The 72,089-nt window shown below is 39.3% G+C and overlaps 2 protein-coding genes and 1 long non-coding RNA gene across 3 annotated transcripts; all 3 read right to left on the bottom strand.

Moving 5' to 3' along the window:
• Positions 1-3,582: 3,582 nt before the first annotated feature.
• On the bottom strand, positions 3,583-5,198 carry rasd4 (rasd family member 4). Its single transcript, XM_078268856.1, has one exon. The coding sequence runs from the start codon at positions 4,961-4,963 to the stop codon at positions 4,337-4,339; it is 627 nt and encodes a 208-aa protein (XP_078124982.1). The 5' UTR covers positions 4,964-5,198; the 3' UTR covers positions 3,583-4,336.
• Positions 5,199-13,395: 8,197 nt separating this feature from the next.
• On the bottom strand, positions 13,396-20,346 carry LOC144536796 (uncharacterized). The gene is made up of 2 exons (XM_078280079.1): positions 19,111-20,346; positions 13,396-16,468 (listed from the first exon to the last, which is right to left on the bottom strand). The coding sequence occupies exons 1-2, from the start codon at positions 19,992-19,994 to the stop codon at positions 16,429-16,431; spliced, it is 924 nt and encodes a 307-aa protein (XP_078136205.1). The 5' UTR covers positions 19,995-20,346; the 3' UTR covers positions 13,396-16,428.
• Positions 20,347-36,411: 16,065 nt separating this feature from the next.
• On the bottom strand, positions 36,412-58,142 carry LOC144529641 (uncharacterized). Its single transcript, XR_013503036.1, has 5 exons — positions 58,031-58,142; positions 43,143-43,224; positions 42,957-43,041; positions 41,801-42,127; positions 36,412-38,706 (listed from the first exon to the last, which is right to left on the bottom strand). It is a non-coding gene; the product is annotated as an uncharacterized LOC144529641 (long non-coding RNA).
• Between the last annotated feature and the right edge of the window lie 13,947 nt (positions 58,143-72,089).

Raw genomic sequence — 72,089 nt, 5'->3', positions numbered from 1 at the left:
GGTTTGATTGTACATTGGAAGTGAGAAGACATTTCTGGAACTGCCAGAACTGTACAGTACAGTGGCTTCACACCTAAACCTAAGCTTTCAGTCACAGTTTCAGTCACAGCGGAGGCTGCTTGCTTTATGAAGCATGGTAAAGCATGAAATGTCAAACTGCAGTGTTCAGCTACAGTTACATGAAAATGTTCACCAGTAAGCTTGTGCCAAAGAGCTCTGCATTCCATCAGGTGTTTTGTCATTTTACAGTTGCAGTATATTATACAGTACAGCATAGTGTTGGGGAAAAAAACGATTCATGATTTTATCGTGATTTCTTTTATAGGACCATTTTTTTAAATAGAATTTTTTTTTTTTTCTAGAATCAATATATTTTATATATTTTTTAACCAATGATTTACCTAAATATTTTCTGTTCATATGGTGCCGCCAAGGGCGACAACATCCGACAATATATCCGTTTCCAGCAAAACAGACCGAAAGCAGAAAATGCAGAACGTACATGTTATTTACAATGAAATAAACCTCAGACTGACTGACTGACATGTTTTGTGCGTTGTTTTTAGAAAACAGTGAGCATTTAGAAATGTCTCATGATATATCATCTCTACAAGTGTATTATTCAACTTTTATTTTTGTTAAAGAAGGAAAAGAAAATCATAATACTCACTACTATCGCAATACTTCTAGAAATCAAAATAAATAAAAATCGCAATACAAATCGAATCGGCACCCATGCATCGTGAAAGAATGGAATCGGGACAAAAGCATATCGTCCCAGCCCTAGTACAGCACTTCTCAGGAAATACAGTACGGTGTGGGAAGTTCCAGGATTTGATAGTAGCAAAAGTGTGTGTGATGTGTTTCTGACACAAAAGGCATACGAACCTTTTGCGTCTTAAAATAATTAGATTAATAAAAATAAATTTGGTTCTACCACTGTGGGTGTACAGTATATGATCACTGTTGATTTACATTTAACTGACATTTGGGGTGATAATAGTTTCCAAATGTAACTTCTGACTGAAAAAGAATTAATTTGCAAATATATTTATTCCTTCATTTTATTCATGATTTGAACATGTGACTAATATACAAGTCTATCTCACACATTGACATATGACCCATAAATGCTCAGACTAAAAATGGCATGTGACACATTAGACAGTTATATTTACACTTCTGCAGAGGCAGAAAACACGCCTTACTACTTAGTTTATATGCAGGCAACACAGAAACAGCTGACATTTCATCACACACTATGTATTAATCTTGCTGTGTTCTGCCCAGGACCCTGAACTTGTTCTAAACGCCTCAGAGTTGCTTTCATCTGCTGAGGAGCTTTGACCAAGTCCAGGGGCGAAGGCATCTCAGTAAAGGAGTACTGACTGTATGAATGGCTTTCCTCGCTGCAGCTAAAATTGGACCATTAGATGCTAATAAAAGTAATGCTAAAGTACAAGTAGTGTACGTAAAATTACTGTCCAGAAATCCTCAAATGTCCATCCCAGACGTAAATTAAAGTAGATCTCTGCGTTGTGAGATGACAAATCCACACACCTGCCTGACTGAAGCTTCAAGGCCTCCTTCCCTTCGCAAATGAACATGAGCCGAGTGCGGAAGAATGTTTAAATGTGGACTGAAAGAGGAACTGCTCGCAAACGTTAACCCGGCCACTTCCTCAAATTAAAACAGGAAACTTTGTTCAGTCTAATCTGATGGAGGGGGGAGGGGAGGGGGGGGGGGCTTGGACCTGAGCACTTAAACTGTCTCAACTGGTTGCAGGTTGCATTTAGGGGAACCATGCACAGCTATTTCAGGAACTGCACCATGATCCATTTGTCAACCGGTTAAAGTGCAGCTGAACTGTTTAGTATTTAAATGTTGTGATGCTCAAGGGTTTGTTTTGCTTTACTTTGACTGCTGTCCCTTCAGGAGCCAGTTAGCAGAGTTTGCACGGCCTCCTTAATTGGGATGTCACACTTGCTTTCATCTGAAGTTAAAGTGTTGTGAAAGTGACATGCAGGCTGTTTCAGTTGTTTACTGTAAGCTAAAGTGTGCTTTATGGTTCAGAAAAAACCAGCTCTGATAGACAATAGACTTCAACAGTTTGTGTACATACTGTCAGTCAATCCAATCTTTCCAGACTGATGATGGACAATAACATCAGCGCACATTTCTTTGTTATCATACACTGATGGAACTATTGAGGTTATGCAGTGAAGTCTGTGTCTAGGTATTTGGATTAATTCAATTTACATTAAAGTTAAGAACCAAAGCATTTAAAACCTGAGCTGTTACTAGTTTCACTGAATGTAATGTCTGTTTTTCACCAACAGATGGTGAGGGAGATCTTATAATATATGTAGACAGTTGAGAAATGTAGAGCTCAAACTCTTGATTTCAGTCCACTTTTCACATTAATTTACTTCTTGAGTCATTTATTTCAATAACACGAATACCAACAGAAACTAGACAAACATAGGGAATAATTTTCTGGCATTTTTGTTACATTTTAAGACTGAATGAAACGGAGCAGTAATTGTAAAAGCAGAAAGTGAATGTGCTGGAACACCACCAGAAATAATCAGTTATCACGGTTCTGTAACACATGCAGTGCATAAACACGTAGATGCTTCTAATCTTAACTGTTCTATATTTCACAATCAGTTTTATCTTCCTAACAGGACGTGAGAATATCTGTGGCCTGGAAAGATCTGTTTGCTATTTTTAGACTTAAAGTGACCGATTTCAGCCCTGTCTCAGAAAGATCTCCTGACCCCTTGAAGAATGCAGCTCTCAAACGTATTGTAAAAATTCACTATTCTGTTTTGGGTGGACGAGGATATTAATCAAAACTTTTCAAACTATGTAAATTTGATCAGATAACAGTCAAAATGACAGCAGTCCTACAATACCGTACTGTATACTGTGCTTGAAGTGGCATATTTGCAACATGTTCCATTACCTTGGGGTGCTTTATCTATGTTCTGCCATTTATTTTTATATATTGTCATTCATTGGTTACCTTGCACGGCAGCTGTATATTTGGTGGAACGTGTATGTTCAAAACTTGTTTTAGTCGTGCAACAGAAAACTCAGATTGGACAGATAGTCTAGCTAGCTGTCTGGATTTACCCTGCAGAGATCTGAGGAGCAGTTAACCATAGTCCTCAGAAATCGACCGGAGTTTAAAATTCCAATACAAAGAAAGCGGAAGGTAATGGACATCCGGCCGAAAAGAAGGACATCCGGCAGAATTTCCAGCGGCACCAGAGCAATCCCGGAAGTGGAACAGCATGGATATAGACTAAGGTGTGTGTGACAGCTGCGAGTGTTCGTTCGAAACAACAATGGCAGACGTGATAGACAGACAGTTCATCCAATCACCTGCCAAGTATTTTTTAAAAGTGTCTGCCCTTTTCCAAACAGTTTCCAATGGCGGCTTGTCAGATGGTTCTGTGTTAACAAACCATCATGTAATTAATGATGGATTTATCATTTACTGTTAATAACATTTAATTAAAAGTGAACTTGCCTCAGCAAATATTACATAATTTATACACCCATCAACAATATCAAATTTCACTTTTTTGTGCTTATATATTTTTATTACACATTTAGATCCACAGTCCACGTACATTTGTAATAATAATAATGCAAAATAATAATGTGAGAATAAAAAAAGTAAATAAAATAAAAAAATCGTATTCATAACAACAATCTTAAAACATAATTTTGAAAAGTCTTGAAAATTAAAAGTGCATCAACAGTTAACATTTGCATATCACAACTTTTTTTAGACAAGTGATAGTATGCTCAATGGCAAATTGGAATTGAATACAACAAAAATGCAAACATGATGTGCTACATACACTGAATTATTAAATTTAAACAATTTACATGAGATAACTTTTGCACGCACCACAAATATGCACACTTCCCCTTAGTAAACCATCTGTTAACAGTCTAAATCTTGATGTAAGTGAACATTTTGATTTATAATCCAAAAGGTATACATTGATCTAAACACCAGCAGCATGTCACCAAATAAGCAGCAATAACGTTACATTGAGTAAACAATTGAATAATGAATGTAGCTTCCTCATGTCCAATGGCAGTCTGTTCAAGTTAAGTCTCAATACCTTTCACCTCTTCAGTTTCTTTTTCTCTCATTTCAACCCTGAAGTGACTTTACTGGTTCAGAATCACTTATCTCAGCCACTGACTGAAGTCCAAGCTTTTCTCTTTATTCTTTTTCTCTGACCAGCAGCATTGAGTGCTCTCATCTCTTGTTCCTTCATGAAACCAAACAACACTTCTCCTCTGTCTATCATTACGACAGAATACAGCTGTTGGTCTTGTTCATAGGTGGTCGAAAGTTAGTGTCTTTTGGAAAGGTCTCCCTGCGTCTACGCAGCGCGGGGCTGAGACGGCTGGGAAGGTTTGCCTGCTGCAGGATCATTTTAAACACCTCCACCACGTTGACGTTCTCCTTCGCCGATGCTTCCAGGTAACTGTTGTTCCAATCCAGCTCCACGGTTGACAGCACGTCCTTGTTGGACACCAGACGCTCCTGCACCCGGTCCACCTTGTTTCCCACCACCACGAGTGGTGTGTACTTGTCCTCCTTGATCTCCAGAATCTCATCTCGCAGGCTCTTGACAGCCTCCAGTGACTCAGGGTCATCCACAGCATACACCAGCGCGAAGACGTCGCTGTTTTGGATAGAGAGCTTGCGCATGGCCGGGAAGGAGTAGCTGCCACTGGTGTCCAGGATCTCTACTGTGATCTTGACCCCATCGATGTCATACTCCTTGATGTGCAGCTCCTCCACTGTGCGCCGGTGTTTGGGCTCAAATGTGTCTTGGAGGAAGCGTTGGATCAGGGCTGTCTTGCCCACTCCTGCTGCCCCCAGAAAGACTAGACGCACCAGGGTCTTCTCCTTCACCTCCAGAGACATGCTGCTTTTTGCGGAGGAGGTTTTTGTTGCCGAAATGGGTAGAGAAAACGTCCCAAAATCTGTCTCAGATTAATCACTTTCTCTTAATGGTTTCTGCTTTAAAACTGTCACCGCAAATGTCAACCCCTGTTCTTAAATTTCTTGAACTTCTTTCCTTGCTTTGTTTAACCTGCCAGGTTTGTTAAGCTGGCAGTGGCCTTCTGTCAAAGCTCCTCAAGATTTGCTTATTGGATGCTCCTCTGTGTCTGATCGCACACACTGCCTTTTATACCTGTTTTGGTGAGAGAGCTTCCATGCCCTACTGCAGCTGGAGCCAATCAGCAGAAGGCCGCCTGTTGAAGAGGCAACCAATGATGACAGAGTATGTAAATCAGTGTACTCTGAAAACGCAGGTACTATCTGAAAGTGAATAAATGACAAGCAGAGCATGGAAAGCAAGTATAAAGACTGAGACTCACTGAGACAAACATTTTTTTACATGCTACCATCATCTACCATCTATTTAGATTGTCTTACAGCAGGACTTACAGATTCAAATCCATCCTGCTCTTGTGGTTGTTTAATTAACTCAGTGGTTCCTTTTTATTAGACAGGGACATCCCATAATTAAACAAGCCTTTGTTAAACTACAATGTGTGTCAAAACAATCTGATAATTCAAGCTCTATTGACATCCCTTTCGTATGAATATGTTTGGCATGTTCTGCAACCAGTTATTAGACTGCAGTAAAAAATCTGATGGTGATAGGAATGCTAACAAGCATATTGAGTGAGAAAATATATTTTATTTATATTTACTGCCTGGATCCCTTTATTATGTGCCATGAATGAGAACAATCACCTACAAAGTATGGGTACTGAAAATGTAGACAATGGTCACATTTGTGGACAGATGAAAGATGATATTTCATTAAATAAACCGTGAATATATTGGTTTATTATAATGTTTGGATTATGTTGAAGGTCAGTTTCCTGTTTTAAAGAACAGCACATATTTCTAAAATAATGTTTATATTTCTATAGTCACTGCACAATAGGAGACAATTCTAGCACTTGGCTTTATACTGTATCAATTTTGGTCAAAAGGCAAAAAAGTTTACATAGCACATTTCACCAACAAGGCAATTCCACATGGTCCTTATGCTTCACATAAGACATTAAAATGATTAAAATAGAAGATAAAAATAAGCTGAAATTGAATCAAACTGAATAAACTGAAATAAAAAAATCACAGTACAAGATATGATGGAGCGTCCCATATATCTGGTTTAATAAAAGACAGTGGCAAACAGAAAAGTTCTAAACCTTGACTTAAAACAACCAAGAGTTTTCTGGGAGTTTGTTCCAGATGTGTGGTGCATAAAAAAACAGAATACTGCTTCTCCATGTTTTGTCTCAGATGACATAAAAGGTTCTGATGGTAAACATAGTGGCAGATCAGAAATGTGTTCATAAACCAATAATACCATTTTAAAATGAATTCTTTGATACACATACGTGGGTGCAAAGATTTAAAACGAGTGATATGCTCCACTTTCTTGGTCTTAGTGAAACTAGCAGCAGCTGCAGCTCAATTCTGAATAAATTAAATATACCTTTGCAGAACGTATCCGTCCTTAAGCTGATGACATTTTACTTAAGCAAATTCTAGAGACAACAGCTTTATGGATTAGTTCAGTCACATATGGCAATGCATGACTGAATCACCTTCAGCTGTCCTTCGTGTCCAATTAGATGTGATGGATCGCCTGTAGCTGTCTAAGAATGAATCCTACCTGCCTCCCGTTTGTCAGAGTTTGTCACAGAAGAATGAGCCTGACTCGTGAACCTACTAAATGTCCCCTGAGTCTCCACAGACTGTGACTCTCCCTGCCTTGTTAGGTTAGGCAACAGCATGGAATCACAATGAGCTCTCTCCCACCGTCCCACCAACATACACTTTTAATTTACATTCATACGCTGTCTCCCCGGGGTGCTTCTGTACCTGATGGGCAGTGGAGCAGAGCTAAGCACTGTGGGAATATTAGCTGTGGACTCTACTGGCCTGACGCACAGTGTGAGGAACACTTAACGGCTGCAGTCACTGCTAGGGAATTTAAAGCAGGGTTTCTGAACTGATGACAGTTCTAGTCATATTGTCCTGGCAGTTAAGTGGTAAAGAAATACATATTCCTGCCTCAAGGCTCCAAAATGTTAAATGACAGTATATCCATTTTGATGACTTCTAAAAAAGCAGAGATAAACATTTCTTCGCTAATAATAGCCTCAGTAGTTGAAAATGCTGTTACAGTTTATGTCTTTGTGGGACTGTAGGGGTCTACTCAGTTGTTTTCATTTTATGCTACTTTATGCTTCTATTCCACTACTAGTCAGAGGGTATATTGTAGTTGTTGCATTTACCTGACATATATAATTACTGGTTACTTTGCAGATTATTATTATTATTTAAAAATGATGCATTGTGATATGTTAAAGAAACATTGTGTAACACTGGTATTTATTTTGGCACCCGTGCAGTTTCAGAATGTAATTCACTTCTACACCTCTGTCAGAAATATGGACTGCTGCACACATACTTTTGTTATGACTACATTACTTATGATTAAAAAACGATTAGGTCGACAACTTTTGCTAACACAGCCAAACATCAAGCAAGTGCAACAACACAAAACATAGCAAGCCAGCTAATATTCCTCAGTAGTCCAACAGCAAGATGGCCAACTCGCCGTCTGTCTTGCAGCCTTTTTATTTGGCGAAGCTGTCGCCAACGACTAAAAGTCAGTTTCCAATTTCGGAGAAAATTGTGTGTGCAGGGCATTTAAGTACATTTAGCTGATCATACATACTTTTACCTAAGTAATATTTACAGTAGGCTTTTACTGTTGTGCTGTTGACATTACTGAGTGATTAAAAAATGTCTTTATTGTGATTATCAACTCCCACTAAATGTGCCTCATGTGCCATTTTGTCTCTGGCATTTTTCTTGAATTTCTATTTGCGGTCATGTTGCCCTGTGGTGATGATTCACAGATGGCATTGCCTGTTTGACTAGACAGGTGTTGAGCTCTGACGTGTGCTCAGATGAAACACTGTTGTGTACCATCAGGCACACAGGATGTCATGGCCTATCTTTTACAGCAAAATATCTTTAATTACAGGCTGTATTCATTTCTGGACAAAGCCTTCCATAAATTGTGTTTAATAAAGGAATAGCTGCATATACAATATCCTCCCACCATTGATCTGTTCAGCTTTGTTCACCTGTTCAGTTTTCAACAGGTTGCTCTGTCTACATAACCGGTGTTGTGACACTGGCACTGAATGTGCCATTGTGTGTGCTTTTTTTATGCACATGCAACACGGCTCAATCCGTGTTTTTTTCTTTGCTAGTGTTTGGTTGCTAGTCTTTCCTCTTCCAGTCTGTTCCTGTATTCATTCCTTATTCATATACTGACAAAATCACACAATGACTGTTTTATTTTGCTGTTGTTTAACTTTCATCTGATCTGATTTTCTCATACACTAGTCCCAGATCTGTCTTTCAATCAGAGAAAGTTAATTATTGTTATCGTTCTGTGTGTCTTTATTTGACGAAGATTTCCTTGTGGCTATGAGGAATGGTCCTGGCTCTGTACATTGATGGAAAGTGTACTGTGTCTTGGCTCCCTGGCCTGATTGTTTGCATCCACAATCCTGTGGGAGAACATGTGCTCTACACTGTCACCCTGTCAAGATGATTCCACAAGATGATGGTGTTGAAATCTGACAGATGCCAAATAAAAATGTTGCCCTAGGTGTGAATTAACCTTCACATATCTGTTCTTACAAGAAAGGATGGAGGACTGTTAATGTTTTGATGCGGATACAATGGGAACAGTGTAATATAGGCTAATGAAACCATAAATGTATCCTTTAAGTAAATCTGCACAAATTCCACACTGTCATAGAGGGTTTAATCCGGTTGGGGAGAGTTCTAGCCCGACCAGGCTCCTCTCCTTAACCTGCCTCTCTTAGTTATGCTGTTATAGTTCTAGACTTCCGGGGGAAGTTCCTTCCTTCCTGTGACACACTGAGCTGCTCTCTCCTCTCTCTTTCCATTTGTTTCCATTTGTGTGCATCCTTGTCCCAGAAATGCTTCTTACTACAAGCAGTCCTTATGTTTCTTTTCCCGCCCAGAATATTCCCTTGGATTAGGGTGGCACCACGATCTTGGTTGGAGCTGTCACTGTGGTCCAACGCTCTGCAATGCCCTGCAGTGTCCGGCGATGCTCTGCAGTGTCCGTCTGCGTCCTGCTACGTCCACCCATGCTGTGCTGTGCCATGCTACATCCTGTAACGCCCTTCAGTGCCCTGTTATGACATGAACTACTACGACTACCATTTGTAGTCACTGTTCCATTATCTTTGCGACTATTATTTCCACCGTTCATCACATCCCCAACCGGCACTGTCAGACACCGCCTACCAAGAGCCTGGGTCTGTCTGAGGTTTCTTCCTAAAAGGGAGTTTTTCCTCGCCACTGTCGCATTAGCTACTGCTAATGCTTGCTCTTGGGGGAATTACTGGAATTGTTGGGTCTTTGTAAATTATAGAGTGTGGTCTAGACCTACTCTATCTGTAAAGTGTCTCGAGATAACTCTTGTTATGATTTGATACTATAAATAAAATTGAATTAAATTGAATTGAATTAATCCTACACACAGTCATGCCTTGTCCTTACTGCGCTGGCAGTTAATGTAACCCAGTCACTGCCCTGTTTCCTACAAGCTGCTGTGCAGTAACTAATAGCTTAATGCGTACACTCACTGGTAGTCCTTGTACAAAATTACAGTACAATTTATGCTTATGTAATAACCCCAGGCTTTACCTTTTGGGATTGGCATCTGGTGACACTGTATTGCTGAGCAAATATGACTGACGGGGTGGAAGTTTGTATTGGCAAACATTCCCAATACACTTAGTGGTGCTGAGTATATGTTAAAATGACAGCTTACATCAACAGTTTAATCCAGTGTGAAAATAGCACTGAAATGAAACCTATTAATAACATGGATTAACCAACATCCACCGATGATCATTTCTTATTGTGAAAGTTCTGCACTTGTTCACTTGACAAACTTTGAACATGGACTCTTCCTGCCCATCATAAACTGAATCACAGGTTATCAGAGCTAAAGCTACAATAGTGCAATTTATGAATATCATGACAGCCTTCTGTCGCCACTGTAAAATCTTTGGCTGTAACACTGTGTTGATATGGTGCTTGGGCATATTCCAAATGGCCTTCCAGTCTGCCAGTGTTGATTCATAGTCTCATTTTGTTGAAGCAAATTGAGTCGTACATGTATAGTAGGTGAGTAAATATTAAGTAGTAAATGGCAATAGGAGAAATACCGTCTTTATGGTTGTGTTGTGACCTCATGATTGCAAAGCTGTCTTTTGTGCCCCGGACATCTATTTCATGCCTTCCTTAAGTAGAAACTAATCGTATATTCTTATTTTTTTGTCATATTTTGGAAGAGAAATGCATCATTTCAAAAGTAAAGTAATAAGCCCAAGTAGCTGATAAAACAAACATCTTTGTGAACGAAGCTTGAAGCCTGTTATAACACACTGTAGTGCAATTCTTATTGATGGACTGACAGGATGTCATGACAGATTATTGTATGTCAACAGTCAAATCACTTAGGCAACCACTATCAGTGCCTCTGTATCTTTGTCAACACAAGGCCAAGAGAGAGATCTTGTCTCATTACTATCAAATACATCACTGCCAGTTATGTGACAATGTTATGTGCTCTATTTTCTTATACTTATCTTTATACTTTAACTTGGCTAATGTTAACAAGAAAAATGATGATGTAATGAGATGTGTATGACCCACTTTCCTTTGTGGATCAACTACATTATTTGTTCAATGAGCCTGATTTTATGGATAAATATTGTGATAGTCTATATTTTTCTTATTGTCTACAAATCCCATCAAAAGACCAAAACAGCAGTGAATGTATCTTCCTAACAAGTGTTGCCTGTGTATCTCAACCCTGATGTAGTTTATTCCCATGTGCCACAGACCGCCATTATTGTTCAAAAACTACTAAAGACACCTCAATGAGCCACACTCTTACACTGGGTGACATGTTCCATTCTTTTTGACCACTACCACTGTAGTGTATTTGGAGTTAATCCCACATAAACCTTCCTGCTGTCGTAAATACTCACAAGAGCACCAAATGTGTAATAATCTGCAGCTAAAAATAGTGCCCAACTACTGCAGTATTTACTCCTGTTTGTTTGCTAAAAACCACAGTGCCCAGCTGTTATAGCATATTGCTTAACCTTTTTAAAAATGAAACTGTACATTTATAACCAGCCATCTGGATGCCATCTTTCTGTCTATTAAAAGCCTCAATATTTGCCTGTTTCTTATCCGCATTGTGATTCAGGGCAGCAAAGCACAATATCACTTCTGGATTAAGGTTCAATGCCCTCTGACTATTCCTCTCCTCTTACTTGAACAGATTACGGTTGTTTCCTGAGGCCATGCACTCTTTGTCTTTAGCCACAGTTGCTTTGTTATATATTTTGGACATTCAAACGCTGGGCTAAAATTGTTTTCTCCAGTGTGCATCTGTCATAATGTTCATAAGGATTTTGATCATCATGTAGGTAGGTTATTTCAGAACACAGTAATCCTGCATCTGCAGGATAAAGAGATACTTCTTGAATAGTATCTCAGCAGAAGGGCTAAAAGGGCTGACAACAACCAGGGAGTTTTACAACATCCCAAACATCCCTCTGCCCTGTGAATATGTCAGCTAACTCTCCACATTATACATACACTGTATCTTGGCTGTAATAACAAAACCAATCAAAATCCCAAAATGAATGATGTCTGAATTATGTATAATGGTGTTGGATATGAGCTGCATATGTGGATTTACAGTATGTAAGCCGCTATGCCTGGACTGGAGGCTCATGGCTCATAGGCATTATGTAAATGCCTGGATTTCAAAAGCTACAACTTCAGATTACCGATTCTCGGTGAAACATGCTCAGGTGATAAATAGATGTAGATCATGGTTTAAGATGGGGGTTATTCAAACCATCTATAACTCCCATAAGTGATGGTGCTGGAATATTTCTGTTCATTTGAGAATTGTCAAAACAATTGTTAGTGGGACTGAGTATTAATATCTTAATTGAATTAAGAATGACTCATTAGTCAAGGGAGTAATGGCTAATTTAGACGTCACTGATAAGAAACATTTCTTTAGTGAGTAAATAATTTTAATCCTTGGCAGGGTAAATGGGGTTTCAACAGAACAGTGCATCTGCATATGTTCATAACTAAGCAATTCACACCCCACATAAAGGTAACACAGGATTATTGCACATTTGTGGTGAAACACTCCTTTGATGATGTTCATACAAATAATGACCTTATTTATCCAGAAAGTTATCGTTCTTTCTTGTAACGTTTGGAGAAGGGTCAGATGGGGTTACAAACGTCTCCACAATCACACGACTCACAACTATTAGCTGCAACTGCTGTCAGGTCATGTTACTACTGTGAGCTTCCTGTTAAATGAAACCATGTAGAAATTCAGTAAAACGACACACTCATTATCAGTTAAACCTAAATCAGTTAGCATGTCTCATAAATAGCTCAGATAGTGCCGTAACCAAATGTTTAAGTACACATTATCTCTCATCTTAATTTAAAATGTGGACACACTGAATGAAGAGTCAACAGGAAGTAAGCGAGGGAAAACCACTCGAGCAGGCAGCTCAACTCCATGACTCACTTCCAAAAGTGTGGATTAATGTATCCTGCTGTATAATCAATCTGTTGGTTTAATTGTGACTCAGTGCTGATATGTTTCAAGCACCAGTCCCACCAACCTATACGCTCGCTTTGTGTGTGCCTGTCTGTGGAGGGAAGAATGGAGAAAGTAGTGAAATAATATTACAGCTATGCAGTTTCTTTTCTTTTGCAGTAGACAGGCCAGAATAACAGTAAAAAGTACCATGTTTCCTAAAAATCATGTTTAGTGACACCCCAAAAAAAAAAAAGGATCAAACTTTATTCTTAATCGTCACATACACACAGTACAATGTAGTGAAATTCTATTACTGCATTTAACCCATCCTAGGTATTAGGAGCAGTGGACATCTATACATACAGCATCTGGGGAGCAACTTGGGGTTCAGTGGCTTGCTCAGGGACACTTCGACATGTGGCCAGATGACCTGGGATTGTTCCGCCAACCTTGTGGTTCTGGGACAACCATTTTACCTCCGGGCCACAAGCCACCAGGGGCCAGATGTGTAAAAATGTGTATATGGATAAAAACATTGTATATAAATAAAGATTTCCTAGATCAAGCTGAAAAAAGAAATAACATGAAGGACCAAATCTGACATGCAAAGTATTTTATTAGGCTCTTTCACAGATTTCTTTGCAATTGCATTTTGCTAGTCATTGGGCATTATACATTTGTGTGCTTATTATTATAACTCTTTAATTTGCTGTTTTTCTTTTGGTTATGAGTGCTTTAATCTGCTGTAAAACATTACTGTAAATTATGGGGGTTGAAGTTAGATTAGCTGCTCAAGGGTACATTAGATGCTATTAGACTACCGAATCTCTGACCGAACTGGCAGGTCGAATTGCATTGTGGATAATGTAGGCTCCAGGTTTTGACAAGGAAGAAGAATGTGTGGAATAAAAAAGATGATATATCTGGTTCTTCTGCATCAATTTTTTTGTCCACTGTGAGTCCAACAAGCAGGAGTGCATTGCTAAAGCTTGTGCAAGTGCACACAATTACTCGATGACTGAGGCTTACAAAACAGAACCATTCATGGCTGAATCTGAGTTTTATGCATTTAGTCCACATAAACATAAGAATTTCTGACCTAAAACATTTTCTGTTATTATCTCAAAACCGGGTGAAAAGATTTTGGATTGCAGTATCTTTTTACCACTTTCTGTGTGAGAGTCTACATGCATGTGTGCATGTGTGAGTCAGCAGCAGTCAGATGGCTTGTCAGTCTGCATTGGGCTCAACAGCGCGACAGTTGGGAGATCAGTCATGCTGCATCCTGCCGGATTCATCACAGCAGCGCTGTGACAGATCTGAGGTTTCACATGACGAAAATGTAAATCTTAAATCTGTCTCTTTATCTGAAAGTCTGTCATGCTTTTTTGGTTTGACGAGTACAGGCAACCAGTGCCAAATCCACCCATCAGGCTCATATGACACAGAGAAGAAGAATCCTATTTTTAACTGTCAGATTGAAACAGATTTAATGTCTTCCCCCCATAAGTTGTTGTTCAAGCAGCAATTACGAACATATTTACACCTCATGGTTAGGCGGCGCCATCTAGTGGCCGTAGTAAATTTGATGGGTGCAAAGCATGAAGTAAGGTGACGAAGTACAAGGGCGCCAAACTCAAATAAAGACAGGACCTTCACCCAGGAGGCCGCGGTCTGTGTTGGAACAAACAGAACTACGTTACGTTCTGCGTCAAGTGCGTAACCGGAAGAGATGTAACAAATGTACTGATTAAAACCCAAACCACAAACCATTTCCTAAACTTAACCAAGTAGTTTTGTTGCCTAAACCTAACCACACTGCGCCCATTTAACAACATTAGTGATGTGTTTAAAAACGTGACGATTATGTTTAGATATGAGGATAGAAGGCGCTCCTGTGGGTCGTAATTCCTGTCACCCCTAGGTGTGCTAATTTATGAAACACTGCTATTGTTCGTAGGGGAAAACGACCTATCTGGTCGTATGGTTTGGACGACTTGTTGAAAAGAAAGACAGCGGATATAGTGTCATCGATCAAATTAAGGTTAGATTTTGTCGTACATAGAAGGAAGCAGGAATATTCTTTGTTGAGAATAGAAGGAAGCAGGAAAACATATAAATGGATATGAGCCAAGCTCCATCCTAAATGTGCACCATCTCATGCATCCAGAATATAAATCAGTCAGTCATTCACTGATGCCGACCCACAGTTAGCCCTCCTCTTTCAGGAGACATGGCAGTATCACCAGGATCGTTCACCTGCTGCCTTGTGGCTGTACTGTTGGCAGCTGACTGATGAGACTGTGTTGTTGTTTGGCTGTTTGATCCGTCCATGGCACAGCACTGTAATAATGCCTCCTCAAAAAAAAAGTGTAATTGCTTACTTATCAAAAGAATGGCATCTCAAAGCTTACAAAGAGCAGGTCACCATGAAACGCTGAGAAGAGTCCTCTGGTGAGAATGAGTGTGCGTGGAGTGAATCTCTTATCACTGAGTAGGAACGTGTTGTATAACTTCTGATTTGGATTTGTATAACTTCGTTGGCCTACATATTATGCCACCTATTGTATCTTTGATGCCCATACCCTGGCTAAACTAAAGCACATATACATTGTGTTGCTTTAAACATATATATGTCACACTGTTTAAGATGAACAACTTCAAATCATATTACTATTTCATACTGTTTCTCACTTGTAACACAATGCAAATGTATACAACAAAAAGCTCCATGTGTAGCTGGAAAGATGAGTTTCTCTCCTCAGATGGCACTGCAAGGCATATCACTAGTAGTTTTACATGACTCACTTTAAGCCAATTCCTGATGTTTTGCTAACCCTTACTAAGTATTTTTGTTGCCTAAACCTAACTAGTTCCATTTAACAACATTTACTTCAGTTTAAAACTGCCTGTACGTTAAATAGAATGGTCACATGATTAAACTGCCACCGTGCGGCATTGAACAGAACAGTTGTATGGGTTGTATGGTCGGAAATCAACCTATAATGTTGTTTAGGTATGAGGATGTGTTGTTCTTTCATGCGTTTCTCTCCATCCCTGTCAGTCATCTTGTTTTTCTGTGTATTTAGGCAGAGACTAAATGACTCGACATTGTATAACTTCATGCCAAGTGTGATCATTTGTCCTATAATTTGTCCTATGTACTTATTTTTCCAATGTGTTAACTTTATACTCCTTTCACACCATGACCCAACCAATGACCCCAAAGCAATATTTTCTGTTGGTGTGATTGGATCAAAATGTAATCTAAACCCAGGCTAAGGACCCTGGTTTCTACCTGTCTCACACAAGAAGCTCAGCGTACATTCTTTCAGGAAGACTTCTAAGAACTTCAATCACCACTCTCTCTTCCTAAAACTATTCAGCTGTTTAGAGGCGTTCACTTTTCAGTAAACCAACCAGAATTGGCCACGAAATTCATGATCCAATCACAGCATGACATCCTACTTTAAATGTCTTACTTTAAATGTCTTTTCTCCGTTGCTGTCAGCTGTCTTTTCAGGCAAACGTGCAACCCTCCTCCTTCTCCCCTTCCACTTCTGGTCATCGTCAACCACAGCACCCTGAGTCCCCTTCCGGCAGACAGCCGGTCTTTGGGTTCCTTCTCCACCATCACCAGTGTCTAGGCTCCATCGGGGGGATATGTCTTGGCTTCCTCATCACTTTAAAAAAATAAAAATAAAAATCATAACGATGGAGTCTAATCTCCAAAGACTCTGTACATTTCATATTATGCATATGTACAATACATTTTTGCATATCTGCAACAAAGTATCTCCTGATTTAAATGTCACTATAGGTACAATATAGTGACTTCAACTGCTTGAATATTGGTTACTTTTCAGATCAGATCTGTTTAAAGTCGAGAATTCCTATGAACTTACACTATTACCTTTAATGATATCAGAGCAGGACAAAGTTTTTGGCACACAGAAACATACAAATACATATTAAGTCTTACCGTGATATGTATGAAACTATAGCTGCTGAACAAGGGTCAACAGTGTTTCTGTGTGAAAGCATTCTTAGTAATGGCTCCATGTGTGAAATGAGCTGATCTTGAGAATCCTTTTTACCTTGGTGATACAAATTAACAATGTAAAGTTGCAATTTATGTGCATTGTTAATTTGTTCCCATTCAGAAACTGTTACATTGTCTGTTTTCTTTGAATTTATTTATTTTACTTTTTAATCATATGTAATAATGTAGTTTAACTAGATTCTCGAGTAGGACAAGACAACTCAGATGAGTCATGGTTGAGCTCTGATTAATAATTCCATTGAAACTACAGAATTTCATATATTTTAACAAGCGTTTCTCTTGTTCTTTATGTGAGGCGTCAGCTCAGCTCATACAGTTCAATGGAAGTAAGAATGCTGAAGATGACAAATTCCTCCAAACGTACATTGTCTTGGGGCTTGAGGGCTTGTATTTCATGCTTGCTGCGTAATTCAGAGGGTCTACTTTTCCTCGGTCTCTCTCTCGCTGTCCTTCATTTAGCCCCTTAGCCCTCGCTGCATGCTTGTCAGAGACATTTAACCAAGCTCATTATGAGTCAAAAATAACAATGATTAATAATATAAATGAGCACAGTGAGAGCTGTGAATAGGTCCTTTTAATCAGCTTTAAACGCCTTCTCTTGTCATGCTTCCTCCCGTCTCATGTGACAGATCAATATTACAACTGTGCATGAGTTCACAGTGTGTGTGTGTGTGTGTGCGCACAGTGTAGCTGACAGGTAAGCTGTCAGAGGCAGCCTGCTGGGCATCCATGTGCTTACAAGTCACATTTGCTTGTGTGACACTTTCAGCTATCTAAAGTAAACTGAAGTCTCGCTCCATCTCTCTTTTACAGCTGCCTGAAGACCTTCACAGGCAAAACAAGACGTGTCAAAAATGGTAAATACATGTTTCAGATTCTTTATTCATTACCTAATGGTGCACAAATGAACCATTTAATTCTGTTAAACCATTTATAAAACCGCACTCAGTATGCATTTTTGGGGGTTAGAAAATATATTCTGGGCTTCATTCTTAATATCAAAAATGTGTGTTTGTAAAATAAAGTTGCCATTAGGCCTACAGTGGCATAAACACAATATAGAAAAAAGATAAATAACTTCTCGCTGCTATCATCAATAGGTTTATTTTAACAATGGCTCAAATAACTACTTTTGGCATACACACGGATAATTATCACCCGACTCTGCAGTTCCCCTTAGCTCTGGAGCTTTATAGCGTCCTTCGGCTCATAGTTTTGTTTTTCTGGCCCACAATTTTACCAGTTTTGGTTCAGTCTCACTGATCAGTGCGTTTTCCTGACACATCAGGCAGCGGTTTCCTGTGAAAAAGCTCTGAAAAGCCCAGAGCCAACTGCCTTCCGAACACCAAAAGTTAGCAATCAGCTGGTGAACATAGTTCAATTGTGGTTAAATTGTTAAGAGTCAACGGTAGTATTTATATTATGAATTTCTGGATATCAAATGTTCATTTCTAGTTTTCTGTACTGGGCCCAGTGATAGGCTATTTGTTCTGAATTTTAAAGCCTGGATATAGAAATGCTTATCCAGACATTTGATTTTTAAAGGACTCCGCACAAATCAGATTTTTTTTTTTAGCTTCTGAATAGCTAAAAGATAAGCTGGTTATCACTTACCATGCCGAAAGTAAGGGCAGCTGTATAGGTTTATGCATTCATGAAAGTATTGAGGCTAATCTTAGTAATGAATACTAATGAGAACTTTGTGCTGACTGCATGTACTCATGTTTAATACTCTGACGAGCTTTAGCTCGTAAAAGACTATGTGACCAATAAATACTTTCAGAAGTCAGATAGGAGGTAATCTTTTTTGCATTGAAATATTGCTGGCTCCGTTTTTCAGCTTGGGCATGGTTTCTCCAGAATCCTATAATTAATTTTACTGTTTCAGTGGTGTTCCTTAACTGTGTCTACTCAGATGCCACGTCTTATGCATATCCTTTTGGCTTATGCATAGTATGAACTTTCATGGAAAAACTAAATCGCTAAAAACAAATGGGCTCCACAGTCTGGGAAAGTTCCTTTTTTCTTTTTTAAAGATCCAGTCTGGATTGTAGTGCTTAATCGTCTGGAAATAAACTGCATTATATGAAAGCCATTATACCAAGATGCTGAAATCGATCATGAATCATCTGGTTCTGAAAAGGGAAGGAATGAAAAACAAGTGCCTACTTTTTCTAAGATTTTTTGGCCTTTAAGCTTTTATTCATGAAAACTTTTTTTACTTAATAGGTGCAATAAATAGTTTTTTTTCAATTGCTGTACCGTTTAAAAAAAAAAAAAAGAAAACTTGAAATGTCACGGTTTGTGCGAAACCCCTCTGGAGGCTGGCAACGAAAGCAAATCCCTTCTGTGGGCTGGAGACCGGTCAGCAGGGCTGGAAACAGGCAACGGGTCAGCAGGGCTGGAGACGGGTCAGATGGGCCAGTGTCTGCCGACAAGGTAACTGGAACGGGAGTAAGCGGGTCCGCCGATAAGGTAACTGGAACAGTCACAGGAATCAAGGCAACAGGATCAGAAGTCGGCAAATCCACCGACAGGGTAACTGGAACAGAAGTCGGTCGGGAGGCTGGTCGACGCAGGCTCTGGCACTCTGGTCCGCTCTGGCACTCTGGAAGAGTGGTCGTCAAAGACTCAGGACCACTGGAAGACTCTTGAAGAGCCGTCATCGGAGATTCTGGACGGCTGGGCGTCTGCGGAGGTTCTGGAAGGCTGCACGTCAGCTCAGGAACAATGGTCAACTTGCACTCGGGAAAACTAGTAGACTCAGGAACAGTAACACTGGTCAGCACGGACACGAGGTCGCTGGAGACCTCGGGCTCGGAACTGCTGGACAGCACGGGCTCTGGTCCACTGGACAACTTGGGATCCGGTCCACTGGAGAGCGGTTGAACCAGTGTAGGGCGTCGGGGACCATGTCGACCACGTCCTCTCTTGCGGCCTCCACGGTTCCCAGAAAATATGGCCAGACGGGTCCCTTCAAAAGACTGCTCAGGGGAGCTGCAGGAAGGCGAACTGGACCATAGATCAGCTAGTAATCTAGCGGCTTTGGCCTCCTCAGTCCGTCTAGCACATTTAGCTAGGTGCTGGAAAACAGTCACACAAGTCTCTGGCTCACTACCAGGCGGAGAAATGACAGGACTAGGCATAGCGGCCAGAGGAGCAGGCTGGTTAAAAAAACAGATCCTGTAGCCACATGCTAGCAGGCCGAGAAGTAGGCAGGCTAGTGGTAGCTAACTGGCTCAGAATAGGACGAGGAACTGGGAAGGGAGGTAGCTGACTGCTAGAGGGCTGGAGAGAAGATAACCTGTTAGCATGTTGAGATGAAGGCTCACAGCCAGGGGTCTCTAGGAAGTCCTGTATCCACTGAGGCAAGGAGCTCCTGAGCCAGGGTTGAGTGGCTACCTCACGGTGGGCTAACCTTAGAGCTGCCCGTTTAACGTTCCAACTAGGTGCTCTCTTCCACTCTCCAAAAACACACAAGAGTGTAGGTCAAAAGGACTTCAAAATAAAACAGGAAACTCACACAATCATGACATGAAATGAAAAGGACCCATTGAAAAGTATGACATCCTCTTAAGATATGTTGTCTACTCACACAAAATGCATTTAGGAAATGAGGTAAACCTTTGTATGGTATATTGAAATGATCTTTAGGCCTGTGCTTACAAACTTGTAACAGTCATCAGTCCTCTATGAATAATACTTCATATGAAAAATGGCTCTTTTGAACACTCGGCTTAGGGTTTTAGCTGCAGAGAAAACCTGTAAAGCACAGTGTCTGTCTTTGCATGCACAACAGCACTTCAAATATTGCAGCAGATAAAGTGTTGTATTAAATCACACCAGATAGGGGTAAATCCCATAAATGCATAGCCTGTTTTAAATGTTTCACCACAGTAAACTTCCCATTAGCTTCGATGGCAGAACATGATGTTGTCCTTGACAACAAGCCACCCTGAAGGGCATCTTTACACCTCACTCGCTAAAATATTACGGATCCTTACTGATATTCTGAAAACCTCGAGAGGCTGGACAGCGGGTATGTCCCTGCACAGGGTAGAGGACGCTAAATATCTGAAGAAAAATCAACTCCTGTTATGTGCTCACACAGTGTGTTATCACACAGACCAGCTTACACCTGGTCCATGTTAATCCTGATTACTGATCTCTCCTCCACTCTGCCCCCACCTCATCCTCTCATTTCTCCTTCCTCCTTATTTTCCTCATTTTGTAATCAGATTCTTTTTGTCTTCCTCTCTCTCATTGTAGACATTGAGGCTTTCTCCATCTCATGCATAATACCCTGAACACTTCTCAAAGATGGGGAGGAAGGCAGCAGAGTTAATGAGTTGACAGCTCTATCTTCCCTCTGTGCTCCATCTCTAAAGGTGATTACAGTCTTTTGAAGTGCATTGTTAGTCGGTCGTCTGTCAGGCTATATGGGAGCTCCTACATACCTTGGTGCAAAACAGGGGTTCCTGCCAGCACAAAGAGCTGAATTACAGTGTGTGATGAAAAAATTCTCCAAGGCTTCTTCACTGCTCCTCAGTGATTTGGTAAAAGCCCGAGCACATCACATAGCAAGTCTCTCAATTGGCCCCAAAGGCGAAAAGAAGCAATCACGATCATGGACCACACTCACTCTTTATAAGATGGATGGTTACTGCACTGGGTGTAATGCTGGCTCTGGAATTGTCTTTTTCTGCTTCTGTGTGGAATGGAAATGGGGGTCTTTGTTGTCAATTGATGTCACTCCTGTGAGGGGATGGGAGCACACTAAACCTTCCACATCAATGAAATGCATATAGCTTTCTGAAGGTTCCTCCTGGAAATGAGAAATTTAATTTCAAGGGTAAATAATAGTGAACGTGATTTAGGTAGAATATAGTAATATTGTAGGGAGATTCAGTTTTAAATTAATGTGATTTGTAATGTCAAAATGGATGCCCACCTTTTGAACAAATGACCAATCCAGCTAGTTTGAAGCTCCTCTTGATGATAACAGTCGTACTCTTGCTGTCTCTTACCTCTCCACTTACTCTCAACAAACCAACATTAAAGCTACATTAATGGGTTGTTGGCCACTAGCTGACAGACGGACAGCCCTGACATAATTGCAATCTGTGTCAAAATGTTTGATATAAATGTTGAGGCATGTCAGGTGGTGCGATTAATGAGACCAGTGCAGGCCTTTCCATGCATCAAAAACCTCAAAAGATAAGGAGGAGAGTATGTGAAGCTGGTCATGACCAAGGAGAAGAGGGCAGCATGGGATGCTGATTTTGCAAAGTGAGTTAGGAAACTCTCTAGTGCAGCAGTAGTCACATTGTGGGCCCAAAATATTTGAATCTGTCAGAATTTTCACATATCCTGTCTTTGGGTGAAGATTCCTCTAAAGTGACCACCGTTGGACTTTTTCTCATAGTACGATCTAAAACCACCACCTCTGATTGATGACCCAAAGACTTTCATCCTTTCTCCCACGATTGACAACTTTAGCCTGGGACAGCCTAAAATCGCAAAGTGTAAAAATACCTTTTTTAGGCAACATTGTCTATCTATACATCCAGTAGAATTGTATCTTACATTATAATTATAAAAACGTAAGGTAAAGTAAAGTGCTAATGCTTTTTTCCAATTTATAATAGGTCCACTCAAACTCAAGAACAAAACCAAATTTTGATTTCATATCTCCCAAACAATACAATTTGCTTCATGTTTGGTGTAAACACCACCAGCTCCAGAAAAAATATCTGGGTCTTTTTTAGCTTGCTAGAAGCTTGATTCAGTTAGTCGATCATTTTGTGCGTTTTTCATTTTGTACAGGGTAAGCTTCTTTACGATATACAGTATACACCCCGTTGATTACATAAGTCAATTCGCAAATCGACAAAAATGTACGGTGGGCGAAGCACCTGAAGAGGCGTAAACAAGAAATGTGCGTCATTGTCGTTCTTGCTTGAGCTTGAATATTACAACTCGAGCAATCAAACTTGTGTGAGTAATGTGACGCAAAGTGAAATTTATGTGGCTGGTGTGAACACAGAGAGTAAATCTCAGAAGATTTGTCACTACAAGCAATCCCTTTCACCTAACACACCATTAATTCAACATTAACATGAAAATATTGATAAATGCAGCATTAAATAAGCCAATTTAAAGAAATGTATGTGTAGTAATAAGGAAAAGCAGAAGATATATAATCGAAAATGTTGAATTATTATCAGATTGCAGTGTGTTTTCCTAAACCCAACCTGCACGTGTATACTGCACCTTAGGTTCCTAAATCAATAATCCAGCAGCTTTCACATGAATACATCTTTAAATTAATGAGGCAATCCCTCCTGCCAGTGCTGGACAAGTTGTCTCCATACAGGATGCCTCAAAGGGTCTCACCCTGTGTGAAACAATGGCTTGTGTATGTACAGTATATGGGAATATTAATTATATCCATTCTCCCTCCCACTTCCCGATGTCTTTACTTTCTCTATTTTTTTTCCTTTCACGTTCACTCATCTGTTCCTTCTCATCGCCTTGTCTCCCCCCCCCTTCCTCCTCCATCTCTTCACTGAGGCAGGTAATGAGCCCCACTGAGCAGTGATCTGTTTCCATGGCATTTTATTGTTTTGGTTTCTTCAGGGTTGGTCTATGAGAAAGAGATTTTCCACTGCCTGGTGTGCATTCAATCAACAGCTCAACAGGAAAAACATTTTCAGCAATATTCTTCAATTTAGCACACTCTTTACTGGGAATATCGCCTGTAACAGTTTACTTTTATGTTGCCACTTAATTTAATCTGAATTGAATTACCTATCACTGTATACCAAGGAACAGTTATGTCACTCACACACAAATACTCAAATGCATTTGTAACCCAAAGACTTCCTACTTCTTTTAGAGTCTGATTAACTTTATAAAGATAGTAAAATAATTTATGATTTAAATTTCATCCTAAAAGGACTGCAACTTTGGAATATATGATATATATGATACCATTTTCATTTGTCTAATCCAGACTGTTGAAGACCCAATTAGTTTCATTCTGAACTTTAGTGTAATGCATTTTTACAGTACACAGAACAAGGACTGTGGATTTGGTCTCCAATTAAAAACATTATACAATAACAGTATTAATGATTTGATTAATGAAGTTTGATGTGATAACCACAGATAACCCACATTCTCAATCACTAACCTGTCATTGCAAAGGTCAATTTAAAGTGGCTACGAGGAACTTTCAGTTTGTGTTGATTCTAGCGCCCAGTGTTTTAACCACACCCTCTTTCGTAAAGATGTTTTAGAGTTAGCTTTAGTTGGAGGTAATATAGTTGCGATGAATGTTTTGCTCAGACAGAAAATCATTCAGTTACAATAAGAGAATACGTTACCTATACATCGGTGCATTTCAGGTGTTGCATACGGTAACTTAGCCTACTTTAGATGTATTGTGAGCTAAACCAGTATCCCTGTCATTGTATCATGAGCAACAGCATTAGCAAGAGTTTGTTGTAGCAACCAACGTAATAATAATAATGATAACTTAGATTTATATGGCGCCTTTCATGAATCCCAAGGACGCTATACACAAGTACAGGGGAACAACAAAACAAACAGGAACTGAAAAGAAATAAAAACTGGGCACTAAATGGAAGGGGGTCGAATTTCAAGATGTACAACTACGTCTCGCATTGTGAAGTTATTTTATGAAATATGAAGAAAAAAAATGAAATAGACATATCTGTCTAGCAGGAAGAGGGCCAATTCAGGGTCGGTTTTGAATCCTTTACAATAATGTAATTATCTCCATCTGTTGAAAGACTGATGGATGTCTGTCACTCTCCCTTTTAGCTTTTAGTTGTTCTTTGTTTAATTTCCTTTTTTCCTGTGATAGCCCTGCCCCAGTATCAGCCATAACTACAACAGATAACTTCTAAATTAAAATAAAATTATATTTAGGCCTATATAAAGAAATCTCCTGCTACCTTTTACCTGGCTGGATACTCACTAGAACACAGGCTTTTCCGGTGTTACAACGAAATCTATGACCCTTCAGAATGTGTGACTCTAGAGCCGGTCTGCCTGCTATAAATTATTTTGTGACTTTGCGGGAAAAATCGGACCCGGCTAAAGGCAATAATTAAAACTATATATAAAATAGCATTCTTTTCACTGTTAGTCTCGTTTGCTGTTACAGGTCATTTATGATCATCAGATGGAAAATAAAACATTTAAAAGTCCCTCGTAGCTACTTTAAAAGGGGAAAATAAGGAGTAATGGTGATGTCAAATCAACAGTGCAGGGTCAAGAGTAAATGTGATTACGTGCTACCAGTGTGTGTGAAGGTGTGTAGGTGGAGCAAAGAAAAGGACACGAGGAGGAGAGACTGCTGACCGACTCAATGAGGTTCTCACGACTCCCACTCAGAACCTTGGATTAGAATCAAAAACAAATCGCTCAGAGTTATAGACTACACACAACTTCCCATTAAACCTACCTACACACACAATACATTTAAACTAGCACCTTTATACGACCGTCACCACAACCCCACTGTTACGCTATTGATTTAGTCAGTGTGAGGATCTGTTGTGTTAATGTGAAGAATATCTGGGGGATTGTTTTGTAACTGAGATAGTCTGCTTTATCCTAGGCTCTGGTGAAAATCCAAACCCTCACAACAGTAAAAAACCTCTTCAGAATTAGCTGGATTGATAGTCTGGCTGTATATTATGCAGCAGAAGGAGTAATGTATTTGAGACTCATTTTAAAATAACGTTGAAGCAGAAAATGGAGGCTGTTTTTAAACTCTCAAAATGCAAATACTTGTAGTAAGGCATATCGCTGCTGCTGTGTGCAACTGTGTGCATTGTATGTTTTCATATTCTTCAGTGAACAGAATTATCATCTGTTATGCAGGTCCCCACAACTGTATTCTGCATGATAACACACTTTCACTTTGTCAAAAGCAGAAACACACAGATGAACATATACAGGTGACTGGAATTATTAATACTTTAACCACAGCACAGTGGTGAATTGGTCACTGATGATTTTTTGTTGATTGCTATCACTAATCTTGTAATTGCCAACAAAGAATTCCTTCTGCTAAAATCCATATGTGGGTTACAGATGAAGCTATAAAGAAATTGGCTAAATTGGTTTGTTCTGCATACTGAAGAGCCTAAGTGATTTAAAGCAGCATGCAGACATCAGGAGAGGGGCAGAGGTACTGCGATAAGGAACACTCTGATTTTGCACAAAAGCGGAGGACAAACAGACTCATCACAGGTCTCTTGAATGCCAGCACATTTATCTGCACTGTTGATTATGTAGAATTGCAGGGCTTTTCAGTTTACAGTTTCATCTACAAGCCCCTGATGTTCTGAAGGTCACAACTTTATAAATGACACCGGATTGAATAGTTATATGAATGTATCCCTGCAGCAAGAAACTGCTGTCAATCACACACAAAATAAAAGGACTTGAAGCAAAAAAAAATAGGACCCAGGTGAGAACACTGTCCCCATCCATGTTTGCTGGATGAAAGGGAAGCCAACCTGATGATCCCCAGTGCTATCTTTAGAGTATGTTGAAACTGTCTGTAAGCCCTGGCATTTGGAAGCAAGAGGACAACACAAGGGTTAAGGAAACACACAAGCTTAAACACATCTTTTTTCACTGTCAGTCTGTATGTCCTTACACATCAATCAAGCATCAATATCAATTGTAAAAAAAAAAAAACAACAGAAAACCTCTTGTGAAAGAAAAAAGAATGAGGGTTTTGGGTTTTGACAGCAGTGTGTCTTCAGTAGTTGTGTGTCTATGTTTATGTGCTTACCTGCATGTGTGTGAGATGATGACCTATAGTTCTGAGGTCTTAATCCATCTGGAAAGCTCTGCAGGACTTCTGAAAAGAGAAGCAGGCCTGATTGATCACGACTCATACATTATCTTGTGAGGGCGGTCAGAATAACCTACAGGAGATCAGCCTCCTTCCTCCTCTTAAGTCTCATTTACTGTGATGTTGCACAGTCTCTAGCTGGGCATGTACCTTAGGTTTGTTGCATTTGTGTTGTTCAGGAGGATTATACTGTACTGACATTATGATTTGTTACAAAGTGAAATGGATGCTCTAGAGGGGGACATATAGGACAAACAACAGTAGCACCTTCACCTTGGAGCTTTTTGCCCGTTTTCTAGGAGTAAACATGGCAAGCTGCCTTTTCTGTTTGTTAATGGGTTGTATAGAACTGTGTTTGTTCAGCCTATTTACTGTAAGTTCTGGGTAACAATCAATGCCACCATGCTCATTTTTGTCCTCTTTGACCTCTCACTCTCTTTCTCTCTTAGTCTCCACCACTTTCCTGTAACAGTTATTAGTCGCCATGGAAACCCTGTACCAGCCTGTTAAATTGACAAATGGATTAATGAAGGGAAACACAGCCCACCTGGCCAGAGACAGTGAACAGTCTGTTCTGGCTATTGCAGTAGTATCAGATAGCAGCAACAAAGAAATGTCAGCTGTTGGGTTCAGCCGAATCTCTGTGCTGTCAGTGCTTTTCAATAGTCTCATATCTTGTCTTGAAATTAAGAAATAGCGATTATTTTTTATGGATGCTATGTTTCCTCAGTTATTTGGCTTTCTTGATGAGTTAGGAAAGGCCTTTACCACAGAATATGAAAGACTAGCAGTTATTTGTTATTTTAGTCACTGTAAATTAAGACAGATGTGATCCAGCTATAAAACTTATAAAACCTATAAAAACTGCACTATAAAACACAAGGTATTTTTAAATATGCTCTCTTGTAGGCTGTATCCTACCTCCTCTCCACCTGCTGTTGTTTCTGCCCATTGCACAATTGCTGTTTTATGTTTAATGGTGTGTAGTATTAGTGTGCTGTATGTTTAATGTTTAATAACATCCAATGTCATGGTTGTGTTTTAATGTTTTGGAGAAGCCAAAGACACATTTCCACCAAGGTGGAAAATCTATCTTATCTATCCATCCAGTGATGTTTCATCTAGCACCATCATCAGGTCAAAATTCAATCAATTATTCCAAATTTGCTTTATGACTAAATACCTGCAAAAGTAATGATGTTCCCATCAGCCTCAGCTGCATTTTGTGTATAGTGGTAATTAGAAAATAATAGCATGCTGACACATTAAACCAAGATAGTTAACATTATAACTGCTACACATCATTACATTTTCATTATGAACATGTTAGCATGCTGACATTAGCTTTTAGCTTAATACACCCTCACAGAGCTACTAGCAAGCTGTAGTAGACTCTTAGTCTTGCTTGTGTAGTTAATCCAGGTTTGCATATACGGCTGTTCCTGTGAACAAAATCCAAATGATATCACAAGTTTTAGTATTTTTGTTTGCTTGTTTATTTTTGGAGATTTTGTACCCCGCTAACCTGCCCGTTTTGTGACTTCTGCAGGGAGGTGAGGGTGTCAAAGTAAATCTAATTATCTGTCTCTGTGACTTCAGCTAAGCTTGATTGACTGGTCTGCCCTCTTTGCCCTAGGTAATCGTCTCTACTGCCATGTCAGTTAAAAGCACATGAACAAATAGCTGAATATAAAAATCAATAGAGGCAGCAGTTTGGCATCAGTCCATTTTGTTCTGGTATAAAAGCAAAAACATTAGTTCACAAACAGATTATACTCCATACACCATGTAAACTTTGGCTTTTGGGGTCATCTCCTGGGCTTGGATTGGAGTCATAGGGCACTTTAGTACTTCACTACTGCACCTTTACTATGTCTAATTCCCCTCACTAGATCACAATGTACATATTATACTGTATTACGTTATTATGTTACATTAACTCTTGTACTATATTCTGTTATATTAATACAGCGACATTCAAACTTTCTGCCATTGAAATAATATCTATAAATTGTCTTTTTTTAAAACTTGTGTTGTCTTTTCCCATCGACCGTGCATGCACTTGTTGTCCTTCCGGCATCACTTTTTCCGACATCACTTTTTTCAACGCTTTTTTTATTCATGGTCAATGAACCTAATTTATATGACAGTATACCTAATTTTGAGTTTAAAAAAATCCAAAATTATGAATTATTTTGACTAATAGTTAAGAACAGAGGATGTTGAATGTATCACAGACTGGTACATGTCAAAGTTCAGTCAGGATACTGTTTTGAAACCATTTAAATGTTGTTGTTTTTTTCCAAATTCTATAAAATTGAATAAAACACCCAATATTCAATAATTAATTTAAATTTTAACTTGCGAAGACATCCATGCATCCATGTTATTTTTGGGCAATTTGGTTGAAAGAAACTCATATTTTTCATATAGAAACGGGTCAAATTTGACCTGAGGACAACACAAGGGTTAAGGAAAGTGTGGACAAAATGATAGAAAAATAGATACAAACATGAACAAACAAACTTAAACACTAACACATCCTTTTTCACTGTCAGTCTGTATGTCCTTAAACATCAATCAAGCATGAATATCAAATGTAAAAAAACAACCAGAAAACCTCTTGTGAAAGAAAAAGGAATGAGGGTTTTGGGTTTTGACAGCAGTGTGTCTTCAGTAGTTGTGTGTCTATGTTTATGTGCTTAGCTGCATGTGTGTGAGATGATGACCTATAGTTCTGAGGTCTTAATCCATCTGGAAAGCTCTGCAGGGCTTCTGAAAAGCGAAGCAGGCCTGATTGATCACGACTCATACATTCTCTTGTGAGGGCGGTCAGAATAACCTACAGGAGATCAGCCTCCTTCCTCCTCTTCAGTCTTATTTACTGTGATGCCGCACAGTCTCTAGCTAGTTGTGTTGTTCAGGAGGATTATACTGTACTGACATTAGGCTTTTTCTCTCTGCCTAAGTACTTGCTTATCCAGATGAGACTTTTAACTAATCCATTTGGACCTAATGCTTAATTCACAGAGCAATGAATCTGCATCTAATCTAAAATCAGATGTTTTTTTGTTTTCCTATAATGTTTGTTTACTGATATAAAGACGGATTCTGAATGAAGAATGAAGAAAAAAAGAATTCTGAAATATGTGGGTCTTAAACGACTATTATATTATGAAATATTTATTATAAATCAATGCAAATTGAGTGAAAGAGAACTCCAAAACAAGCTGACAAACACAGCCCTGACATTGCTTCATAACAAAATCTAATCCGTGACGCATTTTTTGTTTTTTTGCATTGCATTGTATTGAGAGAAAAACACTAGTATCCCAAAAGGAGAAAAGCACATTTATATAATTTATATTTTGGTCTCATGAACTTGCCCCCTATCATTGCATCAATCTATGTATATAGTGAATATGGTTGCACTTTGCAAATAGCCGTTTTTAATTTAAACTGTATCTGCATAAAGCGGTAACTGTCTATCACCTGTGTGACACTGACTGACAAGTCAGAAGTCTACAACACAGACTCAAGAGCTGTGAACTTTCAGCCGCAACCGTCATCAGCTTTCTAGTGGAAGCGTCTCCTTTTTGTCTGCAAGCATGGACAGATTTCTTGACTTGTACTTTTGCTTGTTTTACTGTATTCACTGTCAATCAATTGTGGGAATTGTGAAAAAAGTTCAGCAGGCTAGATAGCTAGTTAGCTGTTCAGCTGTGACAGTTGGACCAGAAAGTCAAGTCCAAAGTTACATTTATCAAATGCAGAACAATTAGAGGTGTGGCAGTCATTGTTGGCAATTATATGTTTGGGCTTCAAGCTCTCTGGTGAGCTCTCAGCACGGCAGCCATCCACAGTGCCATCTCCCATCTGTCATGGATGTTGGCTATAAAATGTGTGCATATTTCTTTGTAAAATTACTTATTGTTGTGTTGTGTCCACACATTTGGTCTCTCCCTCTCATTTCTGATTTTGGACAGACATTTTCACATAATACTGCCAAAACCACAAGAAAAACAGATACATATGGAAGAATTCTGGTATGGTGTGAGTTTTTACCCAAACACAGATTGGCTGAAGAGATGTTGTGTGTGTCTTGTTCTCTCTGTGTATGGGTGTCAAATGTTAAGCTCTGACTCATGAACTGTCACAGGATGTGAATGTGATCCAAATTTATCACACTGCTCAATGACCTTTTTAGTTACATGTGGATATGTATTTTCAAGGACTATTGTTTTTTCAAGCATGCTTGTGTGTATCTGAGCAGAACATTTGTCCAAAAAAGATTTATGAATGATCATGAAAACACTTCCCAAACACATTTCCTACCGCTGAAGTAATGTCAGCAGAAACACGACAACTGGTCGTGCTGTGAAATATGTTTGTCTGTGATGTCACAACTCTACTTTATATAGGTAAAACACGTTTGTGCATGGACGAAAGGCCAAAACGAATAGAAAAAGCTAAGTTTTAAAAAATACCCATGTAAATGTGATCTCAGCATCAATGGAGCAACAGAGCTCTTTTCTGCCCCTGTAGACTCTAGTGGGTTAATTCTGTAGTGGAATAACATACATGTTTTAAATCATTAAATGTGAGTGTTCAAAGGCACATCTGTTTAGTCCTGTTGTTGTACACTAGCATTGTACCCACAATCTTAATTCTACTATACATTACAAATGTTACACAGGATTTGTCACTTGGATTTTGATAAAAGCATTATGTTATGTCATGTGATCTTGAGTGGGGAAGATTATAACCTAGCCGTGCGTGGTATCCCAGGGCAACCAAGGCTAAGAGTGCATGCAGTTACACAAAATACTCCCTTTACGACATACACAACTAAACAAACATGGCTGCTATCTGTGGACTGAATGAATGCACCAGCTAGGTGTGAAATGTCCTTAAAAGAACACAGCTTGAAAGGTTAAATGTACAATGTAGGGGAACATAAAAACCTTACGATGTCAGCTATCTGTGCCATCATGGTTCACTTATGTGCTGTTGGGAAATGGTCATCATTTTATTCTAGCTTTCAGTCAAGAATGTGTACTGTCACATCTGGGTTATATGCCTTGGGTATCGAATGACTTAGGTGCCATATGCCACCCTTATTTGTATCTACACTGGAGGGATCAAAATGATGCAGATAGACAGAAAAAACTGTATTATAGAAAGATCAAATGAGGACACATTCACACAACTTTCTTGTGTCAAGCTTAGTCTGTCAAATAAGTAGGAAAACTGACAGCCCATATTTCATCTTAGCTGTCACACCTGAAAGTGAGACTTAATAAGCAGAGTGTGTATTCAGGTATTCAGGCACTCTTCTTCTCAGCAATAGCTGCAATATTTAGGTATCATATTATGACACTCAGAAGACTTCAAACTGTGTTTGTTGTGAGGCTTTCTACAGGCAGTTTCATTCACAGTCACATTCAACAGTTTATCGTTGCTGGTCTCTGGCTGTAACTGAGGCTTCCACATTGGCATATAGCTTAACAGGGAATATTCTTTATTCTCATTCATGCATTGTAACACTTCCATTTCTCCTGCTGTAACCTTAACATTTCAAGACACAGCATCCTCAGTGTAGCAGCTCAGTCTTCCCGCTAGGCTTTTCATGTATTGATCTCTATAAAGCAACAGCTGTTATATCAAGCAGTCTTTCAGGAGTCTGGATTAACTCTGAATGCACACAAAATGGATGAGCTTGTGATCTTCAGAGGAGAATAACAAGACAGCATTTAAATTGAGTCAGTGTTGGCAGCATTGGTAATGTTTGAGTCACTGATGCTCTCTGATATGCTATATAATGTTCATGGTGCAGGGGAGGGACATAGACTTTAATTAGACATCTAGTGCTGTCTTCTGAGATATTTACAGAATGTACATAGACATTACAGTGATCTCAGTGTTTAACCCACCAATGTTTTCTCTGTAGCAGTGACCTACAAACACATACTGTGTAAACTGTAAAAGAATATTTACTCAAGTACTGTACTTAGTTACAATTTTGAGGTACTATACTTAAACTTCATTTCATTTCACAGGGAAATATTGTACTTTTTACTTTTCTATATTTATTTCACAGCTACAAAATTGTAGTTACTTTTCCAATTTAGATTTTGTCATACAACATATGATTAACCTAAAATGTATGATAAAATATGATGCATTGTTATAGATTAAACTAAAAGTATATAAAGCAGTTAAAATTAGCGAAATTAAAGAGCTACTTACATGTTAATGCATCAATAATAATAATCCTTTAATATAACACTGAGAGGGGCCATTTCACATAATGCGTACATTTACCTGTTATACTACATTAAGTGCATCTTGTTTCCAATACTTCTATACTTAAGAAAAAATGTGAATACTTTATAAAGCAAAACATGGCCACTACGTAGCAGCGAAAACAAGTTGTGAACACAACATTGACATATCATCACCTTTAAGTTGATATGGTGAAAGAGTTAGCAAACAGTTATCTATACATTCAGCAGTTACAGAGCAACATTCATGTCATCGTGTTTCTGCCCACCTTGAGAATGTTAGTCCAATATTCACTCTCTTTTAGCTCTGTTTGTGGTCTCTGCCAGTCCTGAGGGAAGTCTCTTTAGCTGCTAAAGTATCCACTATGTTCACCAGCTAGTCTTTAACTGTGTCTGTCTGCTGTTTGGTGCAGCACAGGTAATGTAGTCAGTTTTAGAGCTTTTTTGGCCAAAAACAGCATTGTGAGAGCATTGAGAATTAATCAAACAGTAAAGTTGGGGGGTTGGACAGCTAAACAATGAGCTGAAATTCACTATAAAGCTCTTTAAAACCCTGGTGGAGTTGTACATTTAGGTGATAATTATCTTAAACGTCCCATGGCATGAACATTTCACTTTATGAGGTTTTTTAACATTAATGTGAGTTCCCCCAGCCTGCCTATGGTCCCCCAGTGGCTAGAAATGGCGATAGATGTAAACCGAGCCCTGGGTATCCTGCTCTGCCTTTGAGAAAATGAAAGCTCAGATGGGCCGATCTGGAATCTTCTCCTTATGACGTCATAAGGAGGAAGGTTACCTCCCCTTTCTCTGCTTTGCCCGCCCAGAGAATTTGGCCCGCCCATGAGAAAGAGAGAGACATCATGGCTTGAAAACAAGTGAAGCATGGCATTTGGTCAAGGCCCCACCCTCCACCTTGCCCCCCATCTCTCCTCCTCAATAGCATTTAAAGCTACAGACACAGAAATGGCACATCCTAAGTAAAGCTCATTGTGGGACTGGCTCTAGTGGCAGTAATTCTGCACCAAGGCTGAATTTCGGGAAAGAGACTTCAGATACAGTATTAGGGAACCACTAAGGCCTATATAAAAGCATCCAAAAAGCAGCATGTCATAGGACCTTTAAAACCCTTGTCACAATGTCACATGATACATTGTTAAAAAAATATCAATCATGGCTGCTTTAATATATTCCCGCTTTTACATAAGTCAATTATCTTACTTTGCTCTTATGCTGAACTGCATAAAAACATACAGTGCTGCAGGCTGTGTAAAAGATGAATGTTTCTTATGGTTTTAAATCCCATTGGGGCATTTTATAAAGTGTGTGTGAGCAGAATATGCATGATCTAAAAATGACTAGAAAAGCTTTGTACAGTACTGTAAATGTTACTGCGTAAAGATGAAAACACGCAGAAGTCTACAGAAACTGTGCCACGACTGTCACCGACAACACTGATGCTTGTGTACATCAGCTCTTAGGGCAAGTAATCCCACACGAAGTCCCATTTACCGTTGAATTGGGTAACAGGCTATCAGTGCTTCACATACATCTTCTCTGTTTGTTGACAGAATCTGGCTTTTATCTCCTCTTTCCATTCCTCCATCCAGCTGTCTTCTCTCCCTCCCTGCCCCATCCATCCATCCTGTCTCGCTGTTTCTCAGTCAGTTTCTTATCTTGTTTCTTTGAATCTGTGCACCTCCCTGCTCCCTCTGCTCTTGTGTATGATATGACCATCTGTGGCCGCTCACCTGACCAATGACCAACAAGCTGTCAGGGTGATAATGTAAACCTCTCGGAGAGGAGATAACAGCCCACTGGAATAATTGGCCACACACACACACACACACACACACACACACACACACACACACACACACACACACACACACACACACACACAGATAAAGCCAGAGACACACAATGATAAAGCCAGAGACACACAGTGAGACACCTCTCAGTTACCATGGGAACTTCACCTGAAGCCCCTGTATATACTCACACACGCACATCTCAGTGAATAGACCCAACACCCCCCACTGTGCACTTTGCCCAGACGAGGTGCTCGCAGGAGAAGTAAACTTTAAACATTGAGAGATGATGTAAAAAGGCAGCAGGGCCACTTACAGAAACGGCCCATGTTTCCTGAGAAAACAGAGAAGATCTGGCTGGTCTGTTACAACACCAATATAATTATGTAAAGAAGGAACAAGAAATCCATACATAAAACATTTTGGCCATGATAAATATAGTTACAGATGGATATGTTTATTCAATTTGTGAATTTTAGGATAAATTAGTCCAGCAGTATGCTTATTGTAACATATTGAACTGTATTGGACCATCTTTACACCAACCTACATAATCATGCAAACTATTTGGTGCACGGTTAAAACGTTCTCTGAGTTCACTCATCAGTAATTTGTGCCTTTTAACCCTGCAGCCTAGCATCAACATGAAAAGCAGTGTGGAATCAATATTTGTCCAGAGTATGACTGTTACCGTAAGTGTGTAACTTGTTCCCTCTTCTGGTAAGAAGTGCATGCTACAAGTATAGAGAGTGACACTGATGCAGTTTCTTGCCCTGGTAACAACCAAAAACCAAGACGCTCTGATGTGCAGAAGAACATATTATTTTACTGGAATACAAAAGTTGACAAAACAGTCCCATTCCAAAGTCCATTCAGTGGGCGTTGCTACATGACGATTTACATCCGCACATGGAGTTTGTGAAGTTGTAATGTAGCTGCAGATGTTCAAATGTACTTTTTTTCTGAGTACTTCAAGGAGTTATTGTTCACGTTGGCTTGGATCAAAGCCAACAAAATATGAAGCAAACATAGATGGAAGGTCTCAGAATGTTTTTTATTTCATAATCTGTAATTCCATGAAAACTGAGTAAACTCCATTTGAGGGCAATGTAATATCCCCAAAAGCTCAAGAATAGCTACTGAATAGAACTTGAGGTGAAATGTCTCTATTACCCATTTTTACAAAGTCAAGAATGAACTTTGAAGCTCAACTGCAGATTTATAGCATGTCATCTTGACTTTATAGAACAACTAAAGCCTCTTACATTACATTCATGTTGCATCTATGATCAATCAATCAATGATGTTTATAAAATATATCACTTTCTGTCCCATCTAAAAAAAGCTTGAATTCATCCCTGACTTTATTTTTTCCTGATCGATATTTGTTTGCACACTTTTCCCTCTGAGATGCATCGGTTATCAGGAATGATATATATATATATATATATATATATATATATATATATACTATGATATATATATATATATATATATATATATATATATATATATGTATATATATATATATATATATATGTATATATATATATATATAGAGAGAGAGAGAGAGATGTTTTTTGCTAAGAAAGATAAACATAACTCCCAAATCACGCTTTTATTTCAAGTTCTAAAGATTGTTGTTTTACCATACTCACTGCCTTCTTTACGTCATTTACATTTATTTATTGCCAGATGACTTTGTCCAAAACAACTTGCAAATGAGTTAAACTCCAAGCCAGCGTAAATAGCCTTCATGATGACACGTTTAAAAAAATTAACTCCAGTCTGTAATTGTCATAGAAAAAATAAACACAAATGATTTCATTCATGCCCTTTATTTCTCTTTAAAGGCTCCACTCTGAAAGCTTAGAGCAGTGATTACTTACTAGGAATGTTTAATGTAAGCTAAATTATTTTGAACATCACAATATAAAACACTAAATAAATAAGTAATAAAGCGTTGATATGTCATAATGCATTAGCTCAATCAAACATCTCCCTCTGCTAATTTAAAACAGCTAATTTATGATGGTTCCATGTTTGATGACATAGTAAATTAAAAAAAATCAGCCATTTTGACTGTGAAAGTATTATTTAGTTTTGTGACAATTTAGGTAAGTTGCTTTGATTTTGCAGTGCAATCTCATTTTGTCATTAGTCAAAAATAATATTTCACAAAAAAAACCACCAAAGAATGTGTGTGTTTACTCCACAAACACAAACATTCAAGTTCTCAATGTATCTGGACTGGTGTGAGTATATTTGTGTATATAGGTGTGTATCCTTGTGCACTACAATAGTCAAGGTGACCTCGTAGTCATTCACTCAGTGAGCTCTCAGCTGTAGCAACATCTTGTAAAATTTCAACCTTCCCCTGCGTGGCACAGATTTAGTGACACCATTAGCAGAGAGTCATTCTGACTTGAAAAGGTTCTTAACTGTCCTGTCTGAAGAGAGGGCACTGAGGCGTTAAAGAGGCAGAGTTTTAGCCTTGGAACTGGGATTGTCCTTCAGCTTTGAGCTATACCTGCAAAGACAGAGGGCTAGTTGAAGATGGGAAACAGGAAAATGATCTGTATCTGTCTTCTGACTACTGGTCAAAATATATGCAAAATATACAGTTTTGCAACTCTGACAAGCTAGACATTATCTGTCACTGCATGTTGTATGATGAAGTCAATTTTATTGTAGGGCAGGCCGTTTTTTATATATCCATCTCAGCTCTAGTGGTGTGCAGCCACACAGATAGTTTTATGGTCTGGTTTGCCCAGGTTTGAGATATTAATCTCTGAGATTTCTGCAACCACCCCATAAAACTGACATGCTTGGAAATGCAGGTAGGCTGCTCAGAGCATTTCTTTTCCACAAAAAGTGACCCAATAAACCACAGACCTTAGGCTTTTAAGTGCATCCATTTTTGCCCTCCATGTGGACAGTCCACTGCCCCTTAAAAAGCAGCCACAGCCACATCTCAGACTATAGTTCACCAGGGGGCAGCATCCATCCACAAACAACACATAGAGATGTTGCATGACAGAGATTTCCTGTGTCCTGTAATTAGATATTTCGCACAAATGCTTCTGTGTGTCTGAGGGGAATTCGCGGCAGAGCCAATCTTTTGATGTCTGCATTCTGTTCAAGATGGACAGATTTTATTTTTCTCACAGAAAGCGTTCATTCCCACAGCAGTCACACATAGACAACCATAGTGGGCACACCTTTTGCACGAATTTGCAGTTATATTACAGTTTAATGATTATCAGCCTCTCAGCAGTCTTTCATTTCCTTGTTCACTTCAATCAAGACTAATGAACCTTTGTACCATGTGTGATAACTCACTTACTGAGAGCATTGTTTCCCTGGAATTTAAAATATACACAATTCTGAGTACCTCATTGTTCCTTATCAATGTTAATCATTGCTTCACCCTGATATCTTATTACACTCCATTATGTGGAATTACTTTGACAAATACATTATTTCAGCGTGACAGCAAGTAAAATCGAAATACACAAAATTGTCCACATAGGTCCCTGTGATCCAACTCCATTCCTGCCCAGATGTGATCTGGTTCTGGCCAGTAATTCTGAATTCTGAACCAAAGTGCTTGTAATGTATCTACCAGATGTGATGCTCTTCAAGGAACAGTTGTAGGGCACAGTTGAACTTTTCCGCTCAAGGTTACTATGGATAGTCAGCCAACCCCCTTCGTCCACATGTTTAGTAGTGTGTTGCCTCACAGACCCATCTGAGAGATTGTGGGAGCCGTGAAACCAGTGCACATCTCCGTCTGGGTAAACGTTTTTGAAGGTGCAGGCGGGACCGTCACTAGTCGAAACACCCTCAACGATTCCACAACACTCTGAGAGGAAGAACATAACAAGAGTTTTGAAATTAACTTCAATAATGTACTTCATGTACAGAACATTAGAGATACTTAATGTTCTCAGTTGTGAAACTATCAAAAACCCACAGTACCTCACTGATTATTCCCATTATCAAATCTATACCAATCACTAGGAAGAAGTGGTGGAAGGTGCATTTACTCAAATATTGTAGTGCAATTGCAATTCACATTACTTTACCCGCTATCTTTTAGTAAAAAAAAAGATACTTTTTACTTCTCTCTATTTATTTGGCAATTATAGCAACTAGTTACTTTGCATGCATTGTTTTACACCCAAAACGCATGATGGGTTTATAAAACATGATGCTTATTTAAATATATTACTCTGCCCAACAGTACAGTCTATAAAGTTGTTTACGTTATCTTAACTAGTAGCTACATTAAATTACATTTTAATAAGGCATTCTGGTAATTCATAAGGATTTATAAGTTTTAACTAATGTCTTTATCGGCTAAGAAAGCATTCATTAATGCTTTATACATTAGCCCTAACACATTAAAAAATGAAAACTTTTGGGTTGCCAAATTGTAAAAACTAGATTTTTCTGCATAACTGGCTTTGACTTTCTAGCTATTGAGCAATTTAATTCATCAGGAAAGATTCTCTAATTGGGTGGTTCAACCACTTACTTTCTGCAAAAGAGCTGCAGACCAAAATCGATTAATTAGCAACTCATGCAGACCGGCTGGCTCATTTTCTAAAAAATCCACCAGTTCTGCATTTAAAAATGGTATTAAGTCATTAATAAACAGTAAACAATATCAATAATCCACCAGAATGAGTACATTATTTTAAAAAGGGATTGTGCATTTATGATTTACTAATATGCCATTAGTTTGCAGTTGTTAATAATGAATTCATAATTTTTGTAACAATTCATTTTGGTTCAGATGCTCTGCAGTTTCAGTTCAGAAGGAAAATAGTCCATTGAAGTTGCCTTCCTGATGCTTGTGGAGGATGAAAAACCAGCCAGAGAAATGTTCTAAAACCTGATAACTCAAAGGTTGTTTTTAACTGATGGTATCGGTTTTATTTGTGTATAAAATATTAATACATTACCTATTAACGCTTAGATACCTAAGGTCATTTTTACAGTTCATTGTCCGTCTGGTTTTATTTTCTAAAAAAGCTTGTAAAACATCAATCCTGTTGTCTACAGTCAATTTATGAACATCATTTCTTTCAGGAAAAACTGGGCTATTAGAATATTTGTGCTGCAGTGAGGCCACTTGAATGTATGAATCTCACAGATATGTATTGATATCACACACATATCAATAAAAGCTAAGCCAATCTCCTGTCTAAATCAGTTCCCATATGTATTAGGAATCACACTGTGAAGAAATAAACATTATAACTTATACAGTTGACAAAATATATACATTTTTTAAAAAAAAGTCCAGACGCTTTTGCCCTTTCTTGGATATAAGAGTTTGGATGTATTGCTGAACAACTCCGAAAAGAGGCACAACTTCCAGGTTGGATAGAAAACCTTCTGTAAAGGCTACAAAGACACCAAAGACACCCCTGTGATGGCTAACTCCTTAGCTTTTAGCAGGAACAATCGGTAAGTGGCTAACCGTTATCAAATTATCTAAATATTAATCAGAGGTGCCGTTTATTATCGTGGACGATCCCTTAGGGCTCTTAGGATCAAGCCTTTAGTTGTAATTTACCAACGCTTTAAGGACATTTTTATCTACATCAATGCATAAGGAGTAATAATCCAATACTATGCCCATTGGGTTTTTGGGCATTTTAGACCTTAATTTGATAAGATAGCTGAAGACTTAAAAGGGAAGAGAGAGGGGGAATGACATGTCGCAAAGGGCTGCAGGTCTGAATCGAACCTGCTGCCGCTGTGACAAGGACTGAGCCTCTGTACATGGGGCGCACGCTCAACCAGGTGAGCTACCCAGGCAACCCCCACTGTGTCTTTTCTGAAAAGTTTTTCATAGTACATTTTGCTGTTAATAATTATGTTACACATTATATGTTATATAAAAGTTGAAATGCTATTGAATGCTATTTGAATTATGCAAGTAATTGAATATTTGTACTAGTGGGTATTACTACGTTCCCTTAAAGGTAAAGGTGGAGCAAATTTGAATTACCTCTTTTACTGTGGCTAGCCTGTGAAATCATAAAGTCTTATGTGATTTTATCTTAACCTATGTTAATACATTGTATATTTATTTTTTGATTATATTTTGTATAATTAATCCAAATCTGCAAGGTAATTAGTAACTGAAGCTATTAAATAAATGTAGTAGAATTAAAAACTACAACATTTGCCTCTGAATTGTAGTGGAGTAGAAGTTAAAAGTATCAGAAAATTTAAATACTCAAGTAAAGTAACTCAAAATTAGAAAGAGTAAACTACAGTACTTTACAGTACAGTTTGTATTTATTTACTTTCTACCATTGGGAGTTTTGGACCACTAGTTCGCTATGGAGCTGTGTTTTATGAGCGGGATCACCTTTTTCTTGTCTCGTGCACGCACACTATATACTGACACTACGCATACTGTAGGCCTGCCAATGGTTTCACACTATTGTCCTGATCGACAAGTGTGCCAAAAAAAACACAAAAATGAGCCAACAAAAGCAGTGCAGAAGGACACATGTGAATGTAAACAATACAGGATTTATAATAAATAAGCTTTTCAAATGTTTTATAATTAAGTAAATGTATTCAACAGGTTTGTTAGACCTCAATGATAACACAATGCTTGCAATGGTGAGGTTATACCACCTTAAGTACATAACTTGCCTAGTTTTGCTAAACTGATTAGAACTAATCTTAGAATGAATGACTTCTTGATGGTGCAACCCAGCCTGAATGTAAATATTTGACTTTGTTTACTAGAAAACTCCACAGGGCACCATTACTGTAAGTAAAGAATCTGAATAATTATGCCACCACTGCAATAGAGGAAGTAGCTAAAGAAGCAGACGTGTCTTTGTATTTTGTACATTCATGATAGCAGTTTTACAAAATAGTGTTGAGACAAGAATGTCTAAATAAGAATGGCTGTGGACACTGACCTTGTAACTCCACTCTTGTATATTGATGCATAGCTCCCTGGTTGGATTGCAGTTTACACCTGTAGTCTCCGCGCTCCAGTGGCTGCACTCTCTTAAAGATGAGGGACAATTGTCCATGTTTATACTCACAATGGAAGTGGCTTAGAGTGTGCGTGTGGTGTTTGATATTTCCTTCATTGTCCACAGAACAGAAAGATCTGTTTTTTTGGGACCAGTTCATGTGTTTGATTGATAGTCCATGCCGTGATGAGGACACTTTACAGTTTAGGGTAACCTGTTTGCCACACTCTGCAGTAATCTTGGGAGTCACATTTAGTTCCACAAACTCTGTAGACAAAGATACAAATATTGTACTGAGATTTAAAGGAAACAAAAGCTTCTTGTTGGTTTAACATTGTTATTAGCAGAACCCCACTGCTATAGCTTACATATTAGGGCATCACACCCAGATCTTCCTTTAAACCTTTAGAGGAAGAATCCAGAGATTCTTTCCTCCTGTATACCTGTGATAATTTGAAAATTCAACAAATTTGTCACTTTTTCTTCAATAAATATGTCTACTGAATACATGAGTTTAAACTGGTTACAGTTTTTTTTTGATTGCTAAACAACAGTGGACACAACTGAAGCCACAAGTGCAAAACTCAAACTACAGTCTGCACAGCAGCAGTTCATATGGACCAAACTCTAGTTTGTTTTTCATTGCTTGAACACAGTTTTCAAAACTCTACACACTTATCCCATGACTTTAACCACACACTGCTGTCAAAACAGAATAGATTTCAGTCTGGTGCCTATCAAACACTGCTGATTAAGAATTTTGCTGAAAGCCTAAGTAGGTGTCTTGTTTTAAACTAGTTAGTGAACATATACGGTATTTATATAGAGAAAGCTCAGAAAGCCTTTTTTTTGTATACAAACACCAAATAAGAATGAAACAATTATACACTGTACTGTTTGAGAGAAACGGGTAAAAGAGCAAAGATACCAATATGTCCAGGTAAGTCTGAGGTTATATACACAGTTATAAAAACAAATGTGAAAAACACTATATCTTTACTATAGTAAAACTGTGTTCTTACTGTTTTTCAGAGAGTATAAGAATTGGTATATAACAGAGTTTGAGTTTTGCACATGTGGCTTCAGTTACACATACCTTGTGTTGTAAGAACGAATGCTGTTAGAAGCCAGAGAAGTGTATGCAATGCTGTGTACCACATTGTCCCCTCTTTTGCATTTCACTGTAACATGGAGAACAATCACAATAAAACAGTTTACTCATTTAACACTTATATTACAGTAAAAAAGCAGCATGTTTGTCTTATATCTGAGTAGAACTGACCTCAGGATGATTGGTGCTTCTCCTCAGCTCTTCTCAATTGTCTCTGATTCCTTATGGTGCTTATCGTCCTTCAGACTTGTCCCTAAGAGCAGAACGTTAATTATTACAGAATTATGAAGAGGAATTACCAGGAAGGCTTATCTCTGTGGAGGGTGTGTGCTGTAATCTAAACAACAAGGGGAAGGGAAAGGAAAGTGTGGTGTTTTGTGTGTGTGTGTGTGTGTGTGTGTGTGTGTGTGTGTGAGTGAGTGAGAAAAAGTGAAAGAAACAGACAGAGGCCTTTTCATGAAAAAGATTTGATTTTTCCCATGAGGTCATTATGACTATTTGATATTGTTCAAACTCCACGGCAATAGCCACAGGGGAAAGGCTTTGATCTTTTATGTTCTAAAGAGTCACTCTTGCTCAGTTGAGGACTGTGTTGTGTCCTATTGTAAGTTCTTTGGTCATTTTATTGGAAGCAGTCATGTAATCATGGAAGAGTGAGATACATGTCAATAACACACACACACACACACACACACACACACACACACACACACACACACACACACACACACACACACACACACATTGTACCATGACCCATTAAGGGTTCATTTTTTATTTATTTATGTTTTTCTTCTCTGTAAATCTTTTTTACTTTAGTTCCTATCTGTTCCAATTACTATATAATGGGAGATTAATTCATTGTTGCTACTTTCTTTCTTTCTTTCTTTCTTAACAAGAATTAAATGTGTAGGACGATCTTGCAGGCTGTAGAGAAACTTGGTGAGGGTTGTTGCAACTAATGTACTGCACATGTAAAATGTCCATGTTGAGACTGCATGCAAAAATACAGCATCCCATTTATTTCAATGAGAGGACACCGGCAAAAAATGCAGGGTCATCTTGCAAAACGTTTCAGGGGCTTAAGGCCACATTTTCTGCTACCAGCATACTGTGTAGCACACACAAATATTTGTCTGCAACTGTCGGACGTAGTTGCATTTAGGCACCATGTTTTTGACAAGAAAGAAAATGTGTGGGGGAAAAAAACGACAATATCTCTGCGGCACTATAACAATGTCACACTGCTTCTGCCTTTGGTTCTTGGAGACCACAGTAATTTTTTTACACAGCCACTAGAGGGGGGCTCTTAGTAAAACATCTTCAAGTCTTATTGCTTCACGTACCTTGTTTTGGCAGTATAGATGCAGTTATACACCATAACAGTATTGTATGTTGTTTTCTGAATCCCTTCACCAGTTTTCTTACATTTTACTGAATTGTGAAAAAAATGTAGCATTAAAATTTCACTCATGATTTATTACTGTCAACAACAGTTTTTTTGTTGCACATAATGCATTTTTTATGCATAATGTACAAAACTGACATCTTCCTGCTGCAGCTTTGGTAGTTTTGGTAACAACACAACAGAACAACAAAACAGCCAGTCATGTTTACCATTAGTCCTCATCTTAACAGTGAATCTAAACAACTTAATGATTGGCAGATTCAGTTCATCAGCATGAAGCCAAGCAGACAAACTGATAAACCTTTAAAAGTGGTTGACATTTCTGTTGATGTTATCTACCTGACAGTCTCTAGTGAGCCTGTCTCCTGCCTTATACAGCGTCTATACAGCAATAAATTCTGAATACATTCTGATTTCTGAGGTTTTGTCTTTTGCCCTAACGGCAGGCTTTTATGGTTTTATGAGGCCAGTATACACTTTTGTCAAGGTTGATGTGTCCATAGCGATAAAGTATTACATTTTTAATCAACAGTCTGCCACCTTTCATCACTTGGCTTTTTTATTTTCTTCCTCAAAACTTTAGCTGACGATGTGTATTCATCACCCTCTGAACGCCCTTCATGTATGATTTAATCATTTACTTGACTCTCAAACACATTTACCCCATTACAGTTTCCTTTAGCTGTTGATCCAGCCCTTGTAGTTGTCTTAAGTTTATTGTGTTAACAATCAGTACTCAGTATTCATTACCTCTGCCAAGGTGGTTCTGTTTTTCAGTTTGGTTACTACTAATCTTATTGTATATCTTCTGCTGTGTCATTTGTAAGGTTATATATGTAACTACATTGCGCTACTGTACGTTAACTACGTCACATACATACGTAGCTGTAGCTACATAACAAACATAGTTATTTTAACCCAAACCAAGGTCTTTACCTAAACCTGACCAAACTGTGACCATTTTCACAATGTTAACCACATTTTGTTTAGGTACGAGGATGTGTTGCTCTCTTTCCACCGGGAATGGGTGCTAATTTAGGAAACGTCTTGTGGGTCGTATTAGAGGTAAGGAACAAACAACCTATTGTACGTGCAAAGCACGTAAAAGCACAGTTGTAACACACAGTTACACTCACCTAAGTGGAATGCAGCCATCATTAATGGTATTAATTCCTTTAATGCCCAGTCTGTAATCTGTCTTTGGCTATGCACACACGCACTACACATAAATACATGTTTTACTTCAATTCATTTTCTCATATTACAGGAAACCATGGTGTCAAAGTCTCAGGCCTTCCCTGCCCTGCATTACATCAATGATGCGCCTTAGTTACACAGCATGTCAGGTTTCATCCAGTACTTAATTGCTGTGGGGGACCAGATTATCCATAACGCTGAGTTTTCTCTGTTGCTTTCACATGATTTGCAGAAGTTCTGGTAAACCGCTGAAGTTGTCCAGTTGTGTTTGAGTCACATTCTGGACCTCCTGCTATGATGATTAATTAGGTAGATTTTTATGCAGTAAGGGGAAAACTTCCAATTGGTGAAGTTTGTGTATTACATATTTGTTGTTAGGGAGCCCCCCCCCCCACAGAAAACAAATTAAGATTATTCTTTTATTGCCATAAGTGTATCATGAGACATGCCTTGATAAAATAATCAAAAAGCAGTTGTGGTCTTGACCGGTCTTGAAATAAAGTCCTGAGTCCTCTTTATTTAAGACCAAGACAAGACTAAGTAAAAATGCGGTCAATTCTGAGACAAGACCTTCAAAAAGTGGTCTCGAGACCAAGACAGATCTCGGGTACAACACTGCCAGAAACTAAGATTTATGAGCACTTTATGAAGCAACAACATCTCACTATGTATGATATGGGATATGTAGTTCAGTATTCATGGGGGATTTGGACCAGACCACAGCACAATGAATCATATGCACATGGGTGATATCACTTTGTTCTCAGCTCAACACAGTATTTTCTGGGTCAGGTTAATAGCCAGTGTCTTTTGGTTTTTCGCCACTTCTGCTACACCTTCAACTCACTTGAACTTCTCTTAGTGCAACAATTTGAGGAGTATTACTTTGGTACTGTCCTTAGATGTTTGACTGGAAAGACAATGTGTGTAAAGAGAGGAAAGCTGCCCCCCCTTCTCAGCATATTTGACTGTTGATTCCAGCCATCAGCTGCATGGTTGTAGTGCTTAGTACAGCCATTAGTGGTGGTGACTGGTGACATGCAGAAAATGGCAGGATCCATTTAATGCTACTATCTCCTCCTTCCGGAGCCGTAAGTGAGAGGGGCAGGTCAGGACAGGACAGGAGAAGAGAAGCAAGGCTCTAAATTATACAGCATGTGTTTTGCGAGCAAAGAAGCAAAGCAGTTTGAGCAAAAAAACGAGTTTCTTTGTTGAAATGGCTGCGCGCAGGTAGCAAGTGACTCGCCACTCAAATAAAATTGAGCCGATTTTACCCAACAGTCACAGAGGCGCCTCAGTGGATCTCTGCATGGCAATGATTTTAGGCTTTAGCTGTAGTGTGTTTTTTAGGAACAAAAGTTTGAAAAAACACAGCACTCCTTCCTGTCACTATGAGTTTTATACATTCTGTCAAAAACAGGAATCATCTGCTGTCTACAAATGCAATAAACATTGGCCTTTATTTGAACAGACATACTCTGAGGGTCCATTCGATCATGATTAAAATACATAAAGTACATAAACATACAAGGCACATCCATCTGTGCTAGTGACTTGGTAGTAGAGAGACATCACATTAAATAACTAATGCATTAGCTGAGAGAGAGACAATGACCAACGATTATCAAATTCAAAGCTAATTCATTTAAAATGCACCAAAGCAGTCCTTCTCTTCAGCTATAGAATTTCTTGAGTCATACAGTATGGTAAAAGATTCCCAATGAGATTAGCCACATCATAGCATCTGTATAAGATATTCTGCAATACTCTAAAACAGTTACATTTGAGTCAGGTTTTTCTTTCAAGAAGTTATAGTTTTAAAAAGCTAGTAGAGTTTGTCCAGCAACATGATCTGTGATGACACACTAATACACAGCTCCACAATATCTTAATATATTCTATTGAGAAAAATATAGTAAAATATCAATTTACTCTTTCTGAAAGAAGTTCACGCTGTTATCCAGACATAACCATTGTCAATAATAAGAAAACCAACAAACAGACCTCGAAATTGTGTAACTGGAACATCCAGCACAATCTGTGTAAATTCTGATCTAAACATTTCACATACATTTCAATCTGGTCAAACTGTGAGCTTATTAGCAAACCTTTGGAGATGCTACTTTCTGAAAACTTGTGAGAGGAAGGACACATCCTTACACCGACACACAGACACACAGACACACACATGCTGACAATCACTCAACACTTGAAACACTTGAAACATCAAATCAGGCACTGAAAGAAAAGACCATTATCCCCTAACTTTATAAACACGGACAGACAGATTGTGGTGTCTGTAATCCAGTTTACCCAGGAGCCTCAACTCCAGACTGCTCTCTGCTAACAACCTTGCACAGACCAAACCAACACATTACACTCTAGGACTCCCCCGTTGCCCCAATTCACCCTCTCTGTCTGTGCCCTCTGTTCAAGCCTTTAAACTCTGAGGACATCTCCATCACACACAATCATGAATCACATTTATGAGCTGATCTGGAAGCTTCGCTGCGCTCATAAACACACCACCCGACCCAATCTCCACTCATAAAGAGTGCTATCACACAGTTAATGTCTATTGGAAGGTTTGTTGGAGGTTACAGAATGAGAGTATGCAGGAGTGGGATGAGCTGTCCTTGTGGGTTTGGACTGAAAAGAAATGACACGTATTGCTCTTTTTAAAGCCAGTGAAGTTAAGTCTGGTTGTAGAGGCTGCACTCACTCTTGTATTAGATAAGGAGCAGTAACGGATGTCCTCTGAAATGTGTTTTCAGTTCAATACAACACGATCAAACTCCCATATCCCACATCTAGTAATTTAATGGGAAGAGTGTGAAAGATGTTTTTCGTCTGTCAGCATTTTGAGCTGGCACAGGCCCTGGCAAACCATGCTGGGTCCTGTTGGGTCTTGCAGTACGGTATGAGGATACACACCACGAAAAACATGTGACATTGCATGACCAAATACAAGGCTTTGTATTTCTTCTTTTGTTTTACACAGGGTTTTATATTTGCAGACATGTTAAATGGTTAAACACAATCAGGAACAATTAGGTTGAAGTGAAAAATATTAATTATTGACCACAAAAGTGCATTTTATGATGTAAATATCACAAATGGATGGATGGTCACAAACTAGACTCATCAGCTAACATTTGTTTTTGTCTTGCACATACAGTACACTAGAATATATACAATATTGTGATGAGTAAACTCTATAATGGAGGACAGACCATCTAGGTTCATATAACGCTATTTAAGCCATACTTTCACATGGTCTACAAGGCTTTGGAGTCTAAAGTCATGTTTTTCTTTGTTTCTATATATTTTATATAAATGAATGCTATATTTTTTGTATTTTATGTATTTTCCGTGCAAACCATATAAGTGTGCTGGAAAGACGAGGTGATATCCTGAATGATCATTATGCCTTTGCTTTTTATTCCTAAATTCATAAATGACCTTTTCATGAAAAGGTGCAAAAAACTGAGAAAGAGCAGAAAGAAAATGTAGAGTAGACATGAAAGGGTAATTGCTGATTGTTGCTAAGTTTTACAGTTCTCAGTTTTTGACACACCGCTTTAACATGCAATTCATCAACATTATATCCAAGTCTCAGTGGGGAAATCCACAAAGTCCATCAGATCAATGAAAAATGTCTTGATGTTTTTAAGTCATGAATGCAGATAATTGGTTCACTCTCTGGGATCATATGATTTTAAAGGTCATCCCTACTTTAAAAGGCCTCACTGTTGCTTTTAGAAATGGCCTGTCACATTGATTTACATAAAGTTGCAATGCACTGAAGTAGAAATTACCCTCAAGTGGTTAGAAAAGCTGCAGTTACTACGTGAACATCGAGAAATTAAGGAGAATTGAGCTTTGCCATCTGTAGCATCATGATACATCAATCTTACCACAATATACAGGCTGTTACAGAAACTAAAGCTGCAATTGAATAATCTTGATTGTAGTGCAGCTGCCTGCTGTAGTTGGCAGGAACAGGAGAGATTTTAGAATTGATAGAAAACCATCATGACATGTTGTTACTGACAACACATCAAAGTCTGTTTAAAGGTCTTGGGGAGTACTACTAGTCTGGCTATCACCAGACCAAGCTCAGTCTTTTAAGATTGAACATTAGTCTGGGGAGTCTGCTCTGTATTTTCTATTGCACAAGAGGCGTGATCAACATAGGCATAGTTCAAATGACTCTGTACGCAATTGGACAGTCCTTCAGCCAATCAGACCAAAGATCCGGGTGACGTACTTTACACACATACACACACACACACACGCACACACACACACACACACACACACACACACACACACACACACACACACACACACACACACACACACACACACACACAAACGGGGTTTGAGCTGAGCTCCATTCTTTTGGCCACCTGCGGGGTTAGCTGGTAAATTAGGTTTTTACCAAAGCCAGTCGGTAGTAAGGCAAACACATTATTCTTTTGTAGGAATTGTTCCAGGGCAAGTTTCTGTTCCATTTTCAGAGAAAATCAGAAAAACTTGAGAAAACAGCAGCGACAGCAGCATCAACGGGTTGCTGCGCTTCGGTGGCCGGCTTGTTGAATGTAAACAAAAAGCTGCTTGCCGTCGCTTCTCTATCGTCATCGTGTAAAACCCGGCAACAGCACGCCAGGTGGATAAGCCAGTTTGTGATTGGTCCCTGCAGATTTGTAACGGAAGCAGGATAGAAATGTACAGGTTTCCAATCTGAGCTGCAGGGCGAAATCAAATTGCCGGCAGATTGGGCTGGGTTTACCCAGTCTAGAGTACTACTGCATTTGGGAAAAAAAGTAGCATAAAGCCTTTTTGGGCTCCAGAGGGAGCTGTAAGATAAATTGCCTTAAGTGATGTTACTTGAGGCAATTTGAAGAATTATTGTATTGGGAAAGTAAGGTTTGGCATAGACTTTACACACACATCCATCACCACGACTTTCACCTATTACTTTCCGCCCTCACTACATAAAGGACATATCCAATATGAACATATTTACTCTATACTGTAGTGTTAAACCAGTTTCAATCAAGAGAAACTTCACAGCACTGTTGTACCAAGAAAGCCCCATAACATATTGTGAAGTGAGCATAGACAGCTCAAAAGAAACTACACTGTTTTTATTATGTTGTAATATTTACTATAATGAAAAATATAATTGCATTAGCACCAACCATGGATGTATTATATTAACTGGATACCGGATCCCAAAATGGTCCCTATTTAGTTAAATGGAGTTGCTTGCCTGGCGCATACTCCAATAACGTTTCTAAGCTTCCAGGTTAACTTCCGTGATATGCGGCCCACTGAATATGCGCAGTACTGTTTCCCCCACTGGCCCCACCCGCGAGTTCCCGCTCGGCCCATAGACGTGTGTGGTGACATTATAGGTTTTTAAATCGCTTTTCTCGGCTAGAGGAACGTTTTTTAAATACAAAAATTCCATGGATTAAAAATTCAGAATAGAAAGAGTCATAACCGACCTTGTTTGCAGTTCGAGGTGCCCCGTTAACAGTTTTACAGACGTCTCTTTTACAACGGTGGCCTATGGGGAAAATCCTTTTTGGGCTGCAGGGGGATTTTTTTGTTGCAATACCGCAAGTGGCCACTGGAAGATATTAACAGAAAGGCTGAGCGCTCTTCCTGGGGGCCTGGCACCACCGCTGGCATTGCAGTTAACTAGAGGCTGCATTTGTTACTTCCACCCTCCAAGTCGGCAGAATACTGTCAGTCTATGAATTTTTTGTTTTTGCATAAAAGGTAAAGCAATGTGTGCATAATATGACAGTACGTGTGACATCCTCCTCCACCACATATCCATAAATTCTTAAAGATGTTTGCATAATTATATATTCAGTTTAATAAGCAGTGCAAGGTACCGCAGTGCTGTTATTAGCCCCATCTGCAATGTCCCTGTTCCTGCATGTGATTCATGGATTCATCAAATACAGGAGGTTGCTCTTGACCAGCTCAACATTATTCTGTCCTGCATAATCAGATTTATCTGAGTCATAATTCTCTCTAATCTCTAAAGGAACGACTGTCTCAAGCATCCTCGCTTTCTTTTGTTTGGACTGTAAATGGGTGACATTACAATTACAATACAATATTTGAATAAACATCCCATGCCTCCTGTAAGTCCAGTGGTGTTGTTGGCAGCTTTGATGCAGGACAAATTTATGTTTGATGGAGAGTTCATCACTGAGAAACCAGCTCTGAGGAGATCAGAGGCATGTTTTTGTAGAATCAGAAAGCTAATCAGGCTCAGAGCATACAGGGCAGCTGGCCTACCTTCTTAGCGAATGTAGGGCCGTGCTCAAACTTGACGCCAATGTTTGCTAATGCTGAGGATTAGCCTCTTCTGTTTGCTTGCACGTTGCAGCTGCTGATGTGTTATTGCAGCATTACTGGACCTAAACAAATCCTTCATTTTGGCTCGACTCCCTGATGAGATTCTAGCTTCTAAAGGTGTTTTATGATAGGATGATAAAATGTGGTTCAAACTGCCTCACTGAAAAAAGAATGCCCCCCTGTGTGATTAACACTTCTGTAGGCAACCACTTCACACTGAAGGGCTTATAGAAGTTATTTCACTGCCAGACATTTAAAGTGGATATATTTACCTTCATTATAATTATAATAATGATTATGGTGATTGCAGTGAAAGCACACAGAGATCTCTATGCATTTCATCCCCTCATGGTAATCCATGTCTGACAGAGAAATTATTTTCATTTAATAACACGACTGTACAGATGTCCACATGCTGGTGCTTAGTGTACAGTGCTGGTCCCTTAATTAAGCTTTAGTGCTTCACCTTGATTTGGACAAGGTCAGTCTGCAACATAATCACAAAGGATGAACCATGCAGGAGGAAGCATAAATAGTTTAGCAAAGGTAGCCTCTGTGAGGCTGTAAAATTTGTTTTTGATCTGTAACAGTCATGGTGAAGTAAATGTAATCAATTGCCAGAGGGCAGTGTCAAAATAAAGGTCTTCATGTTGAAAAGAGATGTCTGTAACAGTATTACATAGCTTATATTATAGTTTATTATAGTGTAAGCAGAAAGGTCAACACTAATCACTTGTGAGATTTGATATAACATGTTGAGGATGAAATAATCGTTCAGGTATTTAGTCAGCAAATATTGGACTGTATCAAATTGCATGGTATCCATCCAATAGTTGTCGAGACAAAAATAATAGCTGCACTGTTACAATATAGCTTCACTACTATAACACCTTTACACCACTACAATAACGCTATAACATTGCAATAAGACATAGGGAGGTAATACTTCATGTGCTGACTGAATAAAGGTTCCTTCCAAGGGTTAATACTCTTGACAAATCTGCCAGCTGAACACTTCTAGTGTGTAAAAACCTTCACTACGGAGGAAGGAAACACATGTCCTTTAACCTTGTATTGTTAAGGCTGATGGACTGAAGTGTTTGTGTTATCCAGCAGGGTGCCATACTTCTTCATGTTGTTGTCCCTCTAATTGTCCCCTCAGTCAAATTCTCTTTCTAGCCTCACACATCAACACCTTGTTTTGCCAAAACAAGACAGCCAAATGGCCTACGCCCTGGTTTACTGAAAAAAACCCGGTCTTAAGCAGGCCTGCAGGACATGGGAAGGACAATGGAGTGAATCAAAACTGGAAGTTTTCTACCTCTCATGGCATAAGTGTATGTTGAATTACGCAACCCGGTCTCACGCCAGTTCGTTAAATAGTCAATGTTATTTATTGAGTTGTGTACAGGTCACGATTTTCTCGTTTATTTTGTGTACAGGTCACGATTTTCGAACATTACCATTTCACGAACTGCCATGAGACTGGGCTGAATTACAAGTGTGCTCTATTCTCTGCAAAAATCTATTGCGTGTTTGTCCATCCTGGGAGAGGGATCTATCCTCTGTTTCACTTCCTGAGGTTTCTTTCATTTTTCCCCCCTGTTAAAGTTTTTCTCGGTGGGGGGGAGGGGATAGAGACTGTAGCTCCTTGAGGCAAATATGTGATATTGGGCTATATACATAAAATTGACTTGGCTTGACAATTATCAAACGCTCTTCAGCCTTATAGGTGTTTTTGCATCCCCTATGGCTGCTCAGCTTAGACCCATCCATCTCTGAATTGACTATATTTAGACATATAGGACTGGCCTCACTGCCGATGGTATTCATGGACAGTGTGTAATAGCCTTGTAGCCTCCCCTGAGAACTCACAGATTGTGATTTAGTGGAGCTGAAATCCATAAATTTCATACAGGCAGTTGAGGAGAAGTGCAAGTGAGTTATGTTTTTGTTTACAGGGTGCTGGACCTTAATATCACAGTAATAAAAGGGGGAGAGGGTGTGTCTACAGTGAACATATGTGTTTGAGGTGTTGTATCTTTAGTTGCAGTACTGCGTTGCCGATGTGTGGAAGAGGAACTTCGCTGACACTGATCTTGATTATAAAAAGGTTTATTACAGCAAAGATTTCCGCATCAATTTACAGACTCCATGGAAATCTGGAGAGACGACAGACCTGATCTTCCAAAAAGTCGCTCTGAAGTTCTGCTGTTAAAACATGATATATATTTTGTGCATTGTATACATAAGGTGGGGGTGTGAGTATATGATTGGAGTAGGAAACTGACCAATTTAAGGCCCCATACATGGTATATCTCCAACAAAATATCTTCTGTCTTAGGGGGCCCCTTCTAATGTTAACACTTTCCAAATGTTTCAGCAACAGTAGGGTAAAGTTCATAGGAATTCCCTTATATGGCAAACCGTATATATGGCAGGAAGTATATCTATGTGTACTATATCTGGACTTTTGCAACAGTGAGATTTCACAGGGGAGAGGATTATCCCAGATAGGTCTAAGATGTATTTGTTTTTCACAGGAGAGCTGATCTCAACAAGCCATGCGTGGTGAGACAGAAAGTTGCTGTGTTAAGCAGAGTGAAGTTGGGGGCCAAAACCCAAATGGAAACTACAGTATTTTTATTCACTGGATTTGCATCTCCATTGTAAATGAACCAGTCAAAATAGAGTTTGTGATAATATTCAGCCATCAACATAACTTTGTTAAGAACACCATTCATCAGGGAAAGTGCGCCTCGTAAAGATATGAGTCTAAATATCCCAAAAATGATTGCTTCTAACAGAGTGCCGGTCAGATCATTAGCCTCCACTGATGTCCCTTTTAAAGGCATTACCCTTCATAAATGATAGCCCTGTCCATTAGTAATAGTGCATAAAATGAGCTGTTTGACTGCTGATGAAAATGGCCTCTATCAATGCTCCCACACCTCTATCACACTGCGACTGAGGATCATTCCCCCGCCTCCGTTGGGAGAAGGCGAAAAGGTAGTGTCATCCATTATCTTTTTATTATAACAAACATCAATAATATGTTTATGCAGAAAGTGTTAAGTGGTGTTGGAGATGAGGGGGTTTTGAGTGGAGAGTATGAAGGACCCAAACAGGCGTAAGGGAAAAAACCTGTAAGCATGAGACAATAAATGCTCATGTGCAACCCCTCCATCCAAGACACATACACACGTGTGAGCATGCTACCATTGTTCTAGGGGACTCATTGTGGAAAGAGAGGTGTGGGGTTTCCAATTGTAATTCTCACATCAAAGAAGGGAGCCTCACATCCTACATTGGAAGGAAATTATTTTACCAGCTTGACTAATGCCAGAGGTTGGCTATATGCACTCTTTATATTAACACTTATTTCAAACATCAAAACCGTCTATATGAAAATGCATTGAGTGGTAATGCTCCCCATTCACTTTTACATTTTATTCTGAAAGCCAAAGCAGCAGGCAGCAGCATGCTTTGCCATAGCCTGTTAAAATTGAGGACGTAGCATCCGTGACATCACCGATTGGTTTGTGGGCTGCCATCTTGTTTTTTTTGCAACCGGATGTGACGATTTTTGACAAGAGGGTGGAGCCGGTGAGGATGACGCGGCCAAGCCAGTGTTGCAACAGCGCTGCGCTAAGCTAAATGCTAAAGAGGGAAAGTTAACGATTTTCAACCCTTCTGAAGCGAGTCATCCAGTGGAGATTTCCCCGGCTAGTAAGTGCTGACCTCCGGGTATGCTACTGCCGCCATTCATCTGCATCTACGGCAGTACAGAAAATCAGCAAACTTTCCAGCTCATGCTAGCAGTAGCTAATGAGGTGCATTTCCATAATGCTGAACAAGCCTTTTTTAGGCAAGTAAATGTTCCAATTAACTTTAATGAAGTGAAAACACACAGCGAGAGGGTCAAAGTTTAAGACAATAACATGGACACCGGTGTGTAGCCACGCCCCTAAAGCATTTCCTGCTTTATCGTAAATTTTAAAATAAATGGGACCATCATCATGATGTATTGAAAAAGACTTTAAAGTAGCGATTGAGGCCATAAACTCATTATGGAAATGGTTATTGAGGTAATGAATCAAGTGAGAAGTAGGGTCATTTTCCCATAGATTTCTATAGAAATTGACTTCTTTTTGCAACCAGTGGAGTCAATGCCTGCTGGAAATAAATAGAATGCAGGTTTAAGGCACTTCTGCATTCACAGGCCCCAAAGGTTCGTCCATTATGTTTACAGTCTATGATCAGAGCACAGTTAGTCCTAAATGTAGCTGTAATATATAGGTGAACCAAATCAACAGAATTTTGAAAAGAGAGATTGCCAAAGGCTGGCTGGTCAAATCAATCACATTATATTACTAAGGCAATACAAAGAACAGCTGCAGGGCTGTCTTAGGAAATGCCAGAAAGTAAGGCACATCATTTTCAGACAAAGAAACATTAAGAGAGGTACCGGGGGAAACACAGACAGGAAAGATCATTAGGTAAAAGGTCACCGACTCTTATGTCTTTTCCTTTGGGAAACAGCAGAAATAGTTGACAATTGTGCACGTGTTGTTTGAGTATGAGGCAACACAGAAACATACCGACAAACCGATCTTTAAAGGTCCTGTGTTAAAGAGGGTCGGTTTGTTCTATTTAATCATGCAGCTTTAGAGCGGCTATAATCAATATATTTATATTAACAATGGATCACATGACCACTTCCATGCCGTAGCGATGAGGCTACAGAGAATTATCATTTGACTGCAGTTAGTTTATAGCTAACTTTAATGTTTTGGTTCAGTCTCACTGCTCTCATAGTGTAACTTAAAACCGACTACACTCTGCACCAAACGGCAGACAGTCAAAGTTAGTGATTAGGTGGTGAACATAGTGGAGCATTTATCAGTTAGAGACAGATATTTTTTCTCAGCAGTTGGTACCAAAAACGGAGCAGGAAGGAAAGTAAACATTGGATTAACGCTGATAATTTGATTCTACAGCACATTTATTAAGGTTAGGTTGAAGATTACTGGAGAAAGATGGATTACAGAACACCCATTTCAATTTAACACACATGTAAGGGAAAACAACTCTCACTGGAAAGCCCCAGGTGATTAGGTTTATCTCATCTGATTTAAAAAAAAACACCTTTAAGTCATAACTGAAAGCTTGACTTTCTTTTTCCTGGGCCAGTCTCATTGTGTTTTAGCATGCACGGATTTCCTTTATTTATTTTTGTGGAACTCAGCTGCTGTCATGTTCTGTTATCTACCTTTGAATGAGGAACAATCATGTTTACATTTGAGAGGAGGGAGAGGAGGGAAGCTTATAACAAAGTTCAGTAAATGTCACATTCCAAGTGTACAACACTGCTTCCTGAAAACTGTCTGTTTGCTACGGTACATTCCTATTTTTTAAGGAATATTGTAATTTAGCCAGAGAGAACTTCCAGAAGCATCTCTTGTTGATTAAATTGGACCAAGTACAACTTTAAAATTACACTTATATAAAGCTTGAAAGTGTGCCATGCTGAGGCAGTCATTTTAGGACAAGACGGCTGTTACTTTGGTGTCAAGGGAGTAGCTCCATGGCCATTTTGGCCAAAACAAACCCATCAGAAATGTAATCCAGTTGAGAAAGTCCTCTCATAAGGCTTCAGGGCTTGATTGAAGTTTGCCAGCAAAAGTTATGAGGAAAGCTTATCTCCCATTGTTGAAAGATTCTAGCCCTAGTGCTTGAAGCTAAATATCAAATTAGAAAATGCTAGTTTCACTTACACTTTTCACCAGCTGGGAGGAGTTTTAGTTATATAATTGTGATTACTTTCTTATGTTTTGTAGACATTAAGTCTTGTAATGTTGTCTTCCTAATCTTCTTACTTTCCTCTCCTGGAGTTTATGCTAAGCAAGACTGCTGTTACTGTCACGTTGTTGCTGTTAAGTGGCTTTGTGGATACATTTTCAAACACATAAAAACATGACAGCATTAATATAAAATCTACTTTTATCATTATGGTGCTCTCTGCTGCACAAACTAGCCTTGCTAAATACAAAAGCAATTTTACTCTTACCTCTTGCCTTTTCTCCTTGATGGCTGTTGAATGATGTCTCATATCAATGTGCATCTCTCCTGTACTGTTTGTTATCTCACACGCACTGTCACTGCTCCACCACTGCAACATGGCATCAATGATGTTGACTGCTGAGTAACTTCCATTATTGTCTCTCAAATACCTTGGCTTCCTGTCTCAAGTATAATAACACATTCAGTGGTTTTAGCACCGGGCTGTGCTTTTCCTTCCTTCCTCTACATCTAATGTCTGTAGCTTGCTGTTTTCATCTTGATCAATGGTCTGACTTTGTTCTTGGTAACTGGTTGTTATGTCTTTTATCATGAAAGAGAAATGGCAGCTGTGATCAGAATGTTGGAGTTTTGGTATTTAAGCAAACTCAAAAACGTTGCTTCATTTTTACATGATGGTTGCAAGATGAATCTGAGGGGTTGCAAAAAAGATAGTCTGGCTTAGCGGATGGTTAGTGCTGGGATAAAACCTGACATCCAGCCCATCTCTCACGCTGTCCCGTCTAACAGACCAAGGGCAGGATTGTAAAGAGAAAAATGTTCAACAAAAGCAGATGAAATAACCACTAAAACTGTGATTTGAAATAATTAGTTTAGCACATATTCAACATCAGAAAAACTCAACTCAAATATTGACATTCCCTTAGAGGCAATAGTACTATATACTGTATGTGTACCCTACTTTTCCAGCAACAATTGAGAAGAGAACTATCATACTAGAACTAGTTGCACTATTGAGTTATTCCAGCAGGTTACCTGGTATAAGAAAAACAGGGCTCTTCAAATCCAAGCCATTTTGGATTGAAACCCTGTACAGTATTATTTACACTAAACATACTAATCCTTATTCGAAAGGCTCACCACCTCATGGACCCCCTCCAGTGTCTGAAGAGAGTTACACTAATGCTCTACAGCAGCTGCCCTTAACTTTCAGGAATAGCAAGTGCAGATCAACACTGCCTGATGCAGAGTTTTGCCAGTGTGTAATAGTGCACAAAAACTGATTTGATCAGAAAGAGATTTGTTTCTTCCCTCATTTTTTTTGAGTCACTAGTTTCTATTTTCTTTTGTTTTTTGAGAGAACTTTGAATGGGAAGAATCTGAGTGCTACTGGATGGTTCAAAACTTGGCTAACTTACTTGTTCTAACTTACTTGTTCATCCCCAATACATAAACTACCTAGGTTTTTTTCACAGCCACATGCACTTTTATGCACAGAAGCTCAGATTACAACACACACAGAGTGAGTGTGACTTCATTCTCTGCTCAGGATGCCACAACTCCACTATATCTTTACATTGCATGTAGTTCAAAGTCAAGATCATGCTTATTGTTTCACAATCAACTGTATCAACATTTTATGTTGATGCACTACTATATATTCTTATTTTATTTTAACAAATGGGCCTTACAACTGGCCTCTTCCTCCCTGTCATCTTCATCCTCCTGACCTGATCACTCGCTGACCCTCTCTCTGAATCTGCAGCCTCCTCTTCCTCCCTGTCATCTTCATCTGCCTCCTCCTGATCACTCTCTGCCTCTGTCCCTCTCTCTGAATCTGCAGCCTCCTCTTCATCCCTCACAGTCAAGTCTTCCTTTCCCTCTTCTCTTTCACTTATTTCTGCATCTCCTTCTGTGGTCTTCTCCTGCTCTAACCCGCCTGGTCTCTCCAGTTTCCTGCCTTCTCCTCCTTCATTTCCCTCCTCTTCCTCCTGTGCGCTACTCAGAATTTGAATACAAATGATCGGTCTCAGCAAGCACTGTGTAGTGTGTTGTAACGTAATGCCACCGAAACGGCGACCCTCTGTAAACAATATGAATTCAAACATGCTAGTTTGTAATATTTTGTATTATGCTGTTCTTGTCTTTACTAATATCAAAACTAATCAAAGGGCTGAAAGCTCTTACAAATCACGAGGGAGCGATTTGACTTTTGGCTAACGTAATAGACGCTTTTGGCTAACGTTGTTGATGCTGACTTTCCTTTAGCATATATTACATGGATTACAAATGTAGCTTTAAATTAAACGTGTGTTTAAACTTCACCTGGGGAAAGTGACTTCACTTTCAGAGGCTCAGGGGTGCAGCTCAGTCGCTCCAGTCTTTGCCAGGATGCAGTGCCACCACACCGCAGCAGACTCGCTGTGACAGACCGTGGTAAAGTTGGTTTTATATTGGACGTTGGATATTCGACACATTCGACAAATCTATTATGCAGCTTGACCCTCCAATATAAAACTAACTTTACCACGGTCTGTGACAGCTCGTCCTCGCTCGCTGTGCAGGAAGCTACAGACACTGTTTTTGACGTGATTTAACATAATATTTTGATTGAACGGGTTGCAAAAATCCGCATATAATTAGGAAAGTGAGGACTGCGTTGATAATGTGATCTAACATAATATTTGACGGAGCCCAGGGCCCCTTAGATGTCTTGTGCCCCTGGGCAAGTGACCAGTTGCCCTAATGCTTAATCCGGCTCTGCCTGTCATTGTTCTGTGGGGGACAGTTGTGAGTGTAACAAACTCAAACTGTAACAGACTGCTGTACCCCCAAGGGGTAAGCCAGCCTCCACAAAGCGTACCTCCTATGGAGCCATTTTGTTGCTAACAAGCCATCACCCGCCGTTAGCATTCCATTGACTGCAATTCATTTTGGCGCCACTTTGACAGCGAATAACTTTACATCTGAAGCGTTTAAAGACTTTATTTGTCCATTGTTTATTTCTAAAGAAACACGACAATGTATAAAAGGCTCCATTACCTTGTACCTCACGTTATGGCTCCGTAGCAGCCGTTTTTATAAAAATAGTCTAACAATTGTGTCATAACCACGCGACTTACTGTCGCATAGTAGAGGAATTACCGTATAGTAGAGGAGGAGCTCGCAGGCAGTTTCGACTTACATTAGCTGTTTAAGTTTAATTACTAATGTTAACTAGAGAGAGAGAGAGCAGTTGTAGGGTCTAACCGCACTGGTGTTGATTAAAGAAGATTATTCAAAGAGAAATTGTAACTCGCTTATCAGCCACAAGCCACAAGGACTGAAGAAAGCTACCAACCAAGAAGGTCAAAAATGACAAACATGGTTACACAATATACCACAGCTATAAGAGACTAATAAATGTTACAAACCATGCAGATTAAAAAGAGTCATATTTTGATATCAGATACTTGTTTATGCATGATTATAGTACATGCATTATTAGTTTAACATGGTGCTTTATGAGACTCAATAAAAATAATTGTTTATTAGGTGGCTGCAGAAAGTGTGAGCATTTAGTATGTGAGGCTTGCGTCATTACACACACTGAGTGACACAACTTCAGGGATGGAGGGAGGACAGAAGGAGGCTGCTTTTAGTGTCTTCCTTGTTCAGTATTTCTCTTTCCTCTTTTCTCCAGCTCTTCTGACTTTGCTCCGAGATCACCTGTTGCCCACAAAAGACCTCCTGGCAGAAGTTAAGGAATTTCTATGCTGGTGGAGTTTTCTGTCATTAATCCTGTTTGCCATGCTTCAATCCCTGCCTGTTTCTCCCGCCCTCTATCCATCCATCCATCCTTCACTCCACTCCTTCACATCCTTCTTTCCCTATTCCAGGTTGGCAAATTGATTGCGTTGAGCTTGTGGAAAAAGGCAGCCTCCGGGGACATACATTTAAGGACCGGGATGCCAGGCCCTCTATTTTAATGAAAAGCTAAAGCCTCGGCAAACACATCAACACACACAAAGCCCTCATATCTACTCCCACACATACAAACTGAAACACACATTATGTATAGTACACACACTGTAGCTATCTAGCGGGCAGACCTGGGTCCATAATTACCTATGCTGTTCGGAGTCCCACTGGCATTTAACAACTGGAGTTACCACCTTGTTTGTCTGCTGAAAGTGAGTGATTTATGTGGGGATGTCAATTCTGCCTTATGGTAGAAGTGAGTGTTTGGTGATTAGATCCCTTGTGTGTAAATAAGATAATGAATAATTGTGTGTTAATAATAGGCTGATATTTTCAGTGTCATGTTCTGAAGCCATGCTAAAGCAAGGGGACACTCTAACATGGGCAGGTCAGAGGAACTGGGGAACTAGAGAAGATCCTAATGTCTTACAAGCTTCTGTCTAAGAGCGAATCAATATAATGTATCCATTGCTGCTGGGGATGAAGGCTCGTGAATGCGTGTTGTGTGTACATAATGTGTCTGGTGTGTGTGCAGCATGTGTTGGTGTATGTGTGCGTTCACTGTTAACTGCTAACATGCAATATAATTGCAATATAATTTAAGTGCTGTATAACTATAATAACAACAGGTTGTAAACACCACCATTAACCAACAGTTTCAACCTTAACGATTCTGCAGTATGAGACCAAATCCATAAATATGTTTAGTGTCTCCGGATTCTTTCTCATAAAATGATTTTAGTCTGCTAAATCATATTTAAGACGCTAACAAGCAAATGGGACTGTAGGCGGAACACTTTGGGAAATATCTATGTTATGAAGTAGGTGCAGAAGTACTCAGTGCAAATTGTTGCTTGGGGCAGTGCAGTAGCTCTGGGCAAAGCTGTCAGGTTAAGCATAGTTGTTCAAACACAGAGCAAATTAAATCAGGTGTACCGCATTTGATGTGAATTAAATGTTTTCTGAATTTATATCTCTTTGTTGTCATGCTGATAGAGCTGCGTTTATAGACCAACAGTTAACAAGGCTTAGCTACAGCCCAGACATTTCCTTCCTCAGTGGAGCCTTTGGATCACTACACAATCCCATAACTGCAGATGTTCCCTGCCGAGAGAAGTTGCTCATTTGGAGTGTGTTTGTGCGCACCCTTACACACATTCCACTCACCTGTGTGCCTCATGTTTTAGAATTGATTGGAAGCCAGACAGACAAGCTGTTTATTTTAGGAGTTGATTTTTCTCCCTTCCCTATTTTTGCGTCCCTCCCTGGCCTGACATGCTGCTGCATCTGGCCGATCAATAATGTTCTTCTTAACCAGCGACTGTTGTGCGCTGGAGTAATTACTTCCTCCATTATCTGACCACATCTCTCATTATACTGTAAGCAGCCTTCATTAGATGCACTGGCTAAAAGGTGTAGGGAGGACACAGAATACACTCACACACACATAAACACACACATGTATACACCAAAGACTGATAAGCATGGCTAAACACGCCCTACATAGTATTATACTTGAGTGCTCAGGAAGAGAAACAGACTGACAGGCTTGTCACCTCACTGCGCTCCCCATTTTCGCTTCTCTCTTCCTGTCTTTGCCCAGTCAATCAAGATCAAGATAGCCATTAGCTGGTATTGGTCCCAACGGCTAATATCTCATATACTGCACATCTATGGGAGCATTTCCATTCAGCAAGATGGCTCACCTCCTCGCCTCACTGTGATAGCAGTGCAGCCCATGGGAAATAAAGATATTCACAGCCAAATCAAATCCACAGCACAGTGGGGGAAACGGTGCCACAGATCAGCATGTTACTGGCCTGTTTAGGCTTCAGCCAGGCTGGGGGTAGTTTAATGGTTTAATGTTGTTAACACCTCCAGGGCTACACATTTGATTTCCTCTGTGGGTAACTGGCAGAGGATGGTGATGGGAAATACTTGAAAAAAGTATAATGCATATTTATTCATTGTATGTATTTGTAATACACTTTTAGAGTGCTTACAAGGCTAAATAACACAAATACTATCTTACTCTCCTGTTTTTGAAACTCCACAATAAAAACCCACTTTCAGCAATAGTATACTCTTATAGTCCTTTCAGTAAAGGCAACAGTCATGGTGCATTAACGTAGGCTACCAAGGTAAATGCCAGTGCGTGGCAGAAGCTAGCAGGTCACTGCATTTACGTAATGACCTTTTGTAGATCTGATACAGCTTTTTTACCTGTTTGTAGCAGAATACTGGAGTGTGCTTCACAGTAACTGAGAGCGGAATTAGTTATGGGATTAATTGGCATTAGTTGAGAGATTTTGAAAATGTGTGTGTGTGTGTGTGTGTGTGTGTGTGTGTGTGTAGGTGTGTGTGTGTGTGCTTGTGTGTGTCTATTTCGGCTTGATAAGGGAGACATAGTCTGATCTGTAAGAAAGAAATCAGTGTTGTGTTGTTCGTCATCAGCTGTTTGTCTTCCTCAGCCCTTAGTTTCCTGTTATACAACTGCCTATCAGCCTGATGGCAGTTTGCTAATGGTGTCAGCGGACTTCAATTAGCTCTCCGCCACGCTTCATCGCACAGCCCTCTCTGCTGAAGAGGGGCATTAAATTATCTGAAATGCCAGAGCCATTAAGTGTGAATGGTTAATGGGAGTTTAAACAGAGAGGGCGCAAGGAGCAGACAGACATGGCACAGTGACATCATGCAAGTGGACAGTTTCAGTCTTTGTTTTTCACTCTTCCCCTGTGCTAACTGGCTGAAGGTGATAAACACATGTATGTCTGTAGAGGTGGGGGATGACTTTTCTTGCAAATTACTTTTCCTTCCAAAACTTTGCCTCATCTGGAACAGAAGCATATTTTATTTCAATTCACTTCAATTAACTTTATTTTACCCCCATAGTCTATGAGTTAACAGAAAGATAAAAGATGTAAGGTATAGGAGCAGTATTTACAATCATTAAAAATGACCATAACATTAAATCATCACAGTTTAAAAATGTAGAAAGGCGTTGCCATGTGCAATACACATATTGACACATTCTACATTTTCTTTTATACTCATTATTTAGTAGAATTTTTTTATTTTGCATCAGTAATTGTAGACATTCCTTACCTCTCAAGATGGGTTTTAGAATTGGTCTCAATTGACTTTATTAGTAATGACAGCGTTATTGATTGTGTCTGAAATTGTTACGGCGTGTGTCAGTATGAATGTAGATGGGTTTTTTTCTTTGTGTGAATATAGCAGCGCCAATTCAGACCAACTCCTCCCCGAGCTACAAGGGAAACTTCTAGCAGCCAGAGGAAAGAGGATACATATGGGCCAAGAGACATGCATAAGCTTTATAAGGCGGCAGGTGGTATTTTCCACACTTTCAAATATTAAAACAAAAAGGCAGAGCCTATTGTGTAAGCGTGGGGATAGCTACAGTGTGTGGATATTGAGTTTCTATATTCTATTTCTAGACCATAACTAAGAGCAGAAGTGTAAACTTTGCATGACGACACTACCTCTAGGCCCAGATAGAGTGGGCACTTCTCCCCCTAAGCATGTGAGACTTATAGAAGCTGAGAGAAGAGAATTTATTTTTATCTCATCAAATAACCCAGAGGCACAAAACATCTACCGTGCTCAAGGACAATATTTCTTGGCCAGGAGAGATATTTAGGCATAAAGGCTGCCAGTGACAGTGTGCCAGATCAAGTATTGGCATATCTAGGTTGTCTAGACACAGCAGGTGTCTGCAAATAGAATCCATTTATTTCTGTCTCCCAGCTCCTCGAATGTCTCTGCTTTACAGCCAACCAACACTGACTCCCAAACAATACTGAATGGCCAGCCCATCCTCACCAAGAAAACGACCATATGGGTCGATTATGGAAGCAGCTCATCAGGACCGACAATTGGAGTCTTTGGAAATCAACCTATAATGTTTAGATACAAGGATGGCATATGAATGGCTGGATAGAGATAGAGTCATATTTACAGTTTGCTTATACTGAACCGACAATTTATGTGATCAAATACGAATGTGTTGAATTAAGCCCACGTATTAGGCTATAAAAGAAACGTAAAAAGATAATTACAATTAATACAACTGACATGACTTTACTAACTAAAAGTAGGACACTGACTATATGTGGAAATTATAGTTGAGTGTCAATAAACTCAAACTCCCATTCATCTCAGGAAAAAAACAAAAAGGTGTTTCAACTTGTCAGTGTCACCCTTAAATGGGTGGCCCCCCAGTAATCAGTCACTGTTGTCAGGGATCGTCCCTCAGAAGTAAGCTTCAGAGCTGGCGTTTCAACTGCAAACTAGATGACTGAATACACAGTGCAGAGTTTTTTCCATTGCTTTCATGTAGTACCTATGGTGCATTGTATTGATTACAATGTCTGGAATCTTGAATATTTACATTGGCAGTTGTACTTCTTAAATAATACATAAAAAAGGATGCCTGCACATTGTGTATTAAGGCATGGATACCCGACCCAAGCTCGACGGGTACCGCCGGGTACCGCCGGGTACCGATGGTACCCGACGGGCAGGGCCGGGTTCGGACAGATATTTAGAAATTATGGTCGGGTTCGGGTCGGGCTCGGTCACATCAGCGCGATAAGGCATTTGTTGTAAATGGTGCTGCGGCTCCTTTAAGAGAGCTCAGTGCGTGTGTAAAGTGGGCAGAAGAGAGATAGAGAAAGAGGAAGCAGACGTGTAGTTGCGACCGGCGCAGAGTTGGTGGAATAAGTTTAAGTTTTGTACACAGTGTGTGCGGTGTCCGAGATAAACCCCAGACTGAAAGCCAAGTTCATTCATTTGCTCACCAGAAACGGGATTTTAACCCCAACGTTATATAACGTCAGCCCTGGTTTTCTGATCACGGTCGGAATCGAAGCAATCGTCCCGACATAGATATATGCCATTATAGCTTGTTTTGCTTTCCATGTAAACAAGCATGCAATATGAAAGTCTGGGATTGTGGAGAACACTAAATGGTCTACTGAATAAGCATGTAGTCGAACCTTTAAACAAAAAACACTCATTAATAATCGAGAAAATGTAACCGCTAATGAAGTTTACTTTGGACCATCAAAACTCGTTTATCGCCTGTAACTCTGTGATAAAAAGAAATAACAGGAAGATATTTGGCTGATAGAAGGAGGTTAACATGCTCTATGTTTTGACCTAAGGAAGTCTGTCTATCACCATTGCACTCAAAGAAAACTGGAATGTTTCATCCGTCCCGCGTTTCAATCGTCCCGGCTCTCCACTAAATATCTGAATGGCGTTATAAAAGAAGGAAAGAAAGAAACGCTACTCTTTTGTTCTCTAATCTTTTGTTCTCTTCTTATAATATTGCACTAGCTATAATCCTAGAGCTCACTAGCTACCCTGTAATACAAGAACATCATTTCTGTAATAATTTTTTAGACTTCAAACGAGCCAGCTGGAGACATTTAAAAGTCAGCCAACTAACAGTTAATTTTAGTTAGCTGCAGCTAATACAATCTGCCAGGGACAGCTGTCATTTAAACGTACAATATGTAATTTTCTGCCGCTACGGGTCTCTCAATCAAAACAATGGATGTAAACACGGACTTTTAATGATGTTGTGAAGTTGCATGGGATTATGGGAGTTTTCATTGTTCAACACCATTGCCGATTAAAATGGCTCGATGGTGTTTTTTGCCTCCAACATCGCCTTCCAGGCAGCTAACCCTAACCTAAACCCTAAACATAACCATTGTAAGCCTGCCTGGAAGGCGACGTTGGGGGCAAAAATCACCAAACACCATTAAAATGCATCTGTTCACGGACGGGTTTCTCCATTCAAGTTTTATTCATGTTACGTTTAGTAACGTTTATCCATGTCATTACACACATAATTAAGTTGTCTTGATTCAATTTGTATTGGTAGCTGACCAGCTAACATTACCCAGCAGCTAAAACCATAGTATCACAACATATTTCACATGTCAGTGTCACCTTTGTGTCAGTTTTCAGCACCGGGGGGAAAGGGGGTTGTTGTAACGTTACTCAACGACGCTGAGAGACTCACTTCGCGGGTGCGGTTGGGGATGGCTGGCGGAATCTCCAGGGTAGTGGAGATGTCTGATGGCTAATGTTGTGCAGAAGATTTCCCAGTTGCCCGGAATAATCTCCCCCTTCACTTTTTGACGCAGGACAGGCTAAATTTAACTGCAAAGACAGCTAAACAAGGAAAGGGGAGGGATATTTTCGGCACGAACACCGGTAACGTCAACGGAGATGTACGGATGGCTGCTGTTCTGAACCGTGTGCGTGGGGTGTGATATGGTCTGTTTCCCGACGGATCATTAAACTGCCATTAGCATAGTTAGCTGACCTTGAATTATAAGTAGTAAATCTACCACTGCTATGATTGTAAAATATGTGCTGTACTAGAGAAGTGATATTGACAGGCATAGCAACAGTAACTTATTGGGCAGGGGATAAACTAAAAAAACAAATATTTCGCATCAGAAGATTTTGAAGATCTACAAACCACTGCCAAATGGGTTAGGGTTAGGGTCACTGCCCCTAACTAACCTCTAACCACTGCCAACTGACTTTACAATAGCCAAGGGTGGCACTGACACACACACACACACACACACACACACACACACACACAGAAGCAAGTTGAAAACTGTCAAAGGTGAATACATCAGTCACGCTTATTATGAAAGGGAAATGAGGGTGAATCTGCCATTTCAAGGCTCGACTTATCAGCTTTAGTTTCCATCTATCAGTTCTTCTTCTTCTCCATCCCTGTTATTACTCCTCGCCAGAATAATTCACACACACACACACACACACACACACACACACACACACACACACACACACACACACACACACACACACACACACACACACACACACACACACACACACACACACACACAGTTTTCCTTTATGGGAGACAAATTAGTTGAAAATGTTTATATATATCTCTCCAGTATCATCATCACAGTCTAAGTTGGTATTTTATTGTAAGAGTGGTGCTCAACACACAATTAACACACCCATTTTAACACTTTTCCACAGACTCTGTGTATTTCCAAGCCACTTCATAGAGTTCTTTTACTTTGACTTTGTGCATCATAAATACGAAGATATGCTGCTCAAACGAAATGGACTTGGCCTCAGTTCACAGCTTTCCTACTCTCTGATCCTCTTTCCCTCTGGACTCATCACAAATAAACCCAAATCCTGCCAACTGACTGATGCCCACGGCCCTATACAGTACACGTGGACTTGAAATGATACGCGACAACCATTCGCATTTTAATCACAATGGCTACTCTAAGGTAATGACTTAATTTCTCTGCTGCTGAGTCAAACGGTGTAATACTGAGACACACACTAGATCTTCAGTTTGAGTCTGCTCTGATCAAGGAGTTTTGCAGCTTGTCGGTGTCAGTCCCCAAGATCAACCTCTGGGCCTGCTTGGCATTGGAACAGATATTATTATATTATATATATATTATATATATATTTCTCGTTCCTTTAGTCTTACATCATGTTTGTTAGACACTCAATACAGCAAAGCTTTTCACCCACACTTAGTTTGAAAGAAAACGACTGAAGTAGTCCTGACAGGTTTAAAATAGATTTTGGAGTGGTATAATTCATATGGAAATTATTCTTTTCAGAATCAGAATAATTTATTGATCCCCTCAGGGGAAATTATTTAGTTCCAGTTGCTTACAGCTCACATTCAAGGTAAAATAAGAGTGAGAAAAAAGCAAGTCAATAAGTGTATACACTAAACAAGTAACATATTCACAATAAGACATAAATAAAAATGTACAGACAGTATTTAAAATAAAACAGTAATGTTAAGAAAAAATACAAATTGTTTTAGTATATCTGTATATTTGTGTATAGAATCAAATTGTGTCCCTATTGTTGATAAGAGCAGTGGTTCCTACTGGACCATTATCCTTCCTGTTAGTTTTCCAGGTGTCAGAGAACAGCTGCAAGACAGCTGTGTTGTTTCTGTTCTGTCAATTAAAGCAGAGCAGATGTACATATTCTGTTGTGGAGAGAATACGTACTGTGGCAGCCTGTGGGTGTCATCATCAATCACAGTTCATATAGCTTAATACTGGCATTGACGCCTTTCTTGAATAGGATAAACGGTGCAAGCAGAGGCGTGAAATGAAGAACAAGGATAGATTGGCTTGGCGTCTGTCAGTGTGGCCAGCAGGGCCACGGTTAGTTGTGCTGCCTTTGTTTCTGCTATCTAGTCCTTTTTCTTTCTTTATTAAATCCTCTATCCAAGGTTACCATGATTTGGGATTTATCTTTAGCAGGGTATCAGAATTAAACACGGTTTAGTTTCAAATTCAGTTTTGATTTTGTCAGTTGTTTTGTATGACTATGGTAGTTTTATTCTTATTTACTTCGCTGCACCACTTTTTTAGACAAGCTTGCAGCGTATTCTATGCAGTTTTACATGCAAGAGAAGAATTCGTGTTCACTTTTAGTTACTATATAAGTTTCCTTTTATTTTTGCTTCAGTCTACAGCAATATTTTTATAATTTAGGATAATACAAATCCTGATTCTATCTTGCTGTGTTAAGCATAAACACAGTAGTGCCTCTCTCCACTCCACTGTACACACCTGCAAATAACACCTGAAGTCATTACAAAGTGAATGTGACCCTCCATACTCATGTACTATCTAGATTTATGAGTCTTGTTTCTGGCGAAGAATGAGAATAAAATTGGACACATTTATACACTGTTGTATAAACAACGGAGTGAAAAACAATGCATCTAGATTGAAACGTCTCTCCCTCTCAGAGACACACACACACACACACACACACACACACACACACACACACACACACACACACACACACACACACACACACACACAAACTTCTCTAGTTTTAGTGAGGAATTGCTGTTGCTGCTTGTACGCCCTGAATTGCCAGGTTGCTCGTGAGATGACGCCAGCAGCTGAGACCTCCTACTGGTGATTCATTGCTTTAATCACTCTGGCTCTCCAACCACTTACCAACTATGGCAGGGTTTGACACATCACTGCCTTCTCAGAGCACTCGCACCATTTGTCCTATTTAGGACACTGTCTCTCCCCTTGTAGACAATTAGATATTGGAGGTGTAGTGTTGTGTAGAGCTGGTAAAATACAGCCCAGCTGATGTAGGTTGAATTGCTGTAAAAATTGATACGTGGTCATCCCCAATTCACCGGAGATGATGGTGGTTTTCTACTTCATCAACCTAATCTGAGCCCATCACTGGAATATCACAAAAACTGGTAAAAGAATATTCATCCTACATGTTGATGTGAGTCTCATCTAAAAACAGGCCAGCTTGTTACCAGCTTTCAATTCCTTCCCTCTTGCTCTGCCTCCACCTCACTCTGTTTAATTCAAAGTGGTCATAACATTATATCCACAGCAAAACAGCAACCTTTATAAACCTCTATTGATTTAGCCCTGGTCTGTCTTTTTATTTCCACATAAGGTACGAATACGAATACGAAAAACTTTATTGTCCACAGACGTGAAAATTCTTCTTCGGTTTCACCAAAAATACAAGAATACACAAGAGACAGGTCATTACAAACAATACATGGCCAAGACGGCAGACGGGCAATACATTTCATAAAAAGTGACTTTACAAAGTTTACATTTACAAAAGTAAATAAGTAAATAAATAAATAAATATATCCTACTTAAAGTGCTTAAAGTCCTACTCAAAGTGCCTGCTGTGCATAAAACCTGCGATCCGAAAGTCTGCCTCGCCCTACGTTCTATTCTTAGTACTGTTCCCAGTGTTATTTAACGTCTTCACAGCATTGGTGACGAAGGATTTCTTAAAGATGTTTCTATTTGCTGTTGGTACTCTGAAACATCTCCTTGAAGGTAGGAGTTCAAATTTGCTATGTAATGAATGGGAGGGGTCACTAATTATTTTTTCAGCTTTGCTTATGATGTGTTCCTCATAAATACTGCTTAAGTGCTTTTGTGGTTTCCCTATAATTTTTGAGGCCATGTTCACTATTCTCTGCAGTTTGTTCCTCCTTTGGATGGTTAGGTTACCATACCACATGCTCATGTTAAAAGATGAGATGCTTTCCACTAAGCTTTTATATACAGTTTCCAGGATATTTTGGTTCACTCCGAAGTTGTTAAGCTTTCTTAGAAGGTAAAGTCGTTGAAAACATTTCTTAAAAATAAAATCTGTGTTTTCCTTAAAAGTAAGTTTGCCGTCAATATATGTGCCAAGGTATTTAAAATCATTAACCATTTCAACTATCTGTCCCTTGATCGTTATTGGCTGTATCCCCTCTATCCCTTTTTGAATAA

Source organism: Sander vitreus, chromosome 2, assembly GCF_031162955.1.
Source record: "Sander vitreus isolate 19-12246 chromosome 2, sanVit1, whole genome shotgun sequence".
Classification (NCBI taxonomy): Eukaryota; Metazoa; Chordata; class Actinopteri; order Perciformes; family Percidae; genus Sander; species Sander vitreus.
The sequence above is the reverse complement of the archived record's forward strand: the minus strand, read 5'-3'. Positions and strand labels throughout refer to the sequence as shown.

Excerpts from the sequence above, each read along its gene's own strand:
- rasd4 (XM_078268856.1), bottom strand. The coding sequence starts at position 4,963 with ATGTCTCTGGAGGTGAAGGAGAAGACCCTGGTGCGTCTAGTCTTTCTG.
- LOC144536796 (XM_078280079.1), bottom strand. The coding sequence starts at position 19,994 with ATGCCTAGTCCTGTCATTTCTCCGCCTGGTAGTGAGCCAGAGACTTGT. Across the intron at positions 16,469-19,110 it reads CTTTTTTTTTTTTTTAAACG|TGATGAGGAAGCCAAGACAT; the intron begins GTACAGCAATTG and ends ATTTTTTTAAAG.